A 72,089-nucleotide genomic window follows, 5' to 3' on the forward strand; every position below is an offset into this window, starting at 1 on the left:
TGCCCGTGGCTTTTCACAGGTCAATGGGATTAACTATGATGAGACTTTTTCTCTATCGCAAGGTACCCAACTATCATATCGATGTTGGCACTATCAGCACAGATGGGTTGGAAGATCCATCAGATGGATGTGAAGACTGCATTCCTCAATTTCAAGATTGAGGAAGAGGTGTACATAGAGCAACCGGAAGGTTTTGAGACATTCAATCTTGAGTCGCATGTGTGCTGACTCAAGAGAGCATTGTACGGGCTAAAGCAAGCACCTCGTGCTTAGTACACCAGGATAAAGAACTACTTCACCAGGTTGGCCTTCACAAAGAGTGAAGTAGATGCGAACTTGTACAGCATCGTGGTGAAAGGTAAGTTGGCGATCATCATACTTTATGTTGATGATCTCATATTGACTAGTGATGATCAGTTGATCATGTCTTGCAAGGAGGACCTTGCAAGAGAATTTGAGATGAAAGACATGGGTCTAATGCATTACTTCCTTGGCATGGAAGTGTGGCAGAAGGATGGGGAGTTGTTTGTGTCTCAGGGCAAGTATGCCAACAAGATACTCAGGAGATTCCACATGGAGAAGTGCAAGCCCATGCAGACTCCTCTTGCTGGTAACTGGAGGAAGGAGGATTCTACTTCAGGAGAAGTAGTGGAGGTTACTCTGTATAGGCAGCTTGTGGGTTCACTAATGTACTTAATGAACACACGACCAAATTTGTGCTATGCGGTGAACCAACTGAGTCAAGCGATGGTTCAGCCTACCAAGATGTTTTGGAAGGCGGCAAATCATGTATTGAGATACCTCGGGGGCACATGTCAGTAAGGAATATGGTACAAACGTACAGAGGGAGTGAAGCTACAAGGCTTCACTGATGCAGATTGGGCAGGGAGTCCATCAAATCGGAAGAGCACATTAGGAGGGATTTTCAACCTTGGGTCAGCGGCAGTTTCTTGGTACAATAGGAAACAGAGGTCGGCTGCACTTAGCTTGGCAGAGGCTGAATACATGGCTGCAAGTCAGGCAGCATGTGAGGCCATCTGGATGCGGAAGATCCTAGTTGGTTTGTTTGATCAGAGGATGGATCCAACTGTGATATATTGTGATAATCAGAGTTGTATCAAACTCTCTAAGAATCTAGTATTTCATGATAGGTCCAATCATATCGACATCTGGTATCATCATCTCAGAGACTGTGTGGCAAGGAGGATCACGTTGTTGCAGTATATTTTGACAGAGGAGCAAGATGCTGACATTTTGACAAAGGCATTGTCAAAGTGTAAATTCGAGTTCCATAGAGACAAGATCGGGGTGGCAGATAATCCCTTTCTTGCTGAGAGGGAGTGTTGAAATGTGGCAACAAGAATATTCCAATTTTAATTTGTCCTTGAATTAAAATTGTGAAATAAAATTCGAATTTAGTCTCACGAGCTGCTTGGAAATAATTAATTATTTCATTATGGATTAATTAGTCAGAGAAATTCAAGTTAGAAGTCTTTCTGAAGTCATGCAATAGTTATCCCTTAAATTAAGGAGATTATCCCTTAATTAAAGAGATAAGATTGAGTTATATTTGAGTTGTAATTAGTTAGATCAGTTTACTGAGTTAAGTGCAGTTAAATTAGTTCCAAACTGTATGAGGAACTAATTGTGAGTTATCAATCAGTTGATGCATGCATGCACTCAACCAGTGTACTCCAGATAACTGAAGATTCCCTCATCAGTAACTCATGCATGTCTATTTTGAGAAAGACCCAGTTGAACCAAAAGTCAAGGACAGTGTACTATCACTTTCATGTGTTCTCCTATAAATAAAACTCATGCATGCATTCAATGCATCATTCCTTGAGGATTGCGCAATTCTAATAGTGTGTTAGAGAAGTGTGTGAGATCAGTGTTCCACTTGGTAACAGGAGGATCACCTAGGAGAAACTATGCAAGGAAATAAGAGCTTGGAGGGCAGAGGAGAAGGTTTTGTGAGAAGCCAAGTTTGCCTGTGAGCATCTATGAGGATTGTAATGAGAGATGACTAGCTGTGAGAGCTAAGGCTTTGTATAATTCATATGTATTTCCACTTTGTATGATAATACAAATAGTGGGGTTTTTAGCTAAGGCTTTCCCCAAATTATTCTTCTGTGTATTGTGCATTGATTCTTCTTCTTCTGGTTATATTGTTCAGCTCGATCTTTAAGCTTCCGCAAATTGATAGTAGAAGTAGATTATAGTATTTTTCTTTGGTTATATTGCATTATCAAGTTAATCTACAATCAAAATTTCTACATTAGTTACAAGTGTTGAATTTCCATGATCTTGGGTCTAGGATATAATGCTAGAATATTTGACACTACCAAACCAAGAATCTCAACAAGAACTACTTTGCACAACAAAAAATATAAAGTAGTAAATCACATATGCACACGTATACACAATTTTTAACAAAATATTGTATAATAATGTACAACCCAATCTTTGTTATATTAAGCCAATCTAAATAATACAACAGTCTATGGAATACAAAATAAAATGACAATCACGCTGCTGACTCTATGTCGTATCTTGTCCTACCATTCCTTCACTCTCGACTACTCTCTATCTTCCCCTTAGTCCTTCAAAGGACAACACATAGAGACTCCAGGAGGGTTGCCTCCTATCACTATTACAAGGCACATCTTCTACAATGAACATGGGCCAATCCAATCTTCTCTCTAGGCTGGCCAATACCTGAGCTCCAATATTCCAATATAGTAGCCTCTTTTGTCCATCAAAGGGTTGCAAATTAGGCTAAAACTGCACCCAATCACACACCAAACAACGTCCTTCTTGTATGCTGCTCTAGGGCTACTTTGGGTAGCCAACACGCTTTAGTCCACCAGTCCAATGGATCCCAATTCTTCACTGTGAAATATGCTCCTTGTTGAAGTTTTATATCACCAAATCAACTTCAACTCATGGCTTCCACAAGCTGCAACTTCTAGCATCCACTTACCAAACACTGCCAACAAGAAGGGACCAATCATACCCCTCCTTCACCATGAGAATTGTGCATTGTAACACTAAGATGATAGTCCTAGTTAGGGTTTCTTCGACAACCCTAGACATTTTTGTAACCTCCTGTGTTATGCTCCAGAACAGGCCCAAAAACTACGTTGTCCCTTCCTTTGGATGCATGCTCCTCACATGAGGTTGTACAACCTCTCAGCCTCCTCAAATAGGGGAAACACCTTTTCTATTGCTTCATAAAATCCTCCGGCCCTACCTGTATTAAAATGAAACCCTCAAAACATGCCCACACAACCCCAAACTATCTCTAATTTACAGGGCCTCCCTTCAACATAACTTTCCCTCCATGTAGTGGAAAAACAACCCTTATTCCACCCAAAACTGATTCATAAACTCTTGATGTTCTTTCTTCTTGACTACGGCCTAATTTCATAGATGAATCCTTGACTTTGTTTACACTTGTATGAGTGAAATGACACTCCAATCACCTCTTATTTATATGCATAAGAAGGGCTTCTTCCAACATGCAACATAAGGCTTGACAATCTGTCAAGAGGCTTATTAACATCAACCCGACCTTAACTCATTTTGTGCAAAACCACTTCTAGACTTAAAAAATTCACAACTCCATTTCTAAAACTCAGAATTAGATGATCTTCGTTACGTCAAATTTGTCTCGAAGAGAGCTATCACCCTCATCCATCACATGTCGAAATTTGCTCATGGTTTTGGCTGAAATTATGATGGGTGCAAAACCCCAACCTTGGGTTTCAAGCCCATAAGTGACCCTTGTGGCAATCCACCCTCCATACCTCGAACCATAGAGCTTGCAGTACCTCCCAATCTACTCACAAAATCAACACTCCCTCTTAGCGAGGGAGGTACTTCGAAGACTAGGAAGTAACTCGTCATCATCATCACTACTCACAACACTTGCTGAAATCTTGGCTCTCACCACTGCAACAATCCCTGCAGCATGAACTACACCTCTCTCGGAAGTGTCACTATCACTGGAAGCATCCTACTTCTTCTTCTTCTCTTGTAATGTCTTCCATTCCCTCCACAAGTCCTTATTGGTAGTTGTAGGAGCATCCTTCCTCCCCACTGACCACACGCTCTTCTTAGGTTTCAAAATCTCTCTCTGAATCTGCATGCTCCCACTAGAACTTGACTCCCTCTGAGTCTCTGTTGGGTCCCTATAATACTAGTGATTACCCCATTACTATTGTAGTTATACCCCTTATTTATATTGTTGTGCCCCTATTACCCCCATATTGTTATTTCTGTGCCCCATAGAATCCCTCTATTGTTATTTTTGTGGCTTTATATTATTATTGTTAGGTCGGCTGGATTATATTGTGACTCCTTAGACTCCTATATATAGAAAGGAGGTTTTGTCATTTGAATCATCCAAGAATTGTTCATTTATGTAATGTAAAGGAGGTTGCCCCCTCAAAGAGGCTGAATTCTAAGGCGTTGATCTATCTTTTCTATCTTTTCTTGAGCTGGTTTCATAACATTTGGTATCGGAGCTTTGGATTCTAGGGTTTCGCTACTCCAAACAGGTCATCGTGGCATTTTTGCTATAACGTTTTTTCTGTGACGTTTCAAAAGTCGCAAAAAAAACCCAGTTGAGAAGAAATCACGCTGAACCTTGGCTCCGAATTTCAGAGCTTTTCACGCGATATTGTCGGAGATATGATCTGAGGAAGTTGGTCTTTTTGCAGACTTTTGAATTACATTCAAAACAGGTGATCTGGGGAAAATTGTCATAACTTTCTCTCTGGGAATCAGATTGAAATTTCATAAGAAGGTACAGAAAGAGGACGGACTGTAGTTTGTTGTATATCTTTTTCAGAACCAAATCGAAAAATTGTACACGTGGCACTTCATACAACTTCGCTCTTCTGGAAAGGTCTATAATCAAGTCATCTTGGGAGATTGTGCATAACGCTTTCTTGGAGAATCCAATTTGGATCAGATTGGTGGCATTGGAAAGAGGACACAAAGAGCTACTACAGGTCACAAATTCAGAACTAGATGATTGGAAAGTACAGAGATACATCAAAGGCAATATCGAGCTCCTACAAAGTGAAAAAAGGTGTGTAGATTTTTTTAAATTTTTGCTAAAGCTTGGTTTGAAAATTTATTTTGAAGGAATTCAAAGGGCATAGTAGAGCATTATTATCGGTAATTGATGCCCCGAGGAAAGAAAATGCAAACACCTAGTAAGGAACCTGAAAGCTCTAGCATGACTCATGAAGAAGAGGAAGAAATGCTACATGATATATCAAAATTACAAGAACAAGTGCAACAAATGTCACGCTCACAAAAGTTAACAGAAGCTAAGATAAATGGCATGGAAGCTAAGATAAATGGCGTGGAAGCTAAGATGAATGGCATGGAAGCTAAGATGGACAATTTGAAGATAGATTTGAACACAAATTTGAAGACAGGCATGGCAGATTTGAAGACAGATTTGACAAATTTTCTACAAGAAATACTTACTAATGGTGAAAAGGTAGTAAAGGAAACTCATGATGAGAACAAAAGAAATGTTAATCATGATTCCATAGATGCTAATGTTGGATCGAAGAATCACCATATTCCAAATATCGATATGAGGAAGTTTGATGGCAAGGATCATGCCACATGGATATTACAGATGGAGCAATTCTTCGATCTCAATAATGTGCAAAACGCACAAAAGGTACGTATGGCAACTGTATATTTGGAACCAAATCAGTTTGTATGGTATCAATGGCTTTTTTCTCGTAAACAATTTATCACTTGGGCAATTTTTACGGAAGAATTGATAACACATTATGAGGATACAAAAAGAAACACTTTTTTTAGCCAATTGATAAGTCTCAAACAAAAGGGTTCAATAATGGAGCACATTGAGGAGTTCCAAAAATTGAACATAAGGGTAAAATATATTCTAGAGGAGCAAAGGATTGATGTGTTCATAGGGTCTTTAAAGGATAATATCCAACATGATATTCGCCTTTGGGAACCTGATTCATTAGAGAAGGAATTCAAGTTAGCAAGAAAAATGGAAAGCAAAATTATGGCAACTAGGAAGCATACCACTAACAACTATAAAGATGGAAGTGTTGTTGCCCCTAGTCTTCCACAACCTACAAGGTTGACACCACAACAATTGGAAGAAAAAAGAGCAAAAGGGCTTTGTTACAGTTGTGATAGCAAATACACAAAAGGTCATAAGTGTGCTGAGAAGAAATTATTCTACATAGATTGTGAAGAGGAAGAAGAAAAGGAGCAAGAAAGGTCAAAAGAAGAGGATATACTCTAGGAACAAAGCCTAGATGAAGAAAAAATAAATCTGACCATATCTTGTAATGCATTGGTGGGAATTACCACTCCTCAAACCATCAAGATAGAAGGACAAATCAAGAAGAAAAAGGTAATAGTGTTGATTGATTCAAGAAGCACCCACAATTTTATTCATTGTAGGGTAGCAAAAGAATTGAATTGCTTCCTATATCCAGCACCAGAGTGTCAAGTGATGATTGCAAATGGAGGAACAATAAATTGCTCTGGAAAGTGCCATAATATCAAGCTATCCATGGGAGAATATGTATTGACTAGCCCAATGCTTTCCATTCCAATGGGAGGTGCCGATGTTGTACTAGGAGTCTAATGGCTACAATCCTTGGGTACAATAGCTTTTAATTTTCAAGAACTTTTCATCAAATTTTCTACGGAAGGAAAGGAAGTTGAATTAAGGGGTATTGCAGGGAAACCAGGAAAGATAATCAGCTCTAATGGCATGACAAAGCTTCTAAAAAAGGAGCAAAGAGGTGTAATTGCACAATTATGTTCGCTAGATGTTTCCACATTGGAATCATCTATTTCTCCAGATCTCCAAAAAGTCCTGGACAATCATTCCAAGGTATTTGAGACTCCCAAAGGTCTCCTCCCTATGCGTGATCATGATCATGCTATTCATCTGATTCCAGGAAGTGTTCCTCCAAACATCAGGCCGTACATATATCCCTATGTCCAAAAAAGTGAAATTGAACGTATGGTTGCAGAAATGCTAGAGGCTGGTATAATTCAACCGAGTCAAAGTTCTTTCTCAGCTCCAGTAGTATTGGTGCACAAGAAGGATGGATCATGGCGCATGTGTCCGGATTATAGGGAGCTCAACAAGCTCACTATTAAAGATAAGTTCCCAATTCCTGTCATTGATGAATTACTGGATGAATTGCATGGATCAATTTACTTCACCAAGTTGGATCTTCGTTCGGGATATCATCAAATCAGAATGAAAATTGAAGACATTCCGAAAACAACATTTAGAACTCATGAGGGTCATTATGAATTTTTGGTCATGCCTTTTGGCCTTACCAATGCACCTTCAACATTTCAAGGTTTGATGAATTCAATTTTCAAACCATTCCTTAGAAAATTTGTGTTAGTATTTTTTAATGATATACTAATCTACAGCAAGTCTTGGAAGGATCATGTTGAACATGTTGACAGGGTGCTACAACTTTTGGAGGAGAAACAATTATATGCAAAAAGATCCAAATGTTTCTTTGGAGTCCAATAGGTGGAATATTTGGGTCATATTGTATCTCATGAAGGAGTTAAGGTAGACCCTAGCAAAATTAAAGCCATTAAGGAATGGAAAATCCCCACATCCATAAAGCATCTGCAAGGATTTCTTGGGTTGACAGGGTATTATCGCAAGTTTGTTAAGAATTATGGGAGAATAGCAGCACCTCTAACAACATTATTGAAGAAAGATTCATTTTCATGGACTCCGGAAGCAACAAAGGCCTTTGAACATCTTAAAGAAGCAATGTGCCAAGCACCGGTCTTAGCTACACCAAACTTCACAAAAACCTTTATTGTGGAATGTAATGCTTCAGGAAATGGAATTGGTGTTGTTCTAATGCAAGATGAAAGACCCATTGCTTTTTAAAGTCATCCAATCAAGGGAAAGTTTTTAAGCAAAGCTATTTATGAGAAGGAAATGTTGGCAATACTCCATGCACTTAAGAAATGGTGACCCTACCTAATGGGAAGACACTTCAAGGTAAAAAAGGATCATGATAGCCTTAAATACTTTTTAGAACAAAGATTATCCTCTGAAGAGCAACAAAAGTGGGTCACAAAGATGTTGGGTTATGACTTTGAAATCATCTACAAAAAAGGGAAGCAAAATGTGGTGGCAGATGCACTCTCAAGAAAGGATGAGGATGTGGAAGCATTGTTGTGTGCCATTTCTATTATCCAACCAGATTGGATAAACGAAGCAAGGGAGGAATGGAAGAATGACGAAGAAGTGTGGGCACTTATTCGAAAACTACAACAAGATTCCAGTACTTCTGATACATTTAGCTGGCAAAATGATTCGTTATGGTACAAAGATCGCTTATACCTCTGTAAGAATTCCCAGCTAAAACAAAAGATTCTTATGGAATTGCATACTTCTCCCTTAGGAGGGCACTCAGAATTTTTAAAAACTTACCACAGGGCTAAGAAGGAATTTTTTTGGGATGGCCTTAAATTAGATATTCAAAAGTTTGTGGCGGAATGTTTGGTTTGCCAACAAAATAAAGTTGAAACAATTAAGACACCGGGTCTATTACAACCTTTATCCATTCCAAGCCAACGTTGGGAGGAGGTTTCAATGGATTTTATCACAGGTTTACCCAAGTATGAGGGAAAGAGTGTCATCATGGTGGTAGTTGACAGAATTACCAAGTATGCACACTTTTGTGCATTATCACATCCATTTAAAGCCAGTACAGTTTCTACTGCATTTATGGAAACAGTTCAAAAGCTACATGGAAACCCAAAGATTATTGTAAGTGACAGAGATCCCATTTTCACCGGAAATTTTTGGACAGAATTATTTTCTTGTCTTGGTACTCAGTTAGCTCATAGCTCATCTTATCATCCTCAATCTGATGGGCAAACTGAGATAGTAAACAAATGTTTGGAAGGATATCTTCGTTGCTTTGTATCTGATAAACAGACACAATGGGTCAAATGGTTGCCTCTGGCTGAATGGTGGTATAACACTTCCTTCCATACAGCAACAAAAATGACCCCATTTATGGCACTTTATGGGTATCAACCACCATCCATCACATCATATTTAAGAGAAAATTCTAAGGTTCAGGCAGTGGAACATCACATTGAACATCAACAACAAGTCCTCCAACTCTTAAATGATAACCTCGTGTTGGCACAAAATAGAATGAAACAACAGGCAGATCAACATCGCAGTGAAAGAAGTTTTGATATAGGTGATTGGGTATTCCTACGGCTACAACCATATAAGCAAATGTCCCTAAAGCAAGCTAAGAAGGATAATAAATTATCACCAAAGTATTATGGTCCGTACAAGGTGTTGCAAAAGATTGGTAATATGGCATACAAATTGGAGCTTCCTGCAGCTTCTCGATTGCACCCAGTTTTCCATGTTTCATGTTTAAAGAAGTTTATAGGCGACAAGCTCCCAATTCAAATAATATTTCCAAAACTTGACGAGGAAGGAAAAATTATATTGGAACCAGAAGCAGTCACAGAAACAAGAACTTGACAGCTACGAAATCAATCAATTTCAGAGTATCTTATCAAGTGGAAGAACTTATCCGCTGAAGATTCCACATGGGAGGATGAGAATTTTATGCAGAAGTATCCAGAACTACTCAAGCGTTGAGGACAACACTTTTTTGAAGGAGAGGGGCATGTTGGGTCCCTATAATACTAGTGATTACCCCATTACTATTGTAGTTATACCCCTTATTTATATTGTTGTGCCCCTATTACCCCCATATTGTTATTTTTGTGCCCCATAGAATCCCTCTATTGTTATTTTTGTGGCTTTATATTATTATTGTTAGGTCGGCTAGATTATATTGTGACTCCTTAGACTCCTATATATAGAAAGGAGGTTTTGTCATTTGAATCATCCAAGAATTGTTCATTTATGTAATGTAAAGGAGGTTTCCCCCTCGAAGAGGCTGAATTCTAAGGCGTTGATCTATCTTTTCTATCTTTTCTTGAGCTGGTTTCATAACAGTCTTTGTAACCTGGACCTTCTTCTCAGGAACCTATACCTTCTCCTCTAAAGCCTACACCTGCACCTTCTTCTCTAGAATCTGCACCTACTCCACCTGCTTCTTTCCATAATCCATAGGCTTGCCCGTCAGCCTATATAAACAATGCACTCTAACTTCAAGCACAATCCCATCAGAGCTAGAGCCTCTAGGCCCGAGCCTTTCCTTCCCATCTTAGAACAAGTCCTCAAACGCCTGCTTCTCAATGATCGGGATAGAAATCACACTATATCTTAGTCCTGGTACAAACAGTACATCCCACGTACATCCTAGACCTACATCACTCATCTTGTCTCCATCCTGAATGGCATAACTCCAAATCCTCAAATCTCCTTCTGACTCTTGTCGCCCAACACCATGTGCAACTTTTAGTCCCATTCAGCTAGAGACTCGAAAACCTCATATGACCCCATCATATGTTTCGTTGCACCACTGTCCACGCACTATCCATCCTCATCGACAGTACCCTATGAGAAATGAGATATCATAGAAAAGTCTTCCTCCTCCAATATCTTGGTGAGAGCATCTATCTCAGCAGAAGTGGAAACACTAGTGACCTTCTTTCCTTTCTTCTTCTCATCATATCCCTTCTTCTTCATCATACATCTTGACGAAAAATGACCCATCTCACCACAGTTGAAACACTTGAATTTACTCAACTCCTTCTTCTTCTTACCCTTCATACATGTTTCAAGTGCCATGTCATCATCTGAAGTCCTCTTCTTTGGATGAAGATTCTCGTATTGCAAATCCTCTCGAATGAAGTCATCCCACAACCTATTCCAGTCTGGAAACTTCTCTCTAGCAACAATCCCTTTGATGAAGGGCTTACATTCCTCAGTGAAACCTTTCAAGGAGATCCTCGCCATATCATTCTCTGAAATAGTCACACTAATGGCAACAAGCTCATATTTGACTTGAGACATTCTCATCACTCCTTCACCTTGTATCATCTTGGTGGACTTCAAGCTATCCTCCAATAACAGTACCTAGTTCTCGTTCTTATTCTCGAACAAATTCTGAATATCCATCCACATCTCATGTGCAATGTTCTTCCCAAACAAATGAGGTATTAGGGGATCCCTCACAACATCAAGATGATCAATCTCGCTCTCGTATCCAAATCCTCGTACACTTCCCGCTCCTTTGGGTCAGTTGGATTATTTATGGCTTTCTAGGCAAACTCCCATATCCTGTTGACCTGCAATACCAACTTGATCCTTTCCTTCCATGGACTATAGTTTTACAACCCCTCCAACCTATCCTCATACCCGATACCAACCTGCAACTTCGACATTGTCACCTACAATGTGACCAACTCCCTCTTAAGTTGTACTTCACTATGCACATCTTCGATTAACTGACTTCCAAAGTAGCTCAAACACCCTCTAATACCATGTTAAATTTCCATGACCTTAGGTCTAGGATAGAATATTAGAATCTCTAACACTACCAAACCAAGAATCTCAACAAGAACTACTTTTCACATCAGAAAATATAAAGCAGTAAATCACATATGCACAAGTATACACAAGTTTTAACAAAATATTGTACAATAATGTACAACCAAATATTCGTTGTATTAAACCAATCTGAATAATACAACCAGTCTATGGAATACAAAATACAATGACAATTATGCTACAAACTCTATTTCATATCTTGTCATGCCGGTCCTTCGCTCTCAATATGCTCTCTAGCTTCCCCTTAGTCCTTCAAAGGACAACACATAGAGACTCCAGGAGGGTTGCCTCTTATCACCGCTACAAGTCATGTCTGCTACAATGAACTGGGTTGATCCAATCTGCTTTCTAGGTTGGACAATACCTGAGCTCCAATCTTCCAATCTAGTAGCCTCTTTCATCCATCAAAGGGCTACACATTAGGCTCAAACTTCACCCAATCATGCACCAAACAACATTCTTCTTGTATGTTGCTCTAGGGATACTTTGGGTAGCCAACACACTTCCCTCTACTAGTCCAATGGCTCCCAACTCTTCATTGTGAAATATGCTCCTTATTGAAGTCTTCTACCAACTTCGACTCATGGCTTCAATAGGATGCAACTTCTATCACCCACTTAGTAAACATTGGCAACAAGAAGGGAACAATCATACCCCTCCTTGACCATGGGAGCTATGCATTATAATACTAATATGACAATCCTAGTTAGGGCTTCTTCAAAAACCCTAGACATTGTTGTAATATCATACGTTATGTTCCAAAGGAGGCCCAAAACCTATGTTTTCTCTTCCTTTGAATGCATCCTCCTCACATGAGGTTGTTCCACCTCTCGACCACCTCAAATAGGGGCATCACATTTGCTATTGCTTTAGAACATCCTACGGCCATGCCTGTAACAAAACACATCCCTCAAAACATGTCCATACAACCCCAAATTCTATTCAATTTACTCGACCTCCCTTCAACATAAATTGACCTCCATGCTGTGGAAAACAACCCTTATTCCACCCAAAACAGCTTCCTAAACTCCTATTGTTCTTGCTCCTTGACTGCGGCCCAATTTCAGAGATGAATCCTTGACTTTGTTTACACTTGGATGAGTGAAATGGCAATCCAATCACCTCTTGTTTATATGCATAATAAGGTCTTCCTCCAACGTCCAACATAGGGCTTGACAAGTTGTATAGAGTCTTATTAACATCAAGCCGACCTTAACTCATTTTGTGCAAACCAACTTCTAGACTTCAAAAATTCACAACTCCATTTCTACAACTCGAAATCAAATGATCTTTGTTGCTTCATATTTGTCTCAACAAGATCCATCATCCTCATCCATCACATGTCAAAATGTGCTCATTGTTTTAGCCCAAATCACCATGGGTGAAAAACCCAAACCTTGTGTTTCAAGCCCACAAGTGACTCTTATGGTGCTCCACGCTCCAAACCCTAAACCCTAAGGCTTGGAGTACCTCCCAAGCTACTTAAAAATCAACAAAAAGTGGAGTATAATTCACCTATTTCCCTTCCAAATCCTCTAATATCTTCAGAAGCCACATAAACTCCTTTGTTTCCTTTATTGTAGCGACATACTCTATCTCTAGAGTGGAATATACTAGAATGAATGGTTTGTGTGATCTCCAAGAGATAAATTCTAATACAAGACACATTAGACATCCTAAAGTATATACTCAATTCTCCCCATTAAATCCTAATTCTAAATGGGAAATAAGTTTGAAATCATCCACCTTAGAGTATTTTAGCCAAAATTCGTAAGTTCCCTTCAAGTGTATGAAAACGCTATTTTTGTAATGCACCAATGTCCTTCAAAAGGTTTTTCTGTGAACTTAGAAAGAATCCCAACTAAAAATGATATATCTAGTCCTGTGGTAGTAAGGTAGATAAGACTCTCCACAAGCTATCTATATTTAGTTAAATCTTAAAATTAATTCCTTTCTTTTGATGTAAGTTTCAAACTTTTCTCTCCATTAGAGTAGAGAAAGGATTGCAATCCAATGTGTGAAATTTGTTAAACAATTTTCCAATGTACTTATTTTGGGAAATGAATGCATGCATTGGATTCTAAGTCACTTCAATACCCAGGTAGTAGTGAAGATGTCACATGTCTATCATCTCAAACCCTTTGAAATTCTTTATTTATGGATGAAATATATGCTTCATTGTTCCTTGTTATCAAAAGATCACCTACATACACCACAATATATAAAATAGTTTTCCCAATTTTCTTGACAAACAAATTTGCATCATCAAGATTAAAATGTTTGAAATTGATCTTCAGAAGAATCCCGACTAACTTTTCATACAATGCACGAAGTTCTTGCTTTAGACCATAAAAATAATTGATGAGCTTGCATACATTCTATTAAAAGGATTACCACATTGGAAATACACTTGGAAAAAGAGTGTTGGTCTAGAAGCCTAAGCTACCATAGCATGTTGTAATAGAATGCTTGCTATGAATGTATGGAAATTATGTGGTAATTATGCCCATGTGCATGAGAAGTTATTGTAATTGAGTAAACTCCACTATAGTGGATAATCCCTCAAGTCTGATTGATGTGTTTTCTTGTCATTCATAAAGTACAAGGACTTCTATTCATAGATAATCAAGTGAAGATAAAATTTTAAAATATGGTCAATGTCAGATGAATCTCACATATTGATTATGAAGATACGACCAGTATTTACGAATTTAGAATCAATTTAGGATGTTGTAGTTCTTTAGAAATGGAAATGGGGATATTTTCTCTTTTCAACAATAAAAAATATACCAAAATGGAGGAAATTTGTTGTGATCGTCCTCTCATGGGATAACACTATGTGTTAGCTTCATCTAGCATTTTACATAATAAAAAAAAAAGAGGTCATATGCCCAAGATATCACCATCTTCTCCACATCCATTTCCAAGTATATTTATTTCTATTATTTCCATTATCCATTTCAATTATCCATTTTTATATGTTTTCCAAGTGTTATTTTCATGTGGAATTACTCTACCCCTCCCCCTCACCCCATTAATTACCTTACATTTACTTTCCTTTTACTTAGCCATTTTTCACGAATGTGGATTGCAAGAAGGCCTTTCATTTGTTTCCAAGCTTGCAAACCCTCAAGCTTTACTATATAGTCGATTTTCCACTTTGTCCTTTTTAGGGGTCCCAAATTGATCTCCTCTCCACATTACTTGTCCCTACATTCTTTATACTTATTGAATTTCTTGATTTTGGAAAGCCTTATTTCCAAAGGTCGAGAATATTGTGAAACATCATCTAAACCTCAATTTACAGCTACATTTCCATAATCACCAAATTACACCTTCGTGACTTACCATACTTATATTTTTTACCATTTTCCATACTTATTAATTTTTCATGAATGAGGGAGACCTATCCTCACCTCTCTACATCACTTCACCTCCACCACTGGCAACCCACATTACCATAACACTTAGAATGTTTTCATTATTTCAACCATTTCATTTATACTTCATCATTTATACTTTCAATTTCACATCTCCATAGTATTATCAATGCATGCATTCTTAATCATACCTATCTCTAGGCGACACTTGCAAGGTACATGTTGGACACAAATGATTGGGTATTGACTTAGCATGATGATTGAGTGATGAGGTGAAAACCAAAAACTACATTATCCATAAAGTTATGCAAAGGTTCCATGTATCTCTCTACTTCACACACAAACACTATGGGAGGCTATTTATTTATAATAATTTTATGAGTACCCTTCCACAATGCATATGGGATAAATAGGGTGGATTTGTAAACCAAAGTCCAAGATTCATGTGGAGAATAGTCCAACAGGTGTTGAGTCTTATCTTCTAGAGGCCATATCTCGAGCTATCGATGTCCAAATTAAGCCAATGAGACCTCAATGGAAATCTAGATACATGAAGAACAGATTAAATATGGTTTCCATGGCTAGAATGATAGTTACATTGTACAAAAAATTCAAACAGAACCATTGATATTTTTGACTCAGTAGCAAATTATTTGTGAAAATTGATTTATTAAAAGGAATTTCTAAATGTTGAAAGTGGGTCCTAGTTGAGGGAACATATATTAAAGTTCGTATTTATCAAAAGGATTTTTATTCATTTCACAAAGGGGAAAACACCTAACCTAAAAATAGTTCCAAGAAGATGAAAAGAAGATTATAAAAGAAAATATGAAATGCATTCAAAAGAGAGGAAAAATAATTTTGCTAGAGGCAAGTTTTATGTTTCCAAAATTTGTGAATTATCTTGTTTGACTTCCTCCCTCATATTTTCTCCTTTTTTATTCTTTCCATTAAGCTTTCCATATATCCTTTGCAACTAGACGATTCAAGACTTATCAACTCTTTGTATTCTTCTAGGCATTTCCAATGATATTTCAGGTCCAAAGGAGTAAAATCCCTCCTTGTAGAGAGAAAATGCAGTATTATTTGAATTTATATAATTGTTATTAAGTCTTGTTGAGGTTACTTTAGCTCTCTTGCTTTAGAATTGTTAAACTTGTTATATTTGGGATATATCCCATACAGAACTATTTAGGTGTCATCTTGTTTTTAAGAATCTCTTTATTTAATGTACCAATGAATTCTTGAGCACATGATGTTTTACAAACTCATTTGACATTAATGAAACAATATTTGAAAGTTATTTGATGACCTGTCCATTTTATTTGCCTTTCATCTTGTAAAGTCGTAACTTATTCCGAATTCACATTATTATAAAAGGAAAAATATTTGTTAAAAGAAAACCTTCTGTGTTAGTATTTTGCAGTTATATTATTTCCGTTTTCTTTCTAATGAATTAGATGATGTTACTTACAAGTGAATCCACCTAATTAGATATTTATTGGAATATTAGTTAGGGGTTCTTTTTATCACCCATCCATTACATTCATTTGAGGACATAAAAATAATGTTCCATATAACAAGGAAGGAGAACCACCTTTATAAGAAAAATGAGAGTTGTTGTTATTCCCCTCATTATTTTCTCTCAATGTTGGTCATGTTCCCTTGATAGTAAAATTGATCAACAAGTCCATATCTAGTCCACGTTGGAGCCCTAGAGGGAAGTGGCATAGTCAAAGGGACATTGGAATATTAGGGGATCCCATTTATTATGTTGAGTAGGCTAATGGGAAAGAGAGTTGGTGGATTAGTATGGTTGTAGGCCCTTAAGAAACTATGATATGCTAGGAATTTGGGTTGTGCGTGAAAGGATTAGATCCAATCATAGGAGGTTTCATCCTTGTTGATTCATAGTCTAAACTCAAGGGTGGCATTTTGGTAGAAATATGAAAAGTAATAGCGAGCCTATGGTTAGGTGGAATGTCCCTCAACTACAACCAATTAGCGAATTATTCCCAAAATATTAATGCTTATGCTTCATTTGTGTAAATGTCGAATTACTATAGTTTTGTTATGCATTGTTGGGTTGTGTTATATTATTTCCACGTCTAGCCCACGTAGTTAACCGGGGGGTTAGAAGGGGGGCGGATCCCCCCCTTTGTTGTGCCGATTGCGAGAGGGGGGAGTCACAGGGGGTTTGAGGGGTGCATATAACCCCACTCTATGGGGTCCGGGGCAGCGCCCTGGAAAATTTTGGTTTTGGACACTATGTTAGGTTGGGCGGACCTACCTATGGCTTTGTGCATGATTTTCTCACATGGTTTTGGACGCGATGGTTTTCGGTCCATGGTTTTAGACGCGATGGTTTTTGGTCCATGGGCTTGGATGCTTCGGCATGTATAAATATGTATTGTAACATTGAAAGGAACATAATGAAAAATCAAGCTGGTAGTCCCGGTTTTGGGATCCAGGGGAAAATCTCTGTGTATATGTGTTTTACGTGTTATGCTCTCACAATGTTTATTTTATGTGTTTTATAATTTGTATGCAGGTATTTCTGTATGGGGTTAAAACCTACATTTGGTATCAGAGGTGTTTTGGCTTCAAGGGGACGTATTTTTTGCTGAGGGGTTTCGCTCGGGCCTATGGTAGACCCTGTTCAGTGGGAGATCTACGAGATCAATTCTCGTGGTGAAAGAAGATAGCGAGAAGTGGAAATATAGAGATCGAGAAATTTAATGGTCAGAGTTTTGAGTTGTGGAAACTCAAGATGGAGGATTTGTTGGTGGATAAAAATCAATGGATCGTAGTAGATACAGGTACTAAACCTGCAAGAGTGTTTGATGAAGAATGGAAGAAGTTGGATCGGAAGGAAAAGAGCACAATACGATTGTGTGTCTCGGATTCAGTATTGCTAAATGTGTCAGGGAAGCTACAGTGAAGGCTTTGTGGGACAAGTTAGGAACTTTGTACCAATCTAAGTCTCTGGTGAATAAACTATTCCTGTGGAAAAAGTTGTAAACCTGAGGATGAAAGATGGAGACTCGGTGACAGAGCATCTGAACGCATTTGATACTATGGTAAGTCAGTTAGCATCTGTTGATATTAAAATTTCAGATGAAGATAAGTGCATCAGTTTGCTGTGTTCTCTACCAGATTTGTGGGATAATCTGGTTATTGCAATAGGTAGCAATGCAACTACCTTGCAGTTTGATGAAATAGTCTCATCCTTGCTGACAAAGGAGATGAGACGGAAAAATATGGAGAGCCAGAATGGTGATTCCATTTCTATACGAGGATGGTCCCAGAACAGAAACAAAAATAAGTCATCGAGTGGGAGATCTAAATCTAGAGAGAGATCTAAATCTCCAGGAAAACCTATAAAGGTGGTGTGTTGGAAATGCGAAAAGGAAGGGCACTACAAAAGGGACTGTAAATCTAAAGCTCCTGATAAAGGAAAGGGATCTAATGATGCTCCTTCTGTAGAGGCGAAAACCACCTCAGATGAAGGTGGGGATGTGTACTTGGCTTCTTCAAGTACATATGTAGATCATGAGGCATGGTTGATTGACTCAGGTGCATCGTTTCACTTCACTCCCCATAGAGAGTGGTTCTGCGAGTATGAGAAATACGATGTTGTGTTGGGTGTGGAGCATGATTATCATCCTAATTTAGAGGTCTTTGTTTCAGTCGGATGTATACCCCAGGAAGATTGTACACCCCTCCACGTGGAGGGGTGCGAGGGGGACTTGTCCCCCCCGCGGAGGTTCGAGGGGGGCCATCCCCCCTGGTTAGGGGGTCTAGGGGCCAGCGGTCCCTCGGCGGGGGTTTCGAGGGCAGCGCCCCCGAAGCTAAAAATAGATCTAAAATTGCCTTGTAAAAGTATAGTAATTTCTAGTTAATCTGGGCCATTCATTAGGAAAATGATTTGACAGTAGAATTTATGTTTAGTTTAGGGTTTTTTTTCCCTAGAAGGCAACCCCTCTCTTTGTATGAGGGTATTGTATTGAGGTTGTGGAATATATGTGTATTCTCAGAGCGAGAAATAGATAGGTGAGACTGTGAGAGAAAGCATAGGATATTACAGCGGATCTGCTGTAGGTTGTGTCTCTTCATTTTTCTGGATGATAGAAAGGAAAGACTGGCTGTTTGGGGTGGACGTAGCCCAAACTGGGTGAACCACGTATATCTATGTCTCTCTGGTATTATGTGTTTGTGTTTTTCCGCATATTCTATGTCTTACATTTCTTTGTCATATATTATATTTTTCTAACATGGTGGTGATGTCTTCTTAGGGGATGATAGGAAGGCTAGAATCGTTGGTCGCGGAAAAATAAAGTTGAAGTTGCAAGGTGGAAGGGTTAGAACACTTCCGGGTGTTCTACATATTCCTGCATTGGCTAGAAATATTATTTCTGTAAGCAAGTTGGATGATGCAGGTGTAAAACAGTGTTCGAGAAGGATACCTACAAGATGGTTCAAGGAGCATTGGTATTGATGCGGGGAGTTCGGATTGGAAACTGTACAAGCTGCAAGGTAGCACATTTGTTGATGGGTGCAACAGTTCTATGGTTCCTGAAAGTGGAGCCGAAAATCTAGTGGTCTCTGGAGAGAAGACCATGCTGTGGCATCAATGGCTTGGACATATTGGAGAGAAGGGCCTTCGAATACTTCATGGTAAAGGTATGGTAGAAGGTATGAGTAATAGCTCTCTAGATTTTGATTTCTGTGAAAATTGTGTATATGGGAAGCAGAATTGGGTGAGTTTCCCCTCTGGTGGTAAGAGGGCGAAACATATATTAGAGCTTGTGCATAGTGATGTGTTTGGACCTGTGAAGGTTCCATCACTGGGTAAGTCTGTGTACTATGTATCATTTATAGATGACTTCTCAAGGAATACATGGATATATTTCCTTAAGAAGAAATCTAAAGTCTTTGATAGGTTTAAAGAATTCAAGGCTCTGGTGGAAAACCAAACAGAGAAGAAGATAAAGGTGCTGAGGATAGATAACGGTGGAGAGTTTTGCAGTAAGGAATTTGAAGAATTCTGTAAGAAGTGTGGTATAGCACGGCAGAAGACTACTCCATATACACCTCAGCAAAATGGAGTTGCAGAAAGAATGAACAAGACGTTGATGGAAAGGGCAAGAAGCATGCTCATTGGTGCCGGGTTAGGATAGGAAATCTGGGCAGAGGTGGTGGAGACAGCATGTTACCTGGTCAACGGATCACCTTCATCAGTGTTGGAGGATAAAACTCCATAAGAGGTATGGACTGGTAAGAAACCCTCTCTTTCACATCTGAGGGTATTTGGATGTGATGCATATGTACATGTTCCAAAGGAGAAACGAACCAAGTTAGATAGTAAATCTGAAAAGTGCATCTTTATTAGGTATAAGGATGGTTTAAAGGGTTATAAGCTTTGGAACCCAGTAACAAGGAAGGTTGTGTACAACCGAGATGTGGTGTTTAGAGAGGTGAAAGATGTTGTTAAACATGAAGTCCAAACAAAGGAACCTGAGAAGATAGAGTTTGAGCTAAAGGAGGGAGAATCAGACTGTACAGCAGAGGAGGAATCAGAAGATGAAGAGCGACAAACTCTGAGTGTGAGAAGATTAGTTCGAGAAAGAAGGCAGCCAGAACGGTATAGTCCACCTGCTTTCTGTTCAAATTTTGCTTTATCTATTACTGATAATGATCCCAGAACTGTGAAGGAAGCAGTAGATTCAGAGGATGGAAAACTCTAGAAAGAGGCCATGGTTGATGAAATGGAATCTTTGCACAAAAATGAGGCTTGGGATCTGTGGAGTTGCCGACTGGAAGGAAACCCATTGGCAGCAAATGGGTGTTCAAGAAGAAGACAAATGCAAAAGGAAAGGTGGAGAAATACAAAGCTCGGTTGGTAGTAAAAGGTCATTCCCAGGTGCCGCGAATTGATTTGGTGATATTTTTTCTCCTGTTGCCAAGGTAACTTCTATTAGATTAATTTTATCTATTGTTGCTGCTTTTGATTTTGAAGTAGAACAAATGGATGTGAAGACAGCATTTCTTCATGAGGATTTGGAAGAGGAAATCTACATGAAGCAACCTGAAGGCTTTGTGGTGAAGGGTAAGAAATAACTGGTATGCAAGTTAAAGAAGTCTTTGTATGAGTTAAAACAGTCACCAAAGATGAGGTATCAAAAATTTGATACATTTATACCGGGACTTGGCTTCACCAGAAGCAAAGCATATCACTGTGTGTATTTTAAATTAATTGGTGACCGTGTTATTTATTTGGTCTTATATGTTGATGATATGTTGCTGGTTGGAAGTGACAAAGAAATTATCCAGGATTTGAAGACCCAATTGTCCTCCAAATTCAACATGAAAGATCTTGGTGCTTCAAACTATATTTTGGGCATGGAAATTAAAAGAGATCGGCAAAGAGGAAGCTCTGGTTAAACCAGAGGAAGTATGTCGAGACAATATTGCAGAGATTTAATTTGGAGGATAGTAAACCGGTGAAGGTTCCTATTCCTGTAGGTGTAAAGTTATCTAATGAACAGTGTCCCAAGGCACAAGAAGAGGGAGAGGACATGTCCCGTGTTCCATATGCAAGTGCATTCAGTAGCTTGATGTATGCAATGGTCTGTACTAGACCATACATTGCACATGCAGTCGGAGTATTGAGCAGGTTTATGTCAAAATTGGAAAGGAGCATCGGACAACAGTGAAGAGGGTTTTTAGGTATTTGCGTGGAACTAGTGATTATGGTTTGTGCTACAAAGGAAGACCGGGATTGGACAGAGTTTTGGATATTCGTGGCTTAGTTGATGCAGACTAGGTTAGAGATCTGGATCAGAGAAGATATACAAGTGGGTATGTCTTTAACCTATTTGGAGGTGCAGTCAGTTGGATGAGTAAGAAACAATTTGTAGTGGCACTATCAACTACAGAGGCATAACACATGGCAACCACTCATGCAAGCAAGGAAGCAGTTTGGTTGTAGAGATTGTGTTCAAGTATGGGGTTAGTATAGGGAGCTATAAGGATAGACTGTGACAACCAAAGTGCAATTTTCTTGGCAAAGAACCCTGCTTACCATTCAAAGACAAAGCACATTGATGTTTATTATCACTTTGTGAGGGATATGATAGAAGACAAAAAGGTGTTGCTAGTAAAGGTGGACACTTTGAAGAATATTGTAGATGCATCGACAAAAAATCTGTGAGCTCTGAGAAGTTCTCTTGGTGTAGAGAAACAATGGGCATTGCAGGGCTGGATAAATGACTAAGCTCTCTTGTGGCCCCTATGGAAAGAAAACAACAAGTGGGATAATGTTGGGTTGTGTTATATTCTTTCCACGACTAGCCCATGTAGTTAACCGGGGGGTTAGAAGGGGGGCAGAGCCCCCCTGGTCGTTGCACTGATTGCATAGCGGGGGGAGTCACAGGGGGTTTAAGGGGTGCAGATAACCACACTCTATGGGGTCCAGGGCAACGCCCCAGAAAATTTTTGTTTTGGACCCTATGTTAGGTTGGGTGGACCTACCTATGGTTTTGTGCATGATTTTCGCACATGGTTTTGGACGCAATGGTTTTTGGTCCATGGTTTTGGATGCGATGGTTTTTGGTCCATGGTATTGGATGCTTCGACACGTATAAATATGTATTGTAACATTGAAAGGAACATAATGAAAAATCATGCTAGTAGTCCCGATTTGGGATCCACGGGAAAATCTCTGTGTATATGTGTTTTATGTGTTATGCTCTCGCATTTTTTATTTTATGTGTTTTAGAATTTGTATGCAGGTAATTTCTGTACTGGGTTAAAACCTACATGCATTTAATCCTAATTTTTGTATTCATAAACTTGCACAATTATGCTTGCTGGTACAATTGATTAAAAATAGGACAATGAAGAAATATGGTATAAGAGTTATAAAGATGTATATTCTAGAAAAACTAGAAAGTTGGATAGATTATAAAGTGGTATTTGAGCTAATCTTAGGATAGTAGGAGGGATTTGGAGTGTGTTTCCACCTCAACAATGTTACATATATGAAGGAAATTTTGTGTTTTTTGGAAGTGCCCCACATCCTTAATAGTGGATAAAGGGTACGAGTTACATTACACCGATGATTTTTAGTAGAAAACACATCAACCCTAAGGAACCATTATTATATTTATGAAAAACAAGTTAAGGCATGACATATCCTTTATGCAATGAGGAGGTCCAAGGAATGCTGATATTTAAAACTAAAGGCCTAATCCCCAAGCTAGTATTGCATGTCAGGATTCACATGTTAAATAATAAAATGCAAGGCCAAAAACATTGTATCAAATACCATCAAAGGTCAATCAAACGCACTATCCATCATTAAACACATGTATGTCAAAGTCTTCACATATGTTTTAGATAGTCATTAGAGTCAAATAAATGCACTCAATTGTCACATCTTGTCAACTAAAAATATAATTACATAAGTGCACAAATCAACCTTCAACCAATCAAAGCATTATGTGCCAAATAAATACAACTTATGAAAATTTTAAGAGAACGAAGGCCACCAACCAATCATGTAACCACCATGTATGAATCAACATAAACTTGAACCAATCAACAATTCTTTGTTGGCATTCTCACAACTCAAATTAGCTACCAATATATCCAATGCCAATTCATTACAATATGTACAAGTGGAATGAAAGAAGAAATTCATATGTCATCAAAACAAGAGCTCTTGCAAACGTGGAATCAAACATATCTCATACCATATTTCCCCATGCATATGGAGTTATTATCATGTTTTGTTATGCATGCACCAAAAAAATGGTGTCAATGTCATCATAAACTTAGTCTATAACCACAATACATTCAAACATTGAAATCATAACCATTAAAATGTTAGAGAACATGTGAAAAATGATATATAATAAAGCAACGTGGTGCATAGCCATTGTCATAGAATGACATGGGAAACATGATGGAATATTCATGGAGCTTTGATAAACCATCATAAACTATTGAGAAATCTAGGGAATCGAGTATTAGATGATTTCTTTGAGAGATAACTGCTTATGAATGTTTTTTACTTCTTAGATTAGATTCTTCTCTTTATATTATTATTGTGTTCTTTCATCAAATAGTTACCAATGCATAAACAATAAAGAGACAAGAGACACAGAATGTAGGCTATTAGCTAGGGCCAAAACCTCTCCCACTTGAGAGGAAAACCCATACAAATTCTTCTTCTTATAAAGACTTCAATTGACGAATACCAAGACCAAGATCCTTGACCTATTTTCCACTCCAAGACCAAGACATAAATCCTCCTTGATGAGATTCTTCCTGCAATGATCAAACCTCTACTTCTTCGTCCTTCTTGGTTATTCTTCAAAATTTTAGTCCCTTGCTTCAACGCTGCATTCCTTGGTTCTAGTTTAGAAAGCCTTAGCACATTAGCTTGACCAACGCTTACCTTATATCATCTTCACTCTAAAAGGAGACTTCCTCCTTTTAAGTCGGATTCCCTTTTACTTGTCCTTCGCCAAAATTGATTACCTTTTAATACTTGTAACCTTCTCGTTCTCCTTGCTACAATAGATAGATATGTACCTTCACATGTGTGGAGATCCCTTAGCCCAAAACAATCCCAAAATAATGTTGGAACACTTTGAAACTTCTTCCTCTCTCCTGGATGGTTCTTATGCTTCATCTTTATCACCTTTGCATTGCTTAACTTCAGACCTATTTCACCCAAAAAATGTCCCATGAAATTAGGCTGATCTGCCTATTTATAGTGGTTGGAGCCTATAATAAGCTGAATTGACTTGGGTGTATGTAGACATGTCACTTGAGGAAATTATTTAATAAATTTTGAAGCTGACTTGAAGGATGTGTCTTTGCTCGGTCTTGGAGGGCCTTCTTATACATTTTACGACACATATAATATTGTAACATTCCCAAGAAGGGTCTTTCATACATTAAATGGACTCAATATTTACTTTTAAGACTAAATGACAAAACCTAAAGGCTCTCAATGGGAGCCATCACTAAAAATAAAATCCCTTTCTCATGAAACCCATGAGACAGGTATTACAATAATAATTTTATTTTTCTTCTTTACATCAATCACATAAAAATTACAATTACATGTCATTATGATCCTACTTACACTTTTCAACATAAACCATATAGAGAAATGAAACTACATGAGGAACCACATCGCTATATCCATCTTATCAATTAGAAAAATTCCTTAAGACTAATGCATTTGGATAGTAAGCCCCCTCTTTGATTTAAGTTAGACTGGAAAAAGTGTCAAGAAGTACAAATGATCAAGAAAAAGTTAGGATAACTTTAGATTATAAGTATGGGCCCCTTCAAAGGTAGATCTTGGATTCATAAAATAATTGATCCATGAACTACTGTGGATGTTCTACTGGATAATTCATCACAACGAATTTGATAAATACAATATGCAATATATATTGTGAGGGTTATTTTCCTTAGATTCTAGATTTATTAATCATTGTTTCTACTTATGCATCTAATAGATAAAATGTGAAAAATAAAAAACAATGAAATACAATCACACACCAATCACAATGAACATAATATATTCTCAAGGAAACCCTTACAAGAGAAAACCCAACTAGAAGGTGATATTGTTATGCTTTCTTTTGTCTAGAATGGAAATAATATAAGTATAAAGGAGAAGACACTCTCTATGGAGTTACCTTAGACCGATGACATGATAAGTTACTAGAAACACTAAAACCCCTCTATTATGCTCTCACATTTCCACTTCCAAATTGTGTTTCTCTACTATGGAACAAGATACAATCCAAATGAATGGAACTCCTTTTCTTCATAGTAGCCCAATTAAAACATAGCCCGATATCCAACTACGAGTTAAGTTTGACTCCTTCAACTCTCAATTGTTGTTACAAAATTGACCCTTCTAGATTCTTCTTCATATTATTAATGTGAATAGCCTCTTTTCCATGAGTAATGTGGGATGATGTGGAATTCTCTTGAATTATGGTGGTTGATCACTAAAGATAAAATCTTGAGATCCATACCTCTTGCGCACAAACTCCGATTGATGTCTTTCTTGCAACGTTGGAAAGCTATCTGAGTCTAAAATAGTTACAAAGAGTCCAATGCTTCAGAAAAGAAAAATTTCCAAAGAAAACATCATATAAGGCCTCAAAGTGGCCCTAGAAGGTGTCAAACCCCATTTCTCCATATTGGGTCCACCGAAAAAACTACACCTATAAGTTGATCCCTCCAATTTTTCCACTCTGAAAGAAAAGATATGGATGAAAAATTATAGCATGATATAATCTAGATAAATAATAATTTATAACTACAATACTTTGCAACTCAATACCATGGACTAAACAAGTGGTCAATAAAAATGTTAGTGTTCCCACCTAAGTGGAAATGTGGTGCCTCACTCTAACCATTTTGCTACATTTTTTCAACTCTATTATGGAATTTTTATCTACTTTTCCCTTTCTTAAGAAAATGACCTCGCTTATCTCTTCATTCTTCCTCATAAGGAAAGGTTTCTCTAACTTTTCTTTTACCCTAATTGGAGGGGGTTCTTTTCCATTGTCTTAGCCTTTCTTGAAGCTACTTCCATAATTAGTTCCTTCCCTTGGATTTTAAATCTCAAATATGGAAGTGTTATAAACAAGCCATGGCGCAACAAAATTGTGGGTCCAACCTTCTATAATTTTTTTATCTCCAACTTTTTTTCCTCCAACTTTTCCAATATGATATAATTCTCTTGTTGAGTTGTCATGTACCTACCTATGCCCCCTGCAATATTCAAATGATGTTTAACCTAGTGTTGGTTTCATTACATGATTGATGAAGTGAAGGGAGCACATGAAATGCGTAAAGTATAGTGGGAGTCGAACCCCCTTTTGTGTGCGCTGGCATCATATCAAGGGAAGGGGGCATGAAATTCCCATTGTTTGGCAACCTCCTTAGGGAAAGGATTAAACTAATTAATAATATGAATAATAATTAATTAATTTTAAGATCCATTTTTAAACTTAACTACCTATTAATATATCTAATCCAACTAACTAAATAAAATTTCTAATTAATAGTAAATCAATTATAGTTATATTGCTAACCCTGGTAGGCTATTTTATTTTTCTACCCTGCCTTGCCAATTCTATATATATATAATCTGTTACCAATTGTAACAACCCTTTTTTCTACCCCTCATGTAAATTTCACTATGTATATTTGTTTATGTGAAAGTATGTGAAAATGTAAAATATGGCTGATATGGAAGAGTGAACATAGTCTCATATCCTAAGGAGGAGGAGTTTCATTTGTAGTGTTTAAACCCAAAACCAAGCCACTTCATTTATTCCCCTACCTATCTCCCTAGAAGATTAAAGGGTTCATTGGTGCAAGCATCAAAATTGTGTATGGAGTGTGTATGGACCACTTGAATGAAGGATCAACCCATACTATCCCTATTCTTGTGGGACCTGTTGAAGAAGTCAACATTCAAGAGAGGGACAAGAGAAGGGATGTGAAGAGAAAGATGGGGTAGAGAAGATGAGGAGATGGGGGCAGAAAGAAGGTGTGGAGGAGAACACAAGAGAAGTGTAAGCGCAAAAGCAGGAGTGCTCAAGAGTAACAACCTTGTAAAAAGCCTTTGTGGTGTGATTAGGAAATTATTCCTTGCATTTTGGTGTGACCCAGTGCATGTATTAGTGTTAGGTTTGGTCGAGAAGGCTCAGCGGAGATATTGATTCACATGGTGCTTGCCTTAGGGCATAAAAACCACCCTTAAAGTGACATCATACTCCTAGAACAAAAAAAACTTCACTAAACCTTAAATGAATCCATGTGATTGATTTGTGAGAGGAAGAGAGTGTCACTCTGGTGCTCACTTCTTGAGAGAAATTGATTAACCACTTGGATAGTGGATTCCTCTTGATTATTTGTCTAACTGATTATTAGTATGAATTCCCTTAAGCACTTAACTCCTTAGACTCTGAATCCAACTTGAGGGTGATCAAATGCAGGTAATATTGCAGTGTAATTGGCCTATGCTTGGGTGGAGATTTGAAGTCCCTCCCTAGGTTTCCATCCATTCCAGTTGAATAGATAAGTATAGTTGTTTGTAACCATTTTATTATGGATGATGAACAATTCCTAACATGTGATATTAATGTGCATGATTCAGTGCTACCTATGGAGGAATGTTGATATCCCTATATGCCTATGGTGAATGCTTATTGATATGTTCGCATGGTCATGTGGAAATTATGAACCACCATATATATATATATATATATATATATATATATATATATATATATATTGGTTGAGGGGAAAGTACCCCTAGGGTCCTTTGGGCTAAGACTCTACCAGACTGAAAATTGCTTATACAAAGAAACACATACACACAGCCATCTTTTTTACTTTTAAGCAAATTCTAATGTTTAGGGTACATACCTAAGGTCCTACGTTCGAGAAGACCGTTAGGGTGCAAACCCTTCTTGGAGTTCCCTTCTTCTTTCTCTGACCTGCAAGACAAACAAATCAAAGAACACAACAGTACATGTATAGAAGTTTATGTATAAATCATCTTCATGCTATAAAGTTAGTTATAAAAAATCTTTAAGTAACCACTTTCATAAGAATTCAACACAAGAATCTCATAAGCATAAAGAAAGATTATTCGGGAACAAAGACGTGTTTCTTTATATATAAAGGCAAATAAAGTACATATATCGGAAAGATATCACCTGAACACCTTCAGCAGGCTCCAAGCAAGCTTCCTCCCGGATTCGTTCCAGCCTCCAGCCTCCAACAAGAGCTCCTTCCAAGTCTTACTCAATGATGATGTCAAGGATGAATGATCACCAATACACATGGAAACAAGGGTTTCCTATGCAAAATGGGGGAAGTGCAGGATGCACCAAGGACTTCAGACCTGGTCTAAGGGAAAAATCTCAGCATAATAATCTTGCTCTCCTTTCTCTCTCCCCTTGGCCTTCCCTTTGATGTCTTTTTATACCCTCTCCAAAGTAGTTTTTTAGTTAGGAGTTGGTTGGGAACAGTTGGGCCACGGGCACTAACAGGTGATCCAGCAGGTAAACCCGCGATCACCGCCCGAAAAAGAGGAAATTATATTTTTTTAAGTGTTTTAATAGATACACGCGGGTTGGGTATGACAGACCCGCGTGTACACGCGTTTAACACAGGGCAAAGTCGCGTATAGGGAATAAAACACTGTTTTTTAAATTTTTGGACCAGGTCTGGAAGGAGGGGTTGCCCTAGGCCATAAGTGCAGCATCACAAACCATAAGAGTGAGATTTGGAGCTATAACAGATGCCCCCTAATGTATGAGGTCAGAAGGGGAACATGATGGCCGAAATACATTAAGTAAGTACAAGGAAAGGAACTCTGCCCAAAAACCGAGGAGGACTTCACCAGAATTCAGCCTGCCAAGCCACCGAAAGGAGATCAGAAAGAAACACTGTCTGAGGCGGGCATACCCATGCTCAGGAAAAGTAAAGCATGTCCGCATATCAAGTACAAGCGGATCCACTAAGTATACAAGTATAAATGACTGTAAAAATACATAATGGATCATCTGATCATAATGAGTAAGTACATGTCTGAATATCACATATAAAACTGTCAATGATGCTGAAAGATGCAACGGATCACTGAAATCAAAGACTGATCCCATAAGGTACCAACTGAACATGATGGAATAGGATGGCACTACACTGCAAACTCAGGTGCCAGCATATAGAATGTCGCCATGACTGACTGCAACATATAAGGTGGAATGGTATCAACTAGCAGCAACAGGAGCAACTGTCAAGTGAACCAATGAATGCTGATACAACCTGAGGTCTTCACCGACCGCCGTGGTACATTTCTACACCATGGGAATAAATGATCTGAAGTCGACCATGTGAGAAATCGTTTGATTACCGGTCATTGATGTATACCGTTAACAAACGCGAGACTACTCACCGATAATGATAATGAGCGTCAAGGTACCCAGTACAATCTAACAAGTGTGAATAGATGAGCTGAAGTCGAACACCTGTAAGAATCTATCAATCAGGAGACAATGATGGTTTCCCACTGTCGATAGCGAGGAATCTGCCACTAATGACTGCAAACCCCAAGGTACTGCCAAATGGACTCTAGATCTTTGCCCCAGAGCAATGAGTCGGAGTCGATAGGGAAAGATCCGCTAGAAGGAAGGCATTAAGGCATCCTCCATCAATCTAGCGCGAGTGTAACCCGTAGGCCAATAATGTGGAAGGAATCGGACGAAAAAGATGTAGTAACCCAACCGAAGTACGTTTCCGGCGTACACAAGATGTGGCTAGCGCACGGCAGAAACCCTCTGAACCAACCAATAATGAAAGCTGACACAGAGGCGAGGTATCCACCAATAGGGTCAAATGGAAACCAAGGTACTGCACGAATCCCAATGTGTGATAATGTATGCTGATGTCGAACACAAGGGAAACCACTCAGTCAAAGACCCATGATACTGATCGATGCTGAGCACAAGGTGACCTATCAATAATGAAAATAGGGCCAGGGTGCGGTCTCTAGGTCTGCCCTCAGAGCAATGTGTCGTCGTCGATAAGGACAAGACCCGCCAGCAAGAAGTCAATGGGGACCTTCTCAAACCGGCACGAGTGAAGGACCAATATAACTGATGTGATGATAGACATGACACTGACAACCAGGGATGGCCGACTGAAAAATGAGTCAAGAGACACCGCAGAAAGGCCGACTCAGGCTAACTTCCCTTGAACAAAAGCACAACTCAATGTGACTATGTGGCAGCATATAATGAATCTGTATAAGTTCGTCATGCAGGAGGCACGAACGAACCCTCCATATGATTGGAAGAGATAACCAATCGGGGGAGAACTGACTCGATAACAAGGTTATGGCTTACCTAAGTCAAACTAAATCCCACCCATACGGAGGAGACTTTGTTTTGAGTGCTTTGTTCAAGGGCGACATGACTGACTCTAGCTGCCAACAATAAATGGAAGTAATGTCCCTGTTCCCGCTCTTTTTGGAATATTTAATTTTTTTGTCTTTTTCTGATAAGCCGGAAAAAGAATAAAAGAATGCTATGGTACAGTGGAAAGAACGAGTGTCGGTGAAACAGATGATCTAGTTCCTGGGAAAGGAACGTTCCTATGCTCAATGCAGGGAGGTGAAAAACTGGTCAGTGACACTCAGAGGTATGTCCCTTCCACGGATCTGGGTATGTCAAGCTGCAGAGGTCAAGGGTATGCAAGGTTGATTTTTGCAGACGTCATGGTCAAAAGTGGGCTTAAACACGAGTCCAAGTGAAGCCGGCTATAGGCAAAAAGGTGCAAATGGTCAACATGCAATGCAGAAGTACAACTCAACACACATAGGAGCCTCTAGGGTATAAGGCCAGAACGAAGCGAAGAAGCAAAGAAGAATGAGTCTTCAACGCATAAGTCATGGCGGGACTACAGAGGACTCCCGAGCCTACTCAAAACGAAGCAGCATGGGCAACAAATGTCAGTGAGGTGCTAACTAGGATGCCCATGTAAAAGGATGGCTCTACCATCATGTCATGATTTAAAGAATCGGCGAGTGAAAATGGCTTGCGAACCATAACATGATGGGGTCGACCCTACGGCAGATGTATCGGTCAAATGGAGGCTAGTATGCATAATGCAACGGAAAAATGGTGTCCCTAACCTATATGCCAGTGAGAACACGATACCTGCCATGACGGGTCAGCAGTCATGGAACCGTCTCGAACCGTCGAAAAATGTCCAAAATGTCCTGAAAAACAACTCAATCTCGACATTCCAAGCTCCCAAGTTAAAAGTGACATGAAACCAAACAAAATAAAATTTTGAAAAAATTTTGCATTTTCAAAACTTATAAAAAGAAATTTTGGACTTACCATTTTCACCGTTTGACTTGGAGAGCAAATTGTGGAGCAAAAAGGAGCAAACTTTCCCCGTGACTTATTCAACCGTTCAAACTTGCCGAAAACTTCCAGGTAAGCACTAAACTTGTCTTGCAATCAATTGTGATAGTTTTTAGGAAGTTTAATTAATGTTTCACCGTTAGATTTTTGCAAAAAATTGCTCTGCGGCGTACACGTGGGTTGGATGTATATAAATCGCGTATACGACGGCCCTACACGCGACTGTGTATAGGGTAAACCGCGTGTGCGAAGCGAAAAATTTTTATACAAAAAACTAATGGATGAAAATGATTTTTTCTTCCAGGATGACTCTCACATGGCGTGAAAGAGAGCACTCAGCTGTAGATAATGAAGTTATGGACAATGATGAGGCATTAGATGCCTTACGGGGATGCGGATTGTTAAAATTCTTCAAGTTGCCGAATATGAAAGCAAATGTGCGTCTGCTCGAGAGACTTATTGATTATTGGGATGTCGAGGAAGAAGCTTTTATGATTGATCAAATGCCACTCAGGATAGAAGTGGAAGATATATATTTCATCACGGGCCTTTCCCGAAGGGGAGAGGTAGTCCACTCCCGGGGCAGGACCCGGAATAGTCTCAGCGTAGACGACTATGTACAACTTTACTGCCCAGGTCATCGGAAGGTCGGGAGTCAGATCTCGATCCCACACGTGGCGAGTTTGTCACTGCGGATAATCCTGTTCACCATAGCTCGAGTGAACGGGTCATCTTCGCTACATCAGGCATCACGGGTAAACATGAGCGTAGCAGTGGACTGTCTCACCACGGTGTTTGACTGGTGTACTCCTCTACTTGCCAACATGAAGGAGCAGCTTGCTTCTATCAGGAAGGGACAGACCAAGAACTTTGGGTACGGAACCATTTTATGCACGTTTTTCTTCGAGAAGGTTCCCGCACTCCGCCCTAGGGTAGCAGTTCCCATCAGTAGTCCACGTGATCCACGTATGGGCCGGTGGGCTGACTTGATGAAACGTCTGGGGGGTGGGGAAGTGCCCAGGAATGCATTCGACGACGACTTTTTTGCTTGGTGGGAGCAACAGATCATCGCCATAGACGACTACCCCTATGCTGGATTGGATTTCCGAGGAGATCCTGACCTAGTGTTACCACCAGACGCAGCATGGGGCGAGATCGGTAAGATTTTTTGATTTTTATGATTTTTAGGATTTTTCAAGCATAATGATGAACTTTGAAAAATATATATTTTTTTTTGATGAGATTCAAATGACTGATATGATGATCATGTTCCAGACATTGGGCCTGTGCGACCAGATGGATTCCCACGGCACGGACGGCGTGGCCGAGGAGCCGAAGAGGCGGCTGCGGATGCGGAAAGGACCCTCGCCAACGTCCAGCGACACTTGGCGAGATTGAGCTATCAAGTACCGATGGCCGAGATAGAGGACCTTCCTCCAGATATGCAGCGTCATGTGGTTGGGATGCCACGTGACTGGGTTCGTGTTTTTCGGCGCGTGGCCAATGCTATAGTTAGTTATTTAGCTGCTCATCCAGAGCCGAGGCATTAGATATGCCTGACATGATTATGGGCATTTGAGTCCCAATTTTGTATATTTTTGGACACACATATGTACACTCGAGACGCTTTGCGATATATATATATATACAGTTTGACTTTTTGATGCATGATTTTATGATGATGAATGATTGATATGCCAGTCTAATGCTTGATTAGCGATAGAATCAGCTAACCAATTTTGAGATCTTGGAATGTGCAAATAATTAATGTAAATAAATGATCTTTGCAACAACCTCACCCTTAAATATTGGCGATATAATGATGGATCTCTAACCCGATAAATGTTATTTAACTGAGACACTATCAATTGAGAATCAAGATACACTACCAACGAGTCGATCCCATAAGAGATTGCCTCGGATAATAAATTGATAACAGCTGTATACTCGGCCATATTGTTTGAAGCAGGACCGATACACACGCCTCTCGATGTCATCAACTGACCAGTTGGGTAATAAAGTACCCAAGCTGCGGAAGCAAGATTCCGAGTGTGCCGACTAGCACCATCGGCGAATCCAAAATAAACCGAATCATCCATCAACACCTGTCAAAGCAGACCAAAAGTGCTGATATCAGAAAACGCTCGATAAGATATGTACAAATATACATAAAATACAAAGAAGCCATTGCCTGGTAAAACTAAGCAAAATACTTCTTTAAATAGAGCCCATTTCGGGGCTCCGCCAGCTTGTTTCCTTCGAAATCAATTAACTCATACGATCCTTTTTCTAAGACTCGTTTGATAATGAAAGGACCGTACCACATAGGCTTGAATTTGCCTGCCCCCAAGGCGTCCTTATCTTCGTCATAGACCAAGACAAGGTCACCTTCAGAAAAGACACGAGGTCTGACAGACTTATCATACTGAGTTTTGACTCTTTTCTTATGGGCCTCATTCGTCGTGGCGGCATCTCGACGCTGCTCATCGAGATGTTCCAGGTGAACTAGGCGCTCCTCGAGACTCGAAGTCTCAGGAAGAAGCTCGACAGCCAATTTCAGAGATGGAATTTCACATTCAACCGGAAAGATAGATTCCACCCCGTAAACTAACTGAAAAGGAGTAAAACCAGTAGCCGTTTTAACGGAGGTTCGGTATGCCCAAAGAGCCGGATACAACATAATGTGCCAATTGGACCGATTTTTATCGATTGTCCGTTGGAGTATCGTCTTAAGAGTTTTATTGACCGCCTCGACCTGTCCATTGGCCTGAGGATAGTAAGGAGACGAATGCTCTTGACGGAAACCTAATTTAAAAGCCAATTCGGACATTAGCTGATTTTGGAAATGACTGCCATGGTCAGTGACAATCTCTCTTGGGATACCGAATCTTGAGATAACTTGATTGAAAAGAAACAAAGCTGCCGTGTCACTGTCGTTCTTATAAGTAGGCATGGCTTCAGCCCACTTCGTGAAGTAGTCTACAGCCACGATAATGTACTTGTGATTTGCCGCTGAAGGCGGATTACAAGTCGTAAAATCAATACCCCACTTAGTAAAGGGACCGACGGTGACAACGGGAAAAAGGGGAGCTGGATGTGCGCGCATCTTGCGAGTAAAAATTTGACACGGGTGACAGCGTTTTACCGCTTCCACACAGTCCTTAAAGAGTGAAGGCCAAAAGTAGCCGGCACGTAAGATGCGCTGGGCTGTAGCAAGCCCGGATAGATGACCACCACAAGCTCCACTGTGGCAATCATTAAGAACAGACTCTGCTTCCTCTAAGGTTAAACAACGTCGAAGAATTGAATCAACCCCTCGACGGTATAAAGTGTCACCAATGATAACATAGTTTTTAGCCAGGTGACGTAACTTGCGACGTTCATCCTTGGAGGAAGTAGAGGGAAACTTCGAAGTCTGGAGATAAACAATGATATCTCCATACCAAGGGTCTTGTGAAGAGATGAGGAATATATGTTCGTCGGGTAAACTTTCCTCATAAACAACATCCTCTCCACAAGGAAGCTCAGAAATTAGCTCCGCGAAGACCATAGATTTCTTAGACTTGGCGGACAAGAACTCGAGGTCGAATTCTTGTAAAATGACTATCCATCTATTATATTTGCCCCCAATCACTCGCCTACTGAGGACAAATTGGAATGGATTGACCGCCGCTAAGACAAAAGTTTTGCGTAGCAAAATGTAATGACGGAGCCTCTGGACAGCATGGACTGCTGCCAAGGCCAACTTCTCAACTGGAGAATAGCGGAGTTCAGGGCCTATCAAGCCTCGGCTCAAATAATAAATCACGTGCTCGACAAGAGCATCGTCTTCCTGAACTAGAACCATACCAATGGTAGATTCTGCTGCAGCGAGATATAAAAGGAAGTCTCTACCGTAATCCGGTGGACTCAAAAGCGGGGCAGAGACTAATGCCTTTTTCAAAGCATCAAACGACCGCTGCGCAAAGTCGTCCCACAGAAATGGAACTCCTTTCCGTAGCAAACGCATGAACCCTTTAGTGATCTCGGCATAGTTTGCTATAAACCTTCTTAAGAAATTGGCCTTCCCTTGAAGACTTTGAAGTTGACGAATTGAAGACGGGGGAGGCAACTGAACTATTGCCTCAACCTTGAAGGGATCAACCCGAATCCCTTCATTGGAAACTATGAACCCTAACAACCGACCTGATGTAACCGCGAAAACGCACTTATTAGGATTCAACCGGATTTTGTAAAAACGACATCGCTCAAAGACTAATCGAAGATGACTAGGATGATCAGTTCTCTTTCGAGAACGAGCAGCGAGATCATCTAAGTATGCCTCGATGATATGTTTGATGTCGTGGAAAGCGTAAGACATGGCCCGCTGAAAGGTGGCTCCAGCATTTTTAAGACCGAAGGGCATCTTTCGATATGCAAAGGTACCCTAGGGACATATGAAGGCAGTCTTATGCTGATCCTCAGGACGAATAGAGATTTGATTATAACCTGAGAAACCATCCATAAACGAGAAAATCGCATTACCCGCACACTCGTCAATAATTTGATCAATAAATGGTGTGGGGTAATTGTCTTTTGGACAAGCCTTGTTTAAGTCCCTAAAATCGATGCATACGCGGATTGTTCCTTGCTTTTTGTCCACAGGGACTGGATTCGAAACCCAATCCGTAAGAGGAACAGGGTATATAAAACCCGCCCTTAGCAGCTTCTCAACCTCAGCTTTGATAGCCGCTGCTTTCCTAGGGTTAACCGGCCGAAGCCTTTGACGAATCGGTTTTGCGTTTTCGTACGTCTTGATCTCATGTTGGACTATAGAAGGATCAATGCCGGGCATTTCCTCATAAGACCAAGCAAATACATCACGATATTCCTTGAAGAGGTCGGTGTAAATTTGAATTTCTTCAGGGGAACACTCACTTCCGATGAAGATATTCTCGATGATGTTAGGATTTTTAGAGATGTTTATAGGTATCGTTTTTGAGATTACCGACATATTACCTTCAGCACGTGTGTGTGTTGGAGCCAAAGGGTTCGATACCGTACAAACATCACTACCAACGAGCTCGGAGAATCTAGATTCTACTTCCTGCAATGGAGGAAGAAAATATGAGCGATGGTGTAAGTCTTCCCAAGGTCGATCTATACCCATCATAATTTCGAGGATTGCTTCTTCAGAAGGTAGAACCGAATCTAAGCAGTCCAAGGCAGAGTTAGAATCAAAGCTCCAAGTGGGGGCCACATGACCATCTAGCTCCTCTTCGGAAAAGGGAGTAGAATGGTTATCTGCAGAGTCTACGATAGCCTGATATCTAAGCTCAGCTGCAGATATAGGAAACGCCATTCCATTAACTTGCCCTTCAACTAATGTGGTCGTAGGTGAAGGCAAGGTCCAAGGGTCGGAAAAATGATGAGTTCGGAAGAACTCCTCTCGAGAAGATTCCTTGGATGATGAAATAGCATTGATTCTTGCAAAAGGAGAGGGAAGATCAAATGTACCCATCAATGAGGAATACATCCCTACTCCTAAATTCTCAGTCGGCGGGCGAGGGTTATCCACCAAAGGAACAGTAGAGTCGGAGGTTGCTTGAGGATCGATTGGAGCATAGTCCAATTGATCAACCTTAACGATTTTCCCCTCATGAGGAAAGCAAATGACACGAAACAAAGTCGAAACAACGGCTTCCATCTCGTACACCCAGTTCCTTCCTAATAGGAGATTATAGTCTAGGTTAGCATCTACGACTTCAACTTCGATATTAACGACCTTCCCTCCAACACATATAGGAAAGGCCGGGATAATCCCATGCGGCTTGTGAGAATGGCCATCAAATGCAGTTAGGACGGTTGGTGAAGGAACAGCCGAAGGTGAACCAATAGCCTTCCAACAAGACATGGACATGACGCATGTGGAAGCTCCTTCATCTATAACGGTGCGAAAAATATTGATTTTCCGGTATGTTGACTTTACTTGAAAAGCCATATGATGAGGGAGTCTCTTTTTGACATTTGACATGTCAAAAGAGAGCACTAGAGAGTTAGCTGAATCGACTGCTCCAATGGCGGAGAGTAAAGCACTTCTCTGAGACGGACACGACTGGAGAACTTCCAAAGCGGACATAGCACATGGGCTTTGAGCCAAATCCTCCACAATGGAGTAATTTTGAGCAGCTCTAGCATTGGGGTTAATTGTCGCGCGTTTGGCGGAACCTTTCGGTATCCTAGGTACAGTCTCAACAGGAGGTCGCTCAATATGAAGGTCATTACTTCCGGGAACCGTTTTATCCTTAGATGTTTCGGCTTCACCATAATCACGTGACCGAGTAGTCACGTTAACGTTTGAACCCATCATAAAAACATTTGATGCTTTTTCCCCTTCCTGGTTGCCCCCTGAGGAGGTCCCAGGATTCGAATTTGCGCCAGCAAGAAGTTGCTGCCCTTGGGGAAACGGGTTAGTCAACACAGCTTGCGAACTAGAAGTCCCTTGCTGTGTTAACAAGCGCTGAGCGTCTTCGATTCTAGGGCAAAGATGAGTTAGATGGTCCCCACTGCATAACTTGCAAGGAAACTTGACTTTCTTTCTCGACTCACCCTTACCACCACCAGCGTTGTTGCCGGATTTATTTGCATCGGGCTTCCCATCCGAGTTCTTCTTTTTACCACGTCCTTTCTTTTTCCCATTGGAATTTTGATTTCCTTTGGGGTTATCGGATTGGACGGCGTTAATGGAAGAATTTTGGGAAGCAGGAGGATTAGACATTGTGACTTGGTTGTTAGGAGCAGTTTGTAATGACAACTGCTGCAATTGATTCAACAAGTTCACTGTAGTCGAGTCTACAGACCCCACGATACCATCCGCATGCGGACCTGGCTTTGGCTTAGCTAAATCAACCTTAGATCCAGGAGCATCTGGCAAGTACTTTTGGAGGATCCCAGACTGAGAGTAGATCAGTTCTAACTGCTGGGCCCTGAAAATGGCTTGCTCCTCAGAATAGACCCCAGACATGGAGACATCCTTGGAGATCTCAGGTTGCAAAGACTTCAAAAACCACTCTAGACGGTACTCCGGAGGGATTTCGGCTTTAATGAGCCTTTTTCTCCGTCTCCATTCCTGTATGTGATCAGAAATGTGGGTTGCCTTATCCTGACGAAAGGTAGCCAGAAGTTCAGTTCCGGCATCATAGCGGACAGGCAACTGAAAGTGATTCAAGAAGATATTAGCTAAGTCTGCGAACGATGTAAAGCTGCCCCCTGGCAACTCTATGTACCATTTAGCCGCATTACCAGTCAAGGTGCGCTGAAAAAGTCTCAACCTAACCGAATCTTCGATGAGGGAGTTAGATGAGCACCACAAATGGAATGTGGTTACATGATCGCCCGGATCTTCACCACTCTTCCCTTCGAATTTTGGGATGTCCGAAGGGAGTTTGGTTGGGACCGGAGGCCAGGCTGGATTGTATCTGATAGGGTCGTTCGTTAGCTTAGTGAGATCTGGCAAGTTTAACGTTGCCAGAAATGGAAGCCTAGGAGGACCTAGGGGATTCCACCCAGACTGGGCAGAACTCCCCAAGTTCTGAAAAGATTGTCCTGGGATTTGAGAGGCACCAGGCTGCCCCAAGTGACCAGTAGAACCAGCTGAACCAAAGGGCAAGCCTTGTGGTCCAGCAAAATTCGGAGTTTGACCAACTCCTGCCGTATAAGCTCCATAGCTTGCAAAGTTTCCTCCTATAGAATTGTAAGGAGTCGATAACCCCTGATATGGGTTCCAAGCCGAAGCGAGGGGAGGAATACTTTGAAACATGCTAACCGTGGAATACGGCCTACTTCCTTGTTGGCCAATGAATGGATTCGCAGTTCCTGCGTTACTAACCCCAGGGTTATTCCAACCTTGGAAAGGATTGCTGCTTTGTCCTATTGAAGAAAAAGGCATGGATCCTACCGTTGGGTTGGAATGTGGAATATGACCACTTCCAAAAGGAAAACCCTGAAATGAAGCCGATCCGCCCATCATGGACGTAGCGGCACTGAACGGAACTGACGGAATACCCTGTGATTGGGTGCCAAAAAGGAAGGAACCAGTACTAAAAGCATTGGTTTGGGCATTTCCACTCGTGGACGGAATGGAGGTAGACCCAACCAAAGATGTGCTAGCAAACGATCCGAACAAGGAAGCGGAGGGGATGGAAATGGTTCCTCCCCCTTGCACCGATGTTGGGGTTTGCATAGTCGCAGCACTCGTGGAAGCCATACTTCCAGTAGTGATCATAAATGGTAAGCGCGTAGCGTAACCTGGACTCGCTGGTCTATATAATGGAGGCCCAACGTATTGCAATACGTCTGGGTAACTAGATGGTAGTGGAGAATTTGGAATCACTAATGATTCTGAAAGTTCTTCTACCTCTACGTTATCCTCCGCTTGAAAGCGAACTTGAGAAAAGACTGGAGCGTCCCTCTCTTGTTCAAAAGTACCAGGCCTTGCTTGGCCGATAATATCCCCGAGAGGAGGATCAATCCCCGATGCGTCAGCCGGCGTGGGACGGACCCCACCGGTAGTATTCCCTCTGCGCCTTCTAGGAGAAGGCTCTAAACTAGGTGGCGAGAGACCACGAAGTCTTCGAGACCGTCTTGGAGACCGGTCAGCCACTTTGAATTTTTTTGTTAAGATCTAACTAAAGACTCAAAAAAAATTAAAAGCTAAGCCGACTAGGAGCACAGAGCACATAGTATAAAGTTCCTAAAGATACAGCCAGTCAAACAACTTTCAAGTATTTCCGCTCCGGGTGATTGAGACCGGACACCAAAATACGAGAAAGTGAATCAAAGGGCCTTCCGAGGATAGTCTGGGATGATGAGGGCCCAGTCCTATCAGCGAAGGTATCAGAGGAAGTTACGCTGACCTCCTAACAACAGTCTGCGCCGGTGCAAGCCCCCAAGCTTCGCAAGGGTGCCCTCCGGAAGTACTGTCGAGAGTGATACAACGTCGACCTCAGGTGCCACGGGATTCCCCTCCGCAGCCACCTATGCAGATCCCTATGAGAGGCAACTATGGGTACCAACTCGTCGCAGAAGCCAGGCGGAACAGTCGTGAGGTAAGTTCGGACAAGTAGGAGAGGGGGTATCTCTCTTCCCTGTCTTCACAGACCCTCGTGCTTAACTCCCAGATACGGAGCTTTCCTGGTCTCCCTAACGCTATTGGATTTACTCTCTTTAATCAGACTCTTATGTTTGACGTTTTGTGTGGCCTTGGAGAGTTAACTCTCCACTCGCCTAATCCAAGGCCCTAAAATCCTAAACTTGTTGGTGTAATAACTAAAACAAAAAGTTCTAGTGGATTTTAATTAAGCGCTTGATTTTATTAGGCTGTTCTTTAAGTCAAAGGTAATGGAGGTGAAACTTGTGGTGTTTTATGGACGCAAAAGAAATTAATAAAACCTAGCTACATGCACATGCACTTTTGTTTTCGATGAATAGCAATTTCTATGAGGTTCAGAAGGCACTTGTAATATAAACAAAAAAAAAAAAATTTCCTTTTTCTTTTCAGACTCCACACTCACAAAAACTAACAAAACTAAATATGCCTAAAAAGAGATGCAAATCTTTCCCTAATGCAAGAACTAAATGTGGATGCACGATTCAAAGACTACTCTAAAAACAAAGAAGGAAAGTTGCTGCTTTACCAAATTTTGTCTTGCCACTGAAATGCTTAGATAGAAGATGATTTGTTACTAATCATTTCGTCCAAACAATAAAAACAAGTTTTAAGATAAAAAACAAAGCACTTTCACTTCGCAAAAAAGGAAATCAGATGAGAAGCAAGTTTAAGAAAGCGAAACTCAAAAACTTTCAAAAGATTTTCTTTCAATCAAACCAAAAAGTCTTTTTCAAAGGAAAACTCTCAAAAAAAAACTGACACTAATGATTGATAAACAAGCCACCAAACACTTTTGTGAATTGACACCTTCCAAATGATGAGAACTCAACAAAAATAAAATGTGTTCGAAATCGCTTTTGACAATCAAAAGCAGCAATGAAAGTCCAAGAAATCAAAAGACAAGTTTCAAGGAAATGGTAACAAACAACTTTCCCGAAACAAAGGAGTAAATGGTCATAAAAACGATTTCGTTAAGCAAACATAAATGTCATGAAAACAAAATGGACACAAAGATTTGAAGACAATCTTCCCACTCTGCCGAAACAGAGCAATCAAGATTCTTAAACAGAAACCTTGTGTGTCAAAAATCAATGACGCTTGCAATCAACAAAAAACAAGACTAGCACTCCTTATAACTAGAGAGAGTTCGAAACAAGATGCCCCCTGTTAAACAGAGAACTGTCACTGGGAATTGACTGTTTTAAACTGACCCAAACCACCAGACAGACATTCAGCAAAAGAAAAATTATAAATCTTGAAAATTATGTGATATACGCGCCTGCAATTATTTGCAGAATGCGTGTACACGCTACTGTAACTAAGGAAACCTGCGTATACGCGGGTTTACTTAGTGAAACTTGCGTATATACGCTTCTGTAATCCAGAAAAAGTGCGTATATGAAGTGTTTCAAGAAAAATAAAAAACACAAACTGAAAAACTGGAAAAGCTTGGAGTTCAAGAAAATATCAGACAGTCAGAACCAACAAACAGAGGGACTGAGCCTTGATTGGCTCGAGGACTACCCAAACTAGGAACAACAAGAGTGTTGTCCCCAGCGGAGTCGCCAATTCTGGTTGAGGGGAAAGTACCCCTAGGGTCCTTTGGGCTAAGACTCTACCAGACTGAAAATTGCTTATACAAAGAAACACATACACACAGCCATCTTTTTTACTTTTAAGCAAATTCTAATGTTTAGGGTACATACCTAAGGTCCTACGTTCGAGAAGACCGTTAGGGTGCAAACCCTTCTTGGAGTTCCCTTCTTCTTTCTCTGACCTGCAAGACAAACAAATCAAAGAACACAACAGTACATGTATAGAAGTTTATGTATAAATCATCTTCATGCTATAAAGTTAGTTATAAAAAATCTTTAAGTAACCACTTTCATAAGAATTCAACACAAGAATCTCATAAGCATAAAGAAAGATTATTCGGGAACAAAGACGTGTTTCTTTATATATAAAGGCAAATAAAGTACATATATCGGAAAGATATCACCTGAACACCTTCAGCAGGCTCCAAGCAAGCTTCCTCCCGGATTCATTCCAGCCTCCAGCCTCCAACAAGAGCTCCTTCCAAGTCTTACTCAATGATGATGTCAAGGATGAATGATCACCAATACACATGGAAACAAGGGTTTCCTATGCAAAATGGGGGAAGTGCAGGATGCACCAAGGACTTCAGACCTGGTCTAAGGGAAAAATCTCAGCATAATAATCTTGCTCTCCTTTCTCTCTCCCCTTGGCCTTCCCTTTGATGTCTTTTTATACCCTCTCCAAAGTAGTTTTTTAGTTAGGAGTTGGTTGGGAACAGTTGGGCCACGGGCACTAACAGGTGATCCAGCAGGTAAACCCGCGATCACCGCCCGAAAAAGAGGAAATTATATTTTTTTAAGTGTTTTAATAGATACACGCGGGTTGGGTATGACAGACCCGCGTGTACACGCGTTTAACACAGGGCAAAGTCGCGTATAGGGAATAAAACACTGTTTTTTAAATTTTTGGACCAGGTCTGGAAGGAGGGGTTGCCCTAGGCCATAAGTGCAGCATCACAAACCATAAGAGTGAGATTTGGAGCTATAACATATATGGTTTCCTGATGTGTTTCAACTAACCCATTATAGTATGTGATTTTCCCTCTCTAACATGTTATGATTATCATGGATTAATGCCTTGTTGAAGGTTGAACACTCCTTCTTATGAGGAGAAAGTAATTAAATAAGTGTATTTATTTTCATATATGTTACACCATGGATGATGGATGATGTTTGTTATGTGTTATGATGTTGTATGTTACAACACTGCTAATGAAGGAATGTGGTATTCCTATTTCTCTATGATGAGATGATGTATGTGGGTTTCTTCATGGTTATGAGGGGCTTCATGATATTTTTATTTTTCTAATATGATCATGAAATGCATAACTAAATTCATATTCATGTATGACTATTTGATGTGCTTAGCTAGACTGTTATAGTGTATGAATTCCACTATATAATATGTTATGAATATCATGGATCACTAGCTATTTAAGGTTGTTGATTGTCTTTCCTAGTAAAGTACTGAGAATGATACAATGTATGATATATCAGTGAATTTAATAGGGTTGTTTGGGACCCATTCTATGGTATAATATAATGTTGTTGTGTTTGAGTTTATAAAGTAGTATTAGATATGGCTTAGCTTGTTTCAGTGCTTGATTGAAGGCATGTTGATAGGTCCATTGATTTTATTATGGCTATGTATAATATTTTGAATGTTTTATTTTTGGATAAGGGTCTTGAACCTATGAAGTTGTCGATATGAGAAACGCCAAGCTTCAATGAGAACCTTGGTAAAGTCCCCTGAAGTTCGTAGAATCTCTAAGTCTAAGTATTGAGGACATCGTATATGTATCTGGGTATGGAGAAAGTTTTGGTAGGGCCACTACCATATATTTAGGCTAAATGCACTTTGGGCATGGCAGATGTATTAAAAAGTCAAATTAGTCATGCCTCATACATTTTTAGAAATGTATAAGGTTTTCAAAGGACTTGGATTTTTGTGGGAAATATTAGTGGAGTCAAATACCTATTCAATTAGTTGAATCATCTATAGTGGAGCCTACTTAGAGTATTATATTCCCAAGGCCCAAATGTAAAATAATTTGAATTTTGGAAAAGGAAAAAGGTATATAGGGTAGGCCCCACTTGGGAAAATATCTATGTAAGAGCCAAATTTCTCCATAGAGTATAAATGTATCAGGAGTGAGGCCTGACATAATGGAATAAGTATGCAAATATGGATATTGTATTGAAGTGTGGGATATCTGGTGTGGGGCCCAACATGTGCAAAGCCAAATGATCATTGGAGCATACAAGCTAAATGTGTGTTCAAGGAGGATGCTAATTTAGAAAACTCTTGTGCACCTAAATTTCCCTTTAGAACCAAATATAGCGTGGAAATGAAGTAAGGCATGAAGGTTGTGGGAATGATGGAACCCATGAGGAGAGATGAGGTGGAGGAGGCCACATTAGCTATGGAGGATGCATGGAAGTGTTATGGATCCATGTTAGTTCTTTCAAAGGTGGAGATACAGAATTTAGACGATGTAGGGGGTCAAGAAATAATGCATAATGGGAAATTTTATGTGCACTAGATTTCCCCTTGAGGTCGGATATAACATATAGTTGTGCAAAGCACTATGGGTTAGGGTTTGGTGGGACATATGGCTCTAAGTCCATGTGGTGGTGCAATGTTTATGTGGCACCATGTGATTGGTTGAAATTAGAATGGGCATATATTTCAATTTAGAAGTAGATTGAGATCAGGTTTATATCGCCAAAAGTATCTCGACGAGTTGAACACAATGGTAGTATTTAATTTAGGTTTTGAAAAAGTTGGACAAAGGGGATTTTTGTAACCCTATCTTCATAACAGGCCTTGAGGGTTGGGTTAATTATAAAGCAACACTTTGCACTGCCAAAGGGAGTATAAGGGGGTGGAAGGGAGTGTTACACCAACCATTCTTTATGTTTAATCCTTAACTAAATATTATTCCATTCCTCTTCAATAAATAAATAAATAAAAATATTAATAATTTTTCCTAGCAATTTTATTAGCCATTACCAATATTTCTATTTAACCTGATTCCATACTCTCGCTTTCACAAATAGATTATGTGTCCCTAATGATGGGTGGAGTGTTCACTTGAAATGTTGGTTGTTTCAATCAAGATACACAATTTTTCTCAAAGAAAAAGCATATTGAAAACATATTTTTTTAAATTAAATTTTGAATAAAATATTTATAATAAACGAACTATAATTTATCACACTATCTTTTTTATTGTGCTAAGAGGCACATTTTACATCCCAATATTCAAAGGAGATTTGTAATTCCTTTTTTGCTTAAACTTGAGTTAACACATGTTCCTTTTAAAATAAAAATAAAATATTCTCTAAACAAAAAAGCGAATGTCAACTACAATAAAAAACAAAAATGGATATACATGTTTGGTATGAAGGAGATGTGGTAAAACTAGCCTAAATCCATCTTCACTTTGGATCTATTAAGCACTGAGAGGGATCACATATCTCGAAATGAAAAACTCTCGTTGAGTGCAAAAATTGAGGAAAGTTGTGTACCTCAAGAGATTTGATCCCTCTTGGCATTTGATGGATCCAAATCTAAGATGGATCTAGGTTGGTTTCAATCGTGTGCAACCAGACAAAATTTATCTAACATATGATTAATCTAATAATTTTAAATATGTTAGGTCCCTATAATACTAGTGTAACCCCTTATTATTATTAGTGCAACCCCCTTATTGTATTTTTGTTCCAATGTAGACTCCATATTGTTATTAGTGTGCCCCATAGAAGCCCACTATTGTTATTGTTGTGCCCTTACAATATTATTGTTGTGTAGGTTTTGATTATATTGTGACCCCTTAGACTCCTATATATAGAAAGGAGGTCTTGTCATTTGTATCATCCAAGAATTGTTCATTTGTGTAATCTAAAGGAGGTTTACCCCTCGAAGAGGCTAATTTTTAAGTCGTTGATCTATTTCTTCTTCTATTCTGTGAGTTGGTTGCATAACATTTGGTATTGGAGCTTTGGATTCTAGCGTTTTGCTGCTTCAAAAAGTTCATCGTGGCATTTTCGTTATAAATTGTTTTACGAAGCTTCAAAATCTGAAATTAAAACCCGTTTGAGCCGAAATATTGATGAACGTCATGTCTGAATTTCAGAGCTTTTCTCGCTATATTTTCAGATATATGAGTTGAGGAAGCTAGGGTTTTTGTAGGCTCCAGAATTCCATCTCAAACAGATGACATAGGGAAAATCATCATAACCTTCTCTCTGAGCATTGGATTCAAATTTTGTAAAAAGTGACAGAAAGAGGACAGACTTTAGTTGGTTGGGTATTGGTTTTTAGGCTGAAAGTCAAAACAGTGACACATGGCATGTCGTACAAGTTTTCTCTACTAAAATAGTCTATAATCAGGTCATCGTAGAAGATTGGGCATAACGCTTTCTTGGGGAATCAAATCTCGATCATACTTGTGGGGTTGGAAATAGGACTCAGATGGCTACTATGCACTGAAATTTCAGAACTTGGAGATACGAAATTGCAGAGTTACAATCATTTAAATATAGATCTCCTAAAAGCAAGAAAAAAATGACTTGAATGAAGAAAATAGAAACACCTAGTAAGAAAAATTGGATGGATGATTTGAAGAATGCGAACGAAGATAAGATAAATAGTTTTGTCTATTCCATGGAAGCTAATATCAATGGTATAAAAGCAGAATTGAACGACAACATGTAAGATTTGAAGAAATATAGGGAAGGTTTGAAGGAAGGTTGGACAAAGTTGCTACAAGAAAGGCTTCCTAATGACGAAAACGTAGTAGATGAAAGTCATGATGAGAAAAAAGAAATTTTAATCGTGATTTCATTGGATTTAAGACCCGTCATAGTCCAAAGATAGATATGAGGAAGTTTTATGGAAAGAATCTAGTAACTTTGATACTACATATGGAACAATATTTTGATCTACATGATGTGCAACCCTCACAAGAGGTATGTATTTCATATTTATATTTAGAACCCAATCAATTTTTATGGTATAGATGGATTTGTTCTCGTAAAATACTTGTCACCTGTTCAATGAAATTATAGCACAATATGAAGATACAAAGAGCAACATCGTATTTAGCCAATTGATAAATCTCAAACAAAAGGGTTCAATGGAAGAGCACATTGATGACTTCCAAAAATTGAATATCAAGGTAAATAATATTCCATAGGATCATAATATTGATGTATTCATAGGGAATTTAAAGGATAACATCCAACATGAGGTTCGCCTTTGGGAATTTGATTCATTAGAGAAGGCATTCAGGGTGGCCAGAAAAGTGGAAAGAAAAATTATGGCAACAAGGAAGTCTACCACTCACAACTATAAAGACAGAAGTGTTGCTGCTCCTAGCCTTCCACAACCTACAAGGTTGACACCACAATAGTTGGAGGAAAAAAGAGAAAAAGGGCTTTGTTACAGTTGTGATAGCAAATACACTAAAGGTCATAAGTGTGCTGAGAAGAAATTATTTTACATAGATTGTGAAGCAGAGGAAGAAAAGGATCAAGAAACGTCAAAAGAAGAGGATATACACCAAGAACCAACCCCAGAGAAATAAGAAATGAATCTGACCCTATGTTGTAATGCATTGGAACTTTATGGATATCATCCACCATCCATCACATCATCTTTAAGAGAATATTCTAAGGTTCAAGCAATGGAAGTCAAATCAAGCATCAATAACAAGTTCTCCAACTCTTAAGGATAACCTCACTTTGGCGCATAATCGAATGAAACAACATGCAGATCAACATTGAAGTGAAATAATTTTTGAGGTAGACGACTGGGTATTTTTACGACTACAACCATACAAACAAATGTCCCTCAAGCAATCTCAGAAGGATAATAAATTATCACCAAAGTACTATGGTCCATACAAGGTGTTGCAAAATATTTGTACTGTGGCATACAAATTGGATCTTCCTACATCTTCCCGAGTGCACCCCCTTTTCCATGTTTCGAGCTAAAGAAGGTTATAGGTAACAATTTCCCATTTCAAACAATATTGCCAGAACTTAACGAGGAAGGAAAAAACATATTGGAACCTGAAGCAATCACGAAAATAAGAACCCAACCGCTACGAAATCGATTAATTTTAGAGTATCACATCAAGTGGAAGAACTTAACTGCTGAAGGTTCTGCATGGGAGGATGAGAATTTTATACAGAAGCATCCAGAACTACTCAAGCATTGAGGAAAACACTTTTTTGAAGGAGAAGGGAATGTTAGATCCCTATACTACTAGTGTGGCCCCTTATTGTTATTAGTGAAACCCCCTTATTATATCGTTGTGCCAATGTAGTCCCCATATTGTTATTATTGTGCCCCACAGAAGCCCACTATTGTTATTGTTGTGTCCTTACAATATTATTTTTATGTAGGTTCTGATTATATTGTGAACCCTTAGAATCCTATATATAGAAAGGAGGTATTTTCATTCGTATCATCCAAGAATTGTTCATTTTTGTAATGTGAAGGAGGTTTCCCCCTTGAAGAGGCTAATTTTGAAGTCGTTGATCTATTTCTTCATCTATTCTTTGAGCTAGTTGCATAACAAAATATGTTAAATATGTCTAACATTATTCTATTCAAAATATCTTAGCTCGAGTGGTTTGGTGAACAATTTGTTTCCATAGTTGTCTGGGTTTAAGTCTCTGGAGACATGTTGTAATTGACCCATTGTGGCATTTATGAAATAGTTGTACTTTGTGTAATCTTGGAAATCGATGTTTCAAAGTTACCGATTCACCAAAAAATCTCATTCTTTTTATAATTTTTTTATTATTATCTAAGATTACTCTAATGATTTCCTTCTCTTCTACATATCATACACACAAGCTTGTATATATATGAAATGTCTAAATTATAGCATATTACTCCTCACACAAATGACATATTTGAACTTCAACTAATCGATAAATCCTGTCATGAAATTTTTATTTGCATTATTTATATTAGCAAAAGATGCAATTTGAGCTTGGGCATAAATATCTTTTAAACATCATTATTTCATAGGATTTTCTTTACTTCTTGTATTATGTCTGAGTTGGTTTAATATTGTTTTCTTTGTCGATATGCTCTTTGTTATTCATCTTTTTGTTTTCTCTATTCTTCATGCCCCTCAATTGTCATTCCTTCTAACTTTTTTTTCAATAGCCACTTCATTATGCATTTTTGTATATTCTTTACTCTTGGCACTATTCAGTTGTCAATTGTTGTGTCCTTCTTTATCGATATGCTCTTTGATATTCTCTCTGGTAACCTTTTTGCATTTTATTTTTTTCTTCATATTTTATTTTCACTGTTCAATTGTCATTTATTGTGACTGTCTTTCTCAATCTACTCTTTTCTTCTCCCTTTGTTGTTGAATATCCTTAGTAAATACCATTTCTTGTGTCTTTCTCTATCGACTTGCTCTTTGTTGTTCATTTATTTTTAGATGGATCTACATTAATGATTAAGATGTATCTCAACTCTTTTTTTCTCATTTTTATTTAATATCATATCTAGGTTGATGATCATTATAACATAAAAGTAAATTCCCAACATCAATAATTTCTTTATGCATACACTGAAATCAATACATCCTTAGTTGTCATTTCTTGTGTCTTTCTCTATCAACTTGCTCTTTGTTGTTCATTTCTATTTAACATGGATCTAGACTAATGATTAAGATGGATCTAAGCTCTGTGTTATTCATGTTGGAAATAATACTGAGAGGGGGGGTGAATCAGTATTAGCAAGTCAATAATTTTTCATTTCCATAATCAGATTCATATATGCTACTTCAGTTAATGGAACTCGCATGTATACGCAACTGTGTTTAAGGCAACTAGCGTATATCCAACAAACTTAAGATTCAGTTAATTCATCATATGTTGATCTTTAATCAGTGCATCAGAACCATACAAACAGTAGCTAGGTGCAGTAAAAACAGAACAAACAATCACACACATGAACACAATATATAAGGTGGAAACCCAATGTGGGTGAAAACCACCTCCTGCAATCGTCTCTATCTTTTTTTAATAATAAGAAACTTCTTTTTACAATTTTTGTACTGGTGCAAACTTATACCAGTACGCAGGCTTCTACCTGCAGAAGGATATAAACTTCTCTCATTCTCCAGCTTCTCCTGGAAGGGAGCTACAAGCCCCTAGCTCTTGTACTAGCTGATATGTTTACTAGTACGTAGGTGCTAGCCTACAGAAGGCTACAACCTTCTCTTTTCTTCCAGGGACCACGTTTCATAAATTGTCAAACTGGATCCATCAACAACATCATTCAATCATCAAATATATCTGCATCAACCAATCTCCTATTGAACCAACCACAACTGAATCAATCAATCTCTTTGACAACCCTTCAATCTGATCTTTCAGATTGTTGTAACTAGAATACATTAACCAGAACCCAAAACACTGCAACAGCAAACAGAAGCATCTAAAACATATTTTATAAGGTATACGCTACTTCCAAGTGTCGAACCTGCATGCATACGCCTTTTCTCAAGTCGAACCTGCGTGTAGATCTGCAAATCAAATTTAAGATGTATACGTTGTTTTGATAAGCAGAACCAACGTGTATGCGTGCCTTTTCTAAAGTGAACCTACTTACAGATCTATAAATGATGATTGAAACATTACAACAATTCCAGACTTCAGTTATACCCAAATCATCATATATATAGACTACAACATGCACCAGTTATTCAGATAAATGATCAAACCACATAAAGATACTTCACTTCAAGCCTTAAGATCTTGACCCATCATTAGATCTTATCCTTCATCAAGCGCTAAGGTTCATCCTTGGTTTAGATCCAGCTATGCACCATAACCCAATAACCTGTATACAAGATCTTGCTCTTCATCAGATATTCAATACTTGAGTACCTTGGCCTAATGATCTTCCCCTCCTTTTATAGTCTTAGGCCTTACTCAATACCATGGACCAAAACCACTTAGGACCAATACCTTGGACCCAATACTTGGGGTCAATACCTCGGACTAGATACCTTGGACCAATACCATGGATCAAAATACCATGGACCAAATACCTTGGACCAAAACTTAGTTTTCCAAGATATATGTGCCTTGCATTCTGTGAAAGTGCATGTGTACGTATACGCGACTTGTATATAGTGAACCTATGTGTATACGCGGCTTGGCCAATGGTGAACCTGCATATACCTTTCTTTCTTCATTCTGATCTGAACTTTGTGTTGTTATCCTGCTAAACTGTGATCTGTCATCTGAGTGAGTTGCCATCAAGGACAACACCTGTGTATAATGCCAACAATCTCCCCCTTTGGACTTGATGGCAACACCAAGTCACTCTCCCCCTTTGTCATCAAGGGCAAAGAGTCATGCTCCCCCTAAGTACCTGCTGAAATATATGATATGTTGAAATGTTGATTGAGCTCCTATGATCGATTCCATGCTCCCCTTGAGCACAAGCAAGGTTTGCAAAAAGATAATTTGACTCTATACATACATCACCAATGATATTCCTATCACCAAAGACCCATACATACATCCATCTCCCAATCAAATGGGGATATAGAAAATTTGACTCATCCACCCAACCAAGTGGGGATATACAATTATTTATACATGTCAAAACACAAACATTACATCATCCATCCCATGCATAGTGGGTTTACAAACTAGGTATTTTCATGACCTTTACATTAAAATATGTACATGACTTATATAACAGAGACCAAATATCTTAAACAAGACCATGATAGTCATCAACAACTATCATTAGCAGCATCAATCAACATGTAGACCAGCAGCCATGTTCTCCCCCTGAACCTGTTCCACCTGAATCAAAAACAACTGTGAATCTGTACTAAGATCTTCTAAGATAATGCCAACAATGCATTATTAAAAGCATATGCTCCCCCTGAACCTGTGCCAGATGATCATTGTCAGATCTAATCATAATAGAAGAGCTATCAAGGCATCATTATCAATCAAATATACATCAAGTTATCAACCACTTATGAGAGCCAACATATTTCCACATGTCATTCACAGAATGTAACCATCATCAAGTAGAGCAGATAATTCATTGAACCATATCAGACCCCTTTCTTCCTAAGTCTGGCTCACTGCTTTTCCTCAAACCAACATGTACGCGACTGTATCCACAGAAACCAACATATGTACACGACTACACTTCATGAAACTCGTGTATAACCACCTTTCTCTGAAATGGATAGGATTTAATAGCAAGATGATGCATCAACTACTCCCAGCTTCTGTCTGAGATATTCAAATGTCTCTCTGGGCAATGGTTTGGTGAATATGTCAGCAACTTGTCCTTTGGAGGGAACATACTCCAATTTGACCTTTTGTTCAAGCACTTGTTCACGTAGAAAATGATATTTTATGGATATGTGCTTGGTCTTGGAATGCATGACTGGATTCTTTGAAATACTGATGGCACTTGTATTATCACATAGAATGGAGATGGGTGGAGTACATGTGATCTGAATGTCTTGCAATGTTTACATCTTCCAAAGGAGTTGTGTGCAGCAAGATGCAGTAGCCACATATTCTGCTTCAGCTATAGATAATGCAATTGAACTTTGTTTCTTGCTGAACCAAGACACCAAACTAGAACCCATATAGAATGCACCACCACTAGTGCTTTTTCTGTCATCAATGCTTCCTGCCCAATCTACATCTGTATATGCATGAAGTGTAATATATGTATTTCTAGGATACCATAAACCAAAATTCTGTGTTCCTTAAAGATATTTGAAAATCATTTTGACTGCCTGAAGGTGTGATTCCTTTGGATTTGCTTGGAATCTTCCAACTATTCCTACTGCATGCATGATGTCTGGTCAGGTACCTGTTAGATAAAGCAGACTACCAATCATGGATCTGTAATTTGGTTGATGTACTGCTGTTGATTCATCATTTGAGCTGAGATTTCATCCTGTTACCATTGGGGTACATACTGGTTTAGAATCTTCCATGCCATATTTTTTCAAGATTTGTTTTAGATATGTGGTTTGTGACAGAAAAATACCATCTTTATTTTGTTGAACTTGGAGACCAAGAAAATATGTAAGCTCACCAAGCAGGGACATTTCAAATTCTTGCTGCGTTATCGAAGAAAAAATCCGACTCATGGCTTCTTCATTACTACCAAAAATGATATCATCAACATACACAACAAGTATTATCAATTTATTATTGTCAATCTTAGTATATATATTGCTATCAACTGATCCCTTTGAAAAACCTTGTTGATGGAGATATTTGTCAAGACGGTAATACCAAGCCCTAGGCACTTGTTTTAGACCATAGAGAGCCTTTCTGAGTCTGCATACAATTTTTTCATCATTTCCAAGGATGAATCCATCTGGTTGCTCAATATAGACTTCTTCTTCTAAGTCTCCATTAAGAAAGGCAGATTTTACATCCATTTGGTATACTTTGTATTTCTGAAAACTAGAAAGAGTAAGGAAGATTCTTATGGCTTCAAGTCTAGCAACAGGTGCAAAAGTTTCTTCAAAATCTATACCTTCTTGTTGAGCATATCCTTTACAAGCAAGTCTAGCCTTGTTTCTAATAACTTCTCCATTTTCATTTAGCTTGTTTTTGAATATCCATTTAGTTCCTATGATATTCTTATCATGAGGTCTAGGAACTAATTCCCAAGTATTATTCTTTTCAATTTGCTCAAGTTCTTCATTCATGGCCTTGACCCAACATTCATCTTTTCATGCTTCATTTACATTTTGAGGTTCGGTGGAGGATAGCAATGCTAGATAGCTTGAAGCTTCTGTAATAGTTCTTCTTGTCTGCACACCTGCCTCTTTCTATCCCAAAATTTGAGTCTCTGGATGATTTTTTTGAACATACCTGGACGGAGTCTTTTCTTCTATCGTTATCTCTTCTTCTAGTGCTTCATTGGTTTCTTCTTCAAAATTAGTCTGATTTGATGTGGGAGGATAATACTCATCTTCTTCATAATCTTCGGTTTTTATTTGTTTTGGATTTTTGCATGCTTCATCAACCACAACATCAATACTTTCAATAATTTTCCCAAGTCTTTTATTATAACATTTATATCCTTTGCTTCGGGAAGAGTAACCAAGGAGAATACCTTCATCTGCTCTGGGTTCAAACTTACCAAGTTTTTCATCAGTCCTTTTGATGCAACATTTGCTTCCAAAAATTTTGAAGTATTTTACAGTAGGAGTTTTACCATACCAAAGTTCATGAGGAGTTTGAGTGTTGTTTACCTGAACATTTGCTTGATTAAGGATAGTGACAGCAGCAAATGCAACTTCACCCCAGAAGGTTGCAGGAGTTCTAGACTCATCTAGCATAGCACGAGCCATTTGTTGAACAGTTCTGTTCATCCATTCTACTACTCCATTTTGTTGAGGAGTCCTTGCGGTGGAGAATTGCCTTTTTATTCCATGTTCTTCACAAAAGTCAAAGAATTCATCTACGGTAAATTCCCCTCCTCGATCAGATCTGAGGCATTTTATTTTGCGATCTGATTCATTTTCAACCAAAGCTTTGAAGGCTTTGAAATTTTCAAATGCTTCATCTTTATGCTTTAGAAGTCCTATCCAACACATCCTGGAAAAATCATCAATGAATAATATAAATTATTCGTCTCCATGTGGTGACTTTTTCCTTGATGGTCCACATAAATCAGTATGAACAAGTTTAAGAGGCTTACTAGCCGATCCTTCCTTTTCAAGGAAGTGCAATCTGGTTTGCTTACCAAATTGACATGATTTTCATATTGTATTTTTTGGAATGGTGATATTAGGAAGATCACGAATAACCTGGAATCTGCATGCTTTTCTTATTTGAGAGAAGCTTAGATGCCCCAATCTTCTGTGCCATAGCAAGTGTTCATCATTTTTGCTTAGATAGCACTGTTATTTTCCTCCCTTGAGTATGTATAAGTTGTTTGGAGTTCTTATACCTTTGATCACAGTTTCTCCTGTATCAAGCTCACGAACAACACATCCATTTGATTGAAATACTACTTCATTTCCTTGATCACACATTTGACTGACACTCAACAAGTTATGCTTTAGACCATCAACATACATAACATTCCCAGCTTTAACTTTTTCTTTTAAGAGAATAGAGCCTTTACCTTTTATGACAGCAAGAGTGTCATTTCCAAATGAGACCTTCTTTTCCTTTTCTAAGGCATTATATGATTGAAGTTTTTCTTTGTCACCTGTCATGTGTTTTGAGCATCCACTGTCGATGTACCACTAATTTTCTTGTCCTTCTGCATACAAGGCTATACCACATCTTTTTGTTTGCAGTTCTTTCTTTCTCCATATTTTGGGACTTAATGAAGTTTGCTCCTTCTGAGATGTTTGCCGAAATTTACTCTTGCATTCAAATTCTTCATGACCGAAGTTGTTGCAGATAGAGCATTCAATTTCATTTTCAAGAAGAGAAAATTTATTGTAGGACCTTTTCATGATCCCTATCACATTCCTTTGATTTTGTGCTTCTCTAGTCATGATGGTCTTGTAAGCAACATATTGATCAGCTTTGTGTCCAAATTTATGACATGAAAAACATTGGCCATTAAAGAAGTTCCTGCGATTATCGAATCTACTGACCTGGTGATTGTAGTTTCTATTGATATCCATTCTTGAAGCAAATTGAGTATGATTTACCTGAGGTTGGTTGTAGCTTCTGTTCATCCTTGAAGTAAATTGAGTTTGATTTACCTGGTGATCTGCTTTATGCCTTTGCTGACGATTGTCTAACTGTTCACTACTCTTTGCTGCATCAAGATAGTTTTTAGTGGAGGTTGATGGCTTCTGTGCTTGAGATGCTTCTTCAATATATCCAAGACCTGTCTTTAACATAGGAGAACGCTGCACTTTGATAATTTCATTTAAGGTTTCTGATCCTTTAGCAAATCTAAGATTGAGAGCTTTTGTTTTCTCAATATCCTTTCTCAGACCCACAATTTCACATTCTAGTTTTTCATTGTGTTTTACTCTTTCAGCAAGTTGGAATGTCAAAGTATCTGTAATCATATTCTTTTCTTATAAACAGATTTTGAGTTTAGAGATTTCTTCATAAAGGTCATCTTCATCTAAAGCATCCAAGAAATCATCATCTTCAAAAGCCATTAGAAGTCTATAGTCATTACTATTTCCATCTTCGTCACTAATTGATAGACCATCGCTATCTTCATGCATATAGTAGCTCTTCTTACTTACAATTTGTTTTCTATTCCATTTTGCAGATTCCTTACCTTTATCAAACTTATCTTTATGGGGACATTTGGCAGCATAATGACCAACTCTTCCACAAGCAAAACATTTGAAAGGTAGTTTACCTCTGAATCTTCCGGAACCCCGTTGAACGTTCTTGACAAAGTTTGCTTCTTCTTGTCCTTCTGAAATATGTCCTAATTCATTGAGTTCTTCTTTTCTCGATGCTTTAAGTGTGGCTTCTCTCATATCTGATGGACCTCCTTTTCTCATCTCGAAAGCAGTTAAAATTTCGTGCATCTGTGTCATAGTAATAGTCTGAAGATCCTGCTTCTCTTCTATGGTAGATACTTTTGATTCAAACTTAGCAAACAAGTATCTTAAAACCTTTTCAACTAAAGTAACTTCTTTTATCTCTTCACCCAAATTCTTCATGCAATTAACAATCTCATCTATACGTAAGAAGTAACTAGCTATACTTTCATCATTGTGCATTTTGAGAGTTTCATATTGAATTCTGAGAGTTTGCAGTTTTGCACGTTTTACCTGAGAGTCTCCTTCATAGCTTAGAACGATTTTGTCCCATATTTATATGGCGGATTTTAGCTGCATAACTTTGACAAATTCTGATTGTGACAGACTTCCCAATAATGTATTGGCAACCTTGGCATTTATTTCATATTGCTTTTTACCTGCCGCATATGTAGGAATTGCTGATGGAAATGTATATCCTCCTTCCACGATTTCCCAGACATCTGTTCCAAGAGATTGAAGATAGGTTGTGGTTCTTACCTTCCAATAAACGAAGTTGCTTCCATCAAAGATTGGTGGTCTGATGGATCCCTCTCTTTCTTGATTACTCATGATGATGGATCTTCCTTCAAGCGATAAAGCTTCTTCTGAAGGACCTGCTCTGATTCCAATTGTTGAAGATAATACTAAGAGGGGGGGTGAATCAGTATTAGCAAGTCAATAATTTTTCATTTCCATAATCAGATTCATATACACTACTTCAGTTAATGGAACTCGCATGTATACGCAACTGTGTTTAAGGCAACTAGCGTATATCCAGCAAACTTAAGATTCAGTTAATTCATCATATGTTGATCTTTAATCAGTGGATCAGAACCATATAAACAGTAACTAGGTGTAGTAAAAATAGAACAAACAATCACACACATGAACACAAGATATAAGGTGGAAACCCAATTTGGGTGAAAACCACCTACTACAATCGTCTCTATCTTTTTTAATAATAAGAAACTTCTTTTTACAATTTTTGTACTGGTGCGGACTTATACCAGTATGCAAGCTTCTACCTGCAGAAGGCTACAACCTTCTCTCATTCTCCAGCTTCTCCTGGAAGGGAGCTACAAACCCCTAGCTCTTGTACTAGCTTATATGTTTACTAGTACGTAGGTGCCGGCTTATAGAAGGATACAACCTTCTCTTTTCTTCCAGGGACCACGTTTCATAAATTTTCAGACTGGATCCATCAACAACATCATTCAATCATCAAATATATCTGCATCAACCAATCTCCTATTGAACCAACCACAACTGAATCATTCAATCTCTTTGACAACCCTTCAATCTAGTCTTTCAGAATGTTGTAACCAGAATACAGTAACCAAAACCCAAGCCAGAACCCAGAACACTACAACAGCAAATAGAAGCAGCTAAAACATATTTTATAAGGTATATGCTACTTCCATGTGTCGAACCTGCGTGCATACGCTCTTTTCTCAAGGAGAACCTGTGTACAGATCTGCAAATCAAATTTAAGATGTATACGTTGTTTTGATAAGTAGAACCATCGTGTATATGTGCCTTTTCTAAAGTGAGCCTGCATACAGATCTGTAAATGATGATTTAAACATTACAACAATTCCAGACTTCAGTTATACCCAGATCATCATATTTACAGACTACAACATGCGCCAATTATTCAGATAAATGATAAAACCACATAAAGATACTTCACTTCAAGCCTTAAGATCTTGACCCATCACTAGATCGTATCCTTCATCAAGCACTGAGGTTCATCCTTGGTTCAGATCCAACTATGCACCATAACCCAATAACCAATATACAAGATCTTGCTCTTCATCAGATATTCAATACTTGAGTACCTTGGCCTAATGATCTTCCCCTCCTTTTATAGTCTTAGGCCTTACTCAATACCATGGACCAAAACCACTTAGGACCAATACCTTGGACCCAATACCTGGGGTCAATACCTCGGACCAAATACCTTGGACCAATACCATGGATCAAAATACCATGGACCAAATACCTTGGACCAAAACTTAGTTTTCCAAGATATACACGCCTTGCATTCTGTGAAAGTGTGTGTGTATGTATACGCGACTTGTATATAGTGAACTTGCATGTATATGCGGCTTGGCCAATGGTGAACCTATGTATACCTCTCTTTCTTCATTCTGATCTAAACTTTGTGTTGTTATCCTGTTGAACTGTGATATGTCATCTAAGTGAGTTGCCATCAAGGACAACAGCCGTGTCATAACGCCAACAATTCATTTCTATTTAATATGGATCTAGGATGATGAGTATTATAACACGGAAATCAATGCACACTATAAATCTAATTACTTTGAAAGAAATGGGCATCATTAATCTAGTTACATTAGATTAGAAATTAACATTTATACTGAATTCAATGCATCTAGTGCAAACAATCAAATAGGATTAGAAATTAACATTTACGCTAAAGTAAATGAATCAAGTGCAATCTATCAAATAAGATTAGAAATCAACATATATACTAAAATAAATGCATCTATTCTAATTAAATAATAAAAATAAAATAAAATATTAATATTAAAATAATCTAAAATCGAGTTAGTGCCTTACTTATGCCTTTACGCCTTTAATTTAGTGAAATTTCAACAATTTTTAGTATCAATATTTTTTCATTTTATTTTATTTATTTATTGTGAGATTTTGATGCAATTTTAAATCCAACTTATTTTACCTTTTGTAAAATCCTTCCTCTTTCTCTTTGGTTAATAATGTTCAATGTTATATAATATTATGTTAAATATTATATAATATTTTTTAAGACATTATAATATTGTAATACTATGTCTAATATAATATAACTCAATCATATGGCTAAAACAAAATCATGCTATCTGCGGAGACCCACGACATTATTTTCTTCATGTTGCTCTTCAAAGTTTAAGTATTTAGGTAGTAATGCATTCCTCTCACAAAAAAACTCCACTACTTCCCAACACTAAAACTATGATCATAAAAAAAAACAATTGTGCATCCTTTGATGGAGTTGCTCAACATACCCTAACAAAAGGAGGAATTGGTGGTTAATTCTTCATAAACAATTCACATTTCTTCTCTTTCTATGGAAACATAGGCACAACCACCAACAATTATGTAGAACTATTCACTTTGAACATCCTTCTAAGAGTTGCAAAAGATCTAAACCTCTCCACCATTCATATCTATGGAGACTCCAAAGTTGTTATAGAATGGATGAATGACACATCTTAATTGAGGAACTACACATTACTAAATGTATATCAAAGAATTATTACAAATCTTATGCACTTCACTCATATTACATTTGATCACATTTATAGGGACAAGAATCAATGCATCGACTACCTCTTGAAGAATGGACTAGAAATGGATGAGGCTAGTTCAAATCTCATCAAAGAAAATGATGGGCACATCACAAAACATATTTTCAACCTATGGAAATAATTAAATTAAGATATCTCAATCATTTTAGCTTCTTTTTGGTTATGAGAACTCACTTGGGCAATATTTCATTTTTCTCATTCCAGACACAAGATGTATGTGAGCAACCTATAAATCATAATATTTATTTAATATGCACACCCACTAGACATTTCAGGATTCTACCCATTGTTTACATTGTATGATTGCTCTGCTACCTCCACTGATATCATGTCAACAATGTATGAAGAAGGAAGGAACTATAAAATTTATCATAAGGTAAGGATAATATCTATTTTGTATTAAAATGATGATATGTGTGCGTCATTTTTGGGCTACAATATGCTCAGAATAAGATAGGCATATATAGATGTAAATTATTTTATATAAATAATATTACGGGCATTTTTTTCCCTGGAAAACAAAAAAATATAATATTATAATATTCACATTTTGTATTATAGTATTCTATTATGTTGTATTAAAGATCTATAGCCTAATGATTTAATGGATATTATAATATTGTTATATTAAAGTTAATATTATATTAATTAAACCTAATAATATTAACATAAAAATATGTTAATATTAAACATTAAATATTAATATTCAATTTAATATCATATTAAAATTATTTATATTATTTAAATACCTAAATTTGCAACTATCTTGTGCAAATTGGCTGAAAATGTCCACTTGGATGGCAACTTTTACCTCTTTTTCTATTATTTTGAAATTTATTCTAAACAAACTCTTCATGGATTTCATGAGAAGCGCCACCTTCATCTCCAAGGCATACACCAACCTTATCTCACTTAAATAACTTAACAAGACGTAAAATGTCTAATATTAGCATAAAAATATGTTAATATTAAACATTAAATATTAATATTCAATTTAATATTATATTAAAATTATTTATATTATTTAAATACCTAAATTTGCAACTATCTTGTGTAAATTGGCTAAAAATGTCCACTTGGATGGCAACTTTTACCTCTTTTTCTATTATTTTGAAATTTATTCTAAACAAAATCTTCATGGATTTCATGAGAAGCACCACCTTCATCTCCAAGGCATACACCAATCTTATCTCACTTAAATAACTTAACAAGATGTAAAATGTCTAACTTAATATTATATAAGATATCTAGCTTATATTAAATCTACTATCATAATGATAAATAATTATAATATAACAATAATTATAAAATAATCATTATATAATGGAACAACTAATATATATTGATAAGTGTCAATCATCATTTATGTGTAGTTTAATTATATAAATTAATAAATAGTAAATAATTATTATCATATCCTGAAGTATTTTAGGTATAAATTTATTATTGTTAAAATTTTTACTTTTATTTATTTTTGTGCTACGAAATACATAAATAATAGTGGGTAGTAACTCCCACTAAATATGCTTAATTAAATATAAATCCTACCTACTTTGGTAGAAAGATTTGTTTAAATTATGGTAGGCAATAACTCTAGGTAAATATATTTATTTATAAGAGTATATATTTATTTGTTTATATTAATCCATGTGATATAAATAATTGCCATATATAATTTTAAAATTAAATGTTTACAACATTTAGGAACATTACAACAGCTCCTCTTTTTTGAGTTGTACAAGTGCGCTTAATTATAAACAAAATATTTAGATATCCATATGAAGTAACATAATTATATATTAACTTTAGAAATATAAATTAACTAAAAATAAATAAAAAATAAAAACCTTGCATTTTCACTTTTGATTGTAATCAACATGTATAACTTTTATACTTTACAAAAATATTTGGATACAACATTTACATAAGCTTTAACTTTAGAAACCTTACATTTTCACTTTTGATTGTAATCTCTTATACTTTTTAAAAATATTTCGATAGAGCATTTAAATAAACTTTAACTTTAGAAAGATAAGTTAACTAAAAGTAAAAAAACCTTGAGTAGGAAGGCCTATTTCCAAGGACAAGGAGATTTGACCCCTTGACTTAGTGATAGGCGACATACTTAGCAACACGAACTCAACCAACTAAGCTATCCCTTGGGGCTAACACTTAAATAAACTATTTAGATATCTATACCAATTAATTTAGTTTAAGATCAATTATATATATATATATATAGAGAGAGAGAGAGAGAGAGATATAGATATATATATAAAGTGATATATAGATGATATTGAAAGCAAAAAAAATGAATTACTTTATAAAGAGATGTATAGTCATTTAATTCTTAATATAAAATCGATGTGGCATTTAAAAAATATTATTAATAATAATAAAATTCAATGTGGGTAAAGCAATTGAAAAAAAATAAAATCTTATGGGTAAAACATTTCAAGTAGTCTCACTATTCAACATTTTGGCCCTTTTTCAGGTATAGTTTTTTTTGTCAATTTTATATAAAATCTGGCAAAGATTTGTTGGGAGTGTAAGTTGAAGTTGTGTAATCTACACAATGCAAGTGGCCAAATTTTCAAGGCATTGAATCCATATATATATATATATATATATATATATATATATATATATATATAAAGATTTGTTGGCATTGTAAGTTGAAGTTGTGTAATCTACACAATCCATTGAATCCATATATATATATATATATATATATATATATATATATATAAAGATTTGTTGGGATTGTAAATTGAGGTTGTGTAATCTACACAATCCAAATGGCCAAAAAAAATTTCAAGGCATTGAATATATATATGGGCAAGAAAGATCAAATCTCTAAATTTATTTTTAAATTTTCACTCAAAAATATTTACACATCAAAAAATTTGATTCCTCTTTCCACTTGCTAAATTCACAATTAAAATAAATCTATATTAATATCGACATTTTTAAAATATATATATCTCCTCTAGTTACTTTTATTTTTAAATTAAAATAACTTTAAATTGAAATAAAGGAAATAATAATAATACCACGACCCAAAGGCATTCACAACATTTAAGAACCAACAACCTGAAAGGCATGCCAAAAGAAGAAATAAAGTCCATTTAAATCATTGCTAAATAAATCCATAATTGATATTGAAAAATTATGCTTATGTTATGTTGACATATCACCTTAACATGATCATATTACAAGGACTGATAACGAAAGTTTACATAATAATAATAAAAATGTGGGTCCTCCATTCTTGATCTAGACACAATTAGGTGCAATAATTTTATCGAGCGATTCCCTTTCAGTTGTTAGTTAAGATGTTTTGTACTACATGATTTTTCACAAATGTAATTAGTACTTTACATGACAACTGTTTTGTTTCCTGATAATCATTATTCTAATTCTTTGGCTTAGATAATACTTTATATATGGATCCATTGTGGAAATATTGTGGACTTATTTCATTGGTGTGCTAAATTTATAAAGATAGGTACCTTAAATGTTGTTGAAACAATTATTGTCTACTTAACTTTTTAAGATTAATTTTTATTTTTTAAATCGAAACCCTTATAAATTCATATGACCTAAAATTCAATAGGAATATAAAATTATCAAATAATAAATAAGAAGCCTATAATATGATAATTGATAGTTATCACCCACTTAAAATGATTAAGGTAGGTATAATATAATAATTAGTGTCTCCCAACCACCTAGAACATCAAAAGTTAATGGCTCCCACACACTTAGTTGTCTTTTAATATGACACATTGTGACCAGCATAGAAGGGTAGAGGATAATTGAGTTTAGAGATTTATTTTAATTTTTTAATATGATGTGTAATTGTATTCCTTTATTATTAGAGTTGAAATTTTGTTTATATTAATAAAAAAATTATACAAAATATTTAAATAATATTGACTCATAAAAATTTACACATAAATATAATTTTTTCCTATTCATATTCAATTAATATTTAAAATATATCTATGCTCATTAAATATATTATCTCGATGACCCCTCAAACTTTCCTCTTATGGATTCATTAATCTCGATGACCCCTCAAACTTTCCTCTTATGGATTCATCATTCTTAGAATTGGGATTCATTCATTAGTAATATCAAATATCATTATATTTAATTCACCTCTTTACGTGATATCAAATATCGTCAATCCACGTCATGCTTATGCATATGTTATTTAGGTTTTATGAATATATGATATTTATGTTATGTTTAAGGCTTTAAAAGTTTTAGAAACATGTTAGGGTGTTATCTTGTGTTTTTTCTCAATTTTATGAGTATTAGATTTAGGTTATAATAAGGATGGATGGTAATCGTATCATGTTTTTTGTTTTTGTTTTTTAATTAAGAAATAATAATTATTAAGTTGAGGTATTATTTATTGAAATTTAATATAATGGTAAATTTTTTTAGTAATTTTTTAAAGATTTTTTATTGATCACATAATTATGTGTAGATGTTTATAATTGGTTTACTGTTAGGGAAATTAGATTAATAAAAAAGTATTAATTCATTAGCATCGTGATATTTTAAAGTCAAAAAGAGATAAAGTTTATTAGAGTTTGTACAAGTTAATGTAGGCCCAGGAAAATTGGCTCAAAGCCAAAATTTTTTATGTAAATCAAGTCCAATACCAACAGAAAGTTTTAGAAAAAACATGAACTGTAGACTAAGGAGAAGGCAAGGTTTCCACCTCAATGGACTTGGTTGCAACCTTGACCAGGGAAAATTTTAAGGATGGAAATTTATCGTAAAGATTAGAAACCTTGGCGAATCTTATTAATCCATAATATGCAAACTATAAAATGGTTCGTGATATTTTAGTAAAAATATTCAAACTTCTAATGATTTTATATAGTCTCTATAAATTTTTGGCGATTTTTAAGGTGAAATGATTTTTTCTTATAAAATTTGGGCGAATCATTTTTAGGAAAAAATGGGATTTGGCAAATCTTTTTTTTGGAAAAAGCATCGAAAATTAGCCCATCTGTGATATTTAGCCCCTAAAATTCTCTCTGGCCTTGACCTTAGAAATCAAGTCCAACCCAAGAGCCAAGCCTACCTCAATGTGTGTGGGTCATCATTCTATGTCTTCCAATTAGAGTTGAATTTCCTTCAACATCACCAAAATTTTATTCTGAGCCATGCATGACAATCCAGTGGGACCCTACCAAGCAGTGTCTTCAAATGATAATATAAATCAATTATATGAAACTATTAATTTTTTCTACCTCGCACGTGCATAGTGTCTGACACCCAGTTAGTGATTTCACCCATTAACTTTGTGTCTGAATGTTGTTGGTGTTCGAGGATTACTTCATCCTCTATGTTAGCCAACTCTTGTTGCACTTTGGGTGGAGTTTGGTTGTGATAGAGTCAAAGAGAAGACTAGGTGCTAAAGCGAACCGACAAACCACCTGTAAAGCCTCGAACTCCACCACCTAGACTACATCTCACACATTTTTGCGTCATGGAAGTAGGTGGGTGAATCCTACCATTCCAAGATTGACCAAGGATGTAATAGGATAGATTTGTGAAGGAAGAGTAAGAGACAGTTCCAAAGAGAATCTAAAGGAACTAGGGTCATGAAAAATGTGATGCTTGCATTCCTTCCAAATTAGCTAGATAAGGAAGCTAGGGAGCAAATGCCAACCACAATTGAGAATCCGATTGTTAAACGTGTTCGATCTCCATTAAGTGATAGAATTGAAAAAATTGGCATGAACACAATCTAATTGCCAAGAAAGTATTATTGATTGAAGCCATAAAGTGTTAGTAAATGGATAGAGATTAAATAACTTCTCCATGTCTTCCAAGCTATTATGACATAAAAAGCAAAGTGATAGGCCTTGAAAGGCTCTTTTCATCAATTTTATCCCAGGTTCACATCCTTTTGTGGGCCAAAATCCATAGAATATGCGGTATCTTGGGTCATAGCTTTTGATTCCAAATATTACTCCAAATTGCCAACTTGAGGATCTTAGCATGGTTAGATTCCAAGTTATAAGCTACTTTTATAGAGGAGGTACCTTTTGGGATGTAACCCCACCTTAGCTTGTTAGGGTCTTCTATGATCGAGATTTTACATTGTTGAAGGGCTTCCCAAAGTGGATTCCAATGCTCATTGTCTATTAATGGCCCCTAAATCATTCTTGATTTCTCCATTGTGTTTTTTTGAAGCCATATTTCAATAGTCTACCGTAAGGCAATGGTATTTAGACTTTAGTCTTTTGCATGTATCTTGGAATCCCTCCCAAATGGATAGATTGAGAAATTGATGCTATGAATCCTTACAAAATAAAGCTGTTTGACCATTTTTTACTTCCCAAAAATAATGGTCTTGAACCAAATTCTTTCCTCTACAATCTAGGTTCCAAATCAAGGATCCGTTTGGAAATTATTGTGACATAACCCCTATTATCCCTAGCCCATACTAAAGGTATAAGGAAGAAGTTACTATTATGACCCGACCTCCAAGGTTCAATGATAGAAATGCGGTCATAATATTTCTCTCTTTTCAACTTCTTCAAAACATTAAACCAATACCATCGTTGCATTTGTCTCGTCGAGACCTTTCCAATGATATAAACTTTACCTCAATTTGACTTACTGATTAAGAGATATGACTGTTTCAAATTAGGCCCATTTAATCTTGCCACATCACATGATGTTTCTCTTGGTGAATACATGACCGCTCTGCCACCGTGGAAGAGTCCTCGTAGAATAAGCACATCCTCTGCATAGTCAGAAGTTGGTATACTTAGAAAAAACACAAAACATGAACTCAACCGGAGTCCCAACCCCGACCTTGCTAACCCAGCCTGACTCGCTCACTGGACCTCGATCGACGTGATCCCTGACTAGTGGCTCCTGCCCTAACTAGCTTGGTTTCTTTCCTTTGGTCGAGCATGAACTCGCCCTGAAAGTCGACTTGCCTGACCCCCGACTTGGCGGCTCCCACCGAAAAACTCAACCTATGTAGTAATATTTTGACTTAGTAAGATTAGAGCGAGCCAAGTCGAACCTTTTGTGTTCAAATTTCCTAAAATATGATTGAGCATGCTTTCATCGAGACCAAGGATTGGACTCTGAGATCTTGCATACTTTTCCAGCACACCTTAGTCATGAAAATTGTAAATCATTGCGCTTGCGCTACTAGCTACACAATGTTTAAGCGTACATATTCTTATTCCAAAAATTCATTGGGATAATAATAAGGACTCGAGTTGTTATCTTTCTTATAAAATACAAAGAGATGTGCATCTAAGTGCACTTCACCAACTCACAGGGAACTTAACCATCTCCCAATCACGACATAAATATGCATTTTGCTCAAACTGCCACAACTCACATACATAAAGCATATAATGGAATTAAAAACAATTTGTGCCAACAAATTATATGCATCAACTTAATGGAATAAGCACATAGATTCACCTATCTCTTATACTCAGGCCATATACTTATCTCTCGACATAGCACGACTAGGCAAGATCAGTCAAAGACAACCCCACTATTCGACTTATCTCGACTAGATAAGACCAGTTGAAGTGACTCAACCAGTTGACTTACCTCGACTTAATAAGACCGGTCAATCAACTCAACCTACTAAACTTACATCAATTGGACAAGACCAATCGAAAAACTCAAACCAATTTTCTTACCTCGACCGAATAAGGCAGGACTAGTGGAGATAATCCCAACCATTCAACTTGTCTTGACTCAATCAATCAGTCGAAACTTCTATCTAGGTTGACAATCAAACTGAATAATTCTCTCAAACCATAAAGGAATTTACCATTCCTCATCAGTTGCGTAGAGGTTAACATCACATATTTACACCAAAGTCAACATTCCTCAGCATAACACATGTATTAAACAAACAAAGGAATGTAACCCAACCTCAAAGAATACACAAGAAGCCAACATTCTCAATCTTACAAGAAACACACATTCCATGCATACAAATGGTATTAAAATTATAGTATACCTAGGGGGATAATATGGGGTATAGAGGGAGGTACCCAAGGGAATAATATGATGTAATGATTAAGGATGATAAATAAATGGGCCATAGTTTATAAATAAAGTGGTAAACCCACATTATGAAAGGGACCACAAGTAGTTAGGAAATAATGTGATAAGCTCGTGGTATTGGATGTATGGTATTTAGAGACCCATGGTAATGACCCATGGTATTGTATGTATGAAACCTATATAGAGGCTACAGACTCCCCAATGAGGATGCCAATTATTGTTGTATTGACAAGCATATGGCTTGTGGAGTATTCTCCTTCCTTAAGAAGTGATTGTATGGTGTTACTCTAACTCAAGGGTTTTATTAATAAAGATATGAAGCTCTTATTAATATAGAGGCTAGAGACCCCCCATTGAGGATGTCAAGTAATTTGTATTGACAAGCATATGGCTTGTGGAGTGATCTCCTTCTTTTGTAAGGAGTAAATGTATGGTGTTTCCCTACCTCAAGGGTTTTGATATTAATAAAGAAGCATTTCCATTTTATATTCTTGGATCAATATTGATATTTCTTGGGTATATTTTCCATTGTTATATATTTTTAGGTCAAATCTATTACTATTGGTACCATAGCTCTTTCTTGGGCAAAGCGGGGGAGATTTTTTTTCCTTTTTTGTAGGAATTTTTTGGGTGGCGAGTTTGCAGATCAGATCTGAAACTTTTGGTGAAAATTTTGTAAAAAAAAAAATAGCAGATCTAAAATCCTTGCAAAAAAATATCCAATTTAAAAAAAACAGTCGAATCAAAGTCCGGATGAGGGAGATATCGCTGCTTAAAATCAGTTGTTTTGCAGAAATTTTTCAGACGACAATTCGTGGACGGTGCCTCTCCAGTAAAATTTTGCAGTTTTTGTAGGGAATATTGGAAATCTAATTGCATATCTGATATCATCTTGAAAAATCACCCAAATTAATTTAAAAAGAAAAAGAAAAAACGGCCTAATTGGAGTCTGGATGAGGGAGATATCGTTGATTTAAAATCAGTTGTGTTGCATAAATTTTTCTAATGGTAATTCGTGGATGGCGGCTCTCCTGTCATTTTTTGTATTTTTTGTGCATAATTTCAGAAAACAGTATATATGATCCCCTCTTGAAAAGTCACCCAATTTAAAATAAAAAACCAGCGGATGAATCAGAGTTTAGATGAGGGAGATATCACTGATTTAAAATCAACTATTTTTTTAGAAATTTTGTGACGGAGGAACAATTGCAGTGCGGATCTAAGTTTCTAGAGTCCCCATATCGATATTTCAATCACATGGGAACATGCAGAATAGTCGTTCTATTTCCGAAAATATCCCATGATAAGGATTCTGATCCGTATTGACCAAGTCATGGCCATTTTAGATTTGCCACATAAAGTAAGTAAATTTTTTCAAAACCCTCATTTTTCTTCATGGCTTCTACTAAGATGTGTTTTACACGAAAAGATAATGGCCTTACTATTGAAGAATTTCTAAAAAGGGAAAATTCAAAATTTCCGAGATTTTGGAAAAATGTAGCATGGATTCTTTTTAAAGATGAGGTTTCCATATGGTGGGACTCACTTGATAATTTGACAAAAAAATTACAAGTTCCAGCAAAACACATTGAAAACACACAAGTTGATAATGAAGATGTTCAAATTTATAAAGATTTGAAGATTTTTATGGATAAATATATGTTGCATTCTGATTTTTACACTTCGTATATGGATAATGTGGATGTTGTTTTAGGATACCCTTGGATGGAATCCATTGATATTGTCAATATTAATGTGAAGAAGAAATTCCTAAAGCTTTGGTTTAAAAACAAAATTACATTGTAGGATATTTCCATTAGTAAACAGGTAGGGTCCAAGGAGGCCCAAGTAGAAAATGCTACAAGTACTAACACATCAGATGCAAAATCCATGGTGGAAGTAATAATATAAAACAAGAAAGAACCACAGGCACCACAACAGGTACCAGATACCACTTAGGTTCCATCAGGTGGTGAATTGAAGGAATATACACCTTCAGCATATCACCACCCGCACCAACCGGCCAAACAAAAACCAACAAGGGGGAAAAGAATTAGCAACAAGGTCAACAACCCCTGGACGACACATGGAGAGGTACGACGAACCACACACAACACATCGACACAAAGGAACCACCAGAAACAACTTCCATCTCAATCGAGTGAGGCACCAGCTAGATCAAGTGTTCACCTTACTCTGGGATGGCTAGATGCACATGCATGGTACTAATGGACTACTCTTCTAGGTAGATCTTATTATTTGTGTTCTTCTTATGTTTCAGGGACAAAACATGTCTAAGGGGGGTGGAATGTAGTATACCTAAGGGGGTAATATGGGGTATAGAGGGAGGTACTGTTGATGTGCTGGAATTTGTCACCAACTATCAAGCGGATCTCTCCGGTGTAGATTCCCAACTAGAGCCTACAATGGGTATGTTGGAGATCCCTTCCAGTATGTGGGTCTAGCTACCGCTTAGTTTCGTAGAGCTAGCTTCGGATAGAGGTGTGATATGAACTTAGTAGAAAGTGTGAGTTTTAAGCAACACAAGAGAATAATTGACAAGTATCCTGTGTCATACATATATACCATGAATAGCAAGAGATAAGCCACACAATCTCACATAAAGTTACTGATAGAAGGACCTTAAACAAGACTTGTGAAAATTAAATAGATATTACTTAACGATTGCAAAATCAGTTTACAATCATCAACCATTTACCATCATACTAAAACATGCAGTCAAAAGAGAGATTATACTAGCACCTAAGGAAATAGTTCATTAGCATGCGTATAGAGTGAAATAACCAAATACCATTCATACATAGCAAAACAAAATTCGAGGTACGAAATAGCATGTGGAGCGACTACACATCAAGAAGCTTTCAGGAACATCCGATCCGTCAAGTGTAGAAAATACTCATGGCAGTTGGTGGGGTCGCTTATGTATCTGGTCAATACACGACCCGATATATGCTATGCTGTTAACCAGCTTTCACAAGCTATGGTTAAGCCAACCAAGCTCTTCTGGAAGGCAGGCAAGCATGTATTGCATTATTTGAGAGGCACATCAGGATATGGATTGTGGTACAGACAGGAGGATGAGGTGAAGCTATGTGGCTTCACGGATGTAGATTGGGCAAGGAGCCCAACGAACAGAAAGAGCATATTAGGAGGGGTCTTCAGTATCGGGTCAACAGCAGTTTCTTAGTACAGCACGAAGCAGATATCTGTGGCACTCAGTTCAGCAGAGGCCGAGTATATGGCAGCAAGTTTGGCTTCATGCGAGGCTATATGGATGAGGAAGATCTTGGTCAATTTGTTCGGTTTTTACTTGGAGCCTACTGTGATTTACTGTGATAACCAGAGTTGCATTAAACTCTCGGCTAATCATGTATTTCATGATAGATCTAAGCACATTGACATCAGGTACCATCATA

Source organism: Pinus tabuliformis, chromosome 6 (genome assembly GCF_031772625.1).
Source record: "Pinus tabuliformis cultivar Carrire ecotype Pingquan chromosome 6, CPIR1, whole genome shotgun sequence".
Lineage (NCBI taxonomy): Eukaryota > Viridiplantae > Streptophyta > Pinopsida > Pinales > Pinaceae > Pinus > Pinus tabuliformis.